The 69030-nt window shown below is 38.3% G+C and overlaps 7 protein-coding genes, 3 long non-coding RNA genes and 1 other non-coding gene across 25 annotated transcripts in view; 8 read left to right on the forward strand and 3 right to left on the reverse strand.

Annotated features, from left to right (window-relative positions):
• The first annotated feature begins 8754 nt into the window (after positions 1-8754).
• Positions 8755-10149, forward strand: LOC141658483 (uncharacterized). Of its 2 annotated transcripts, XR_012549275.1 has the most exons (4): positions 8755-8840; positions 8948-9025; positions 9116-9133; positions 9958-10149. It is a non-coding gene; the product is annotated as an uncharacterized LOC141658483 (long non-coding RNA). The 2 variants fall into 2 exon arrangements; XR_012549274.1 differs by lacking the exon at positions 9958-10149 and having other exon boundaries at positions 9116-9503.
• A 1438-nt stretch (positions 10150-11587) lies between these two features.
• On the forward strand, positions 11588-14989 carry LOC141586038 (subtilisin-like protease SBT1.1). The gene is made up of 3 exons (XM_074407138.1): positions 11588-11691; positions 11821-12575; positions 13221-14989. The coding sequence occupies exons 2-3, from the start codon at positions 11827-11829 to the stop codon at positions 14794-14796; spliced, it is 2325 nt and encodes a 774-aa protein (XP_074263239.1). The 5' UTR covers positions 11588-11691; positions 11821-11826; the 3' UTR covers positions 14797-14989.
• Positions 14990-15104: 115 nt separating this feature from the next.
• Positions 15105-17678, reverse strand: LOC141586039 (uncharacterized). Of its 2 annotated transcripts, none has more exons than XM_074407139.1 (3): positions 17526-17678; positions 16195-16825; positions 15105-16107 (listed from the first exon to the last, which is right to left on the reverse strand). In XM_074407139.1, exons 2-3 carry the CDS (start codon positions 16820-16822, stop codon positions 15263-15265), a joined length of 1473 nt encoding a protein of 490 aa, XP_074263240.1. In that variant the 5' UTR covers positions 16823-16825; positions 17526-17678; the 3' UTR covers positions 15105-15262. The 2 variants fall into 2 exon arrangements, with proteins under 2 accessions (XP_074263240.1, XP_074263241.1); XM_074407140.1 differs by having other exon boundaries at positions 16210-16825; positions 17526-17673.
• Positions 17679-20964: 3286 nt separating this feature from the next.
• LOC141586040 (ubiquitin-related modifier 1 homolog 2) lies at positions 20965-24046 on the forward strand. The gene is made up of 4 exons (XM_074407141.1): positions 20965-21098; positions 23239-23314; positions 23424-23506; positions 23701-24046. Exons 1-4 carry the CDS (start codon positions 21076-21078, stop codon positions 23816-23818), a joined length of 300 nt encoding a protein of 99 aa, XP_074263242.1. The 5' UTR covers positions 20965-21075; the 3' UTR covers positions 23819-24046.
• A 68-nt stretch (positions 24047-24114) lies between these two features.
• On the reverse strand, positions 24115-24195 carry TRNAL-AAG (transfer RNA leucine (anticodon AAG)). The gene has a single exon. It is a non-coding gene; the product is annotated as a tRNA-Leu (tRNA).
• An 844-nt stretch (positions 24196-25039) lies between these two features.
• LOC141658484 (uncharacterized) lies at positions 25040-26075 on the forward strand. The gene is made up of 2 exons (XR_012549276.1): positions 25040-25119; positions 25342-26075. It is a non-coding gene; the product is annotated as an uncharacterized LOC141658484 (long non-coding RNA).
• A 1604-nt stretch (positions 26076-27679) lies between these two features.
• LOC141586041 (flap endonuclease GEN-like 1) lies at positions 27680-34078 on the forward strand. 2 transcript variants are annotated; one of them, XM_074407143.1, is made up of 9 exons: positions 27680-27984; positions 29194-29370; positions 29995-30165; positions 30333-30514; positions 30803-31049; positions 32066-32183; positions 32690-32787; positions 32923-33180; positions 33543-34078. In XM_074407143.1, exons 1-9 carry the CDS (start codon positions 27787-27789, stop codon positions 33786-33788), a joined length of 1695 nt encoding a protein of 564 aa, XP_074263244.1. In that variant the 5' UTR covers positions 27680-27786; the 3' UTR covers positions 33789-34078. The 2 variants fall into 2 exon arrangements, with proteins under 2 accessions (XP_074263244.1, XP_074263243.1); XM_074407142.1 differs by having other exon boundaries at positions 32690-33180.
• Positions 34079-34188: 110 nt separating this feature from the next.
• LOC141586042 (uncharacterized) lies at positions 34189-40621 on the forward strand. Of its 6 annotated transcripts, none has more exons than XM_074407144.1 (7): positions 34189-34524; positions 34736-34803; positions 36959-37072; positions 38287-38439; positions 38784-39044; positions 39137-39213; positions 39870-40621. In XM_074407144.1, the coding sequence occupies exons 1-7, from the start codon at positions 34394-34396 to the stop codon at positions 40371-40373; spliced, it is 1308 nt and encodes a 435-aa protein (XP_074263245.1). In that variant the 5' UTR covers positions 34189-34393; the 3' UTR covers positions 40374-40621. The 6 variants fall into 6 exon arrangements, with proteins under 6 accessions (XP_074263245.1, XP_074263246.1, XP_074263247.1 ...); XM_074407146.1 differs by having other exon boundaries at positions 34420-34524; positions 36969-37072; XM_074407147.1 differs by lacking the exon at positions 34189-34524 and adding an exon at positions 35646-35767 and having other exon boundaries at positions 34719-34803.
• Positions 40622-41891: 1270 nt separating this feature from the next.
• Positions 41892-42591, forward strand: LOC141586046 (uncharacterized). The gene has a single exon (XM_074407151.1). The coding sequence runs from the start codon at positions 41994-41996 to the stop codon at positions 42495-42497; it is 504 nt and encodes a 167-aa protein (XP_074263252.1). The 5' UTR covers positions 41892-41993; the 3' UTR covers positions 42498-42591.
• Positions 42592-42837: 246 nt separating this feature from the next.
• On the reverse strand, positions 42838-44088 carry LOC141586045 (putative glutathione S-transferase). Its single transcript, XM_074407150.1, has 2 exons — positions 43653-44088; positions 42838-43248 (listed from the first exon to the last, which is right to left on the reverse strand). The coding sequence occupies exons 1-2, from the start codon at positions 43959-43961 to the stop codon at positions 42904-42906; spliced, it is 654 nt and encodes a 217-aa protein (XP_074263251.1). The 5' UTR covers positions 43962-44088; the 3' UTR covers positions 42838-42903.
• An 11271-nt stretch (positions 44089-55359) lies between these two features.
• LOC141586043 (uncharacterized) overlaps positions 55360-69030 on the forward strand; it is a 14961-nt gene continuing 1290 nt past the window's right edge. Inside the window, exons 1-10 of one of the 7 annotated variants that reach the window (XR_012519460.1) lie at positions 55360-55676; positions 57017-57160; positions 57785-57979; positions 60293-61124; positions 61766-61862; positions 64246-64397; positions 65187-65951; positions 66097-66377; positions 67207-67316; positions 68913-69019. This is a non-coding gene — a long non-coding RNA (uncharacterized LOC141586043). The remainder of the gene's footprint in view (positions 55677-57016; positions 57161-57784; positions 57980-60292; positions 61125-61765; positions 61863-64245; positions 64398-65186; positions 65952-66096; positions 66378-67206; positions 67317-68912; positions 69020-69030) is intronic. The other 6 variants (XR_012519458.1, XR_012519463.1, XR_012519459.1 and 3 more) reach the window with 6 other exon arrangements.

The following is a 69030-nucleotide window of genomic DNA, read 5'->3' on the forward strand; positions in this document are numbered from 1 at the left end:
CAAGTATCAGCTCATTGTTCATACTCACTGAGAGGCTCAGATTTCAAAAGAAAATTGTCAAATGTCATGAAGTCTACAAGTGTGAAACCTAGGTTACCGTCATTGATTGATTTTCCATTCTGCCTCGCGTTTTAAAACATTCTAACATGGCGGAAGTATAATTTTTTTTTTTGTTTCTACCTTGTTTACAAACGCTTACGAAAGTTAGAATTATACATCTGCTTCTGATCATGAAGAAATACAAGTACTTAATCTTGCTAGATCACTTGCAATATTGGCATATTCCAATCAACTATAAAAAACATGATCTAAACCACAATATGCCCATATTACTTATCCCACATTCTCACCCCCTCTATATTTCCACCACATGAGCACCTCAAATTTCAACACCAATTTTCATTTTTCTATACCATTAAACCATCTTCAACAACATCCTTAATCACCCCAAAACTGCACTTAAAAAATCTCAGGAAAACATTAAGCATTTGTTTCAGCCTTCAGGCCACAGGAAACAGGCCCACCTCCAGGCTGCAACAGTCCAAAGATTCTGGGTTATTTTGGTCGGTCCTTTGGGCTTGGTCAATTTGGCTAGGTCTATTAGTATAGACTAATTCACTTTTCACAAATTGTTAGATGAGACGGTCTTATACTATCCTGCTTGCTAAAGATCGTCGACACATTACTAATTATCGTCGACAATTTGTAATGATTTTCCTAATCTACCCCTCACTCTAAAGCTCCCATATATTAACATTTTTTTTCAAGTACGACATTTCCGTCACTACCGCTTCGTCACCACCGCTTCAATTCCGTTAGCAAATTCAAGAAATCGACGACAAGTAATCTAAACTAGTTTAATTTTTAAAAAATTTGTCGACGGTTAGTAGATTTAGCCTTTAGGTAGTTTAGAATAGAATCGTTATTGTTAGAACGGATTAGTGATTATCGATTACCGCACCAAAAATTAATCTAAGTCAGAAAATGATTTTTTTTTTTTAAAAAAAAAAAAAATCCGGACGAAAAACATTTTCGTCCAGACGAAGGTCTGGACAAAGAAATTTTTCGTCCAGACCATGTTTTCGTCTGGACCTGGGTCTGGACGAAAATATTTTCCGTCTGGACCTTGGTCTGAACGAAAAATATTTTTGTCTGGACCATGGTCTGAACAAAAAAATTCTTTGTCCAGACCCTCGTCTGGACGAAAAATTTCTTCATCCAGGCCCTTTTTCAACAATTTTTTTTTTTAAAAAAATTTATTATTTTCCGTCTTAAATTAGTTTTGGGTGAGTGGATCGATAATCGCTAATCCGTTCGTCAAATCATAAATTTGAAATGTAAACATATCTCTTGAACATCGTTACTAGCTTGACCGTTGCTACCGTCATTAGTCGATATGTTTTAAAACCGTTTTAATCGAAAAGTTCGTAAATTAAATTACGTTTTCATCTTTTTTGTTTTAGAAAGATTAGAAAGAGAGACAAATGGGATTAATGGGGGGCAATATTGGAAAGATGTGTTAATTGTCGACGATAATTAGTAAAAGTGTCGACGATCTTTAGCAGGACCCTATACTATAAGACCAACCCATTTGACAAAGCCCAAAACAACAAGAAAAAAAACCCGTTTTTTTTCCTCCAAGTAAAAAAGTTACCGGAAAAAGGGAGATCAACACAATTAGTATTAAATAAAAACTTTGTTAATCTCACGCATCACGCATTGGTAACCACTAGCTCCGATCATTGTCCTATCTCTGTGAAGTTTCATGATCAAGTTCATAAGAAAGTCCCTCCTTTTCATTTTGAACTCATGTGGACTCTTCGGAATGATTTTAGTAAAATGGTCAAAAGTTGTTGGCAATATCAGTTTCAAGAATCGTATATGTTCTGTCTTTCTCAAAAATGCAAATTTTTAAAACAAAAGGCTAAGAACTGGAACCGGTCTACATTTGGTAATATTTTTAGACAACTTTCAATTGCTGAAAAAAAGTTAGAAAATATTCAAAAACAATTAGGCTCTTCTAATATTGCCCATTTAGAAAACGCACAATTAAGATGGCTGAAAAAAACGTGATGCACTTCTTGACTATAAACGTGTTTATTGGCAACAAAAATCTCGTATAACCAAAGCGAATTTTGGAGATAACAATACCAAGTTTTTTCAAAGTTATGCCACGATTAGACGTAGTAGAAATTTCTGATCAAGAAATTTCTGACGAGTTTAAACTTATGTTTGCAAAAAATCAACTTTGTAATTCCGACAAAATGAGGATTTTAAGTCTATTAGTGGCTTAACTACAGATGAAGATAACAAATTTCTTACTAGTAATATTAGTATGGAAGAGGTCAAACAAACTGTGTTTAGTTTAGCTGCTGATAAATGTCCAGACCCCGATGCTTTTCCCTCCGAGTTCTTTCAAAAATATTGGGATATCGTTGGAAATTCTGTTACTAAAGCAGTTTTAGCATTTTTCCACTCTGATAAATTGCTAAAAGAAATAAATCATACTTTTAGAGCATTGATTCCCAAAGTTGATAATCCTCAAACAGCAAACCACTTTCGCCCGATTAGTCAATGTTCAACAATTTATTAAATTATTTCAAAAATACTGGCTAATCGTCTCCGGAGTGTCTTGCATAAGATTATTCACCTTTTTCAAGGTGCTTTTACACCTAATCGATTAATTCAAGATAATATTCTTTTAGCACACGAGATTTTCAACTCGTTTAAACGTAAATAAGGCATAGGAGGTTGGATTGCAATCAAACTTGATATGGAGAAAGCATACGACAGACTAGAATGAAATTTTATCGAGGAAACTTTTAAACAAATGGGTTTTAATGCTAAGTGGATTTCATGGATTATGGCATGTATAAACACTGTTTCTTACTCAGTGTTAGTAAATGGAACACCGGAAGACGTTTTTAGACCCACAAGAGGTATTCGACAAGCTAAGGAGACTCACTTTCGGCATATATATTTATTATGTGCGCCGAGATTTTAGCAAGATCTCTACAAAAAAAATAGTGATGTTAGCTCTAGTGATATTGATATTAGAATTGGATCCGGGGTGGAGAAATTTCCTTTTCTCACTTTTGCGGATGACACTATCATTTACGATAAAGCCTCTAACCAGAGTTGTAGAACTATCAAATCTATTTTAGATAAATTTTGCACGATTTTCGGACAATTTGTTAATTTTGACAAATCCACTTTTCAATGCACTAAATATATTGAGCGTTCTCTTCGTGAATCCTTTAGAGGCATTCTTCATATGAACGAGGAAGCTCATTTGGTAAGTATTTAGGATGTCCTATAATTGATAGCAGAGTGACTAAAAGTACTTTCGAAAACATTATTCAATCTTCTTGCACTCAATTATCGAAATGGAAAGCGAATTATCTATCCCAAGCAGGTAGACTAGTTCTTGTCAATGCTAATTTAGCCGCAGAGGAAACTTTTCAGATGCAAATCTTCCTTCTTCTTTCATCGATCCATAATAGATTAGATAAAATTAATAGAGACTTTCTTTGGAATAAGAATCCTTTCCAGCGTTCTCCTAATTTGATTGGTTGGCATAAAGTTTGTTTACCAAAGTCGGTTGGTGGTTTAGGAATTAAATCTTCTGAAACAGCTAATAAAGCTCTTCAAATGAAACTTTTATGGAAAATTATTATAGATAAGGAAAGTGTATGGGTCAAAGTGATAACTAAAAAATACTTGAGAAATTGTTCACTCTTTGATCATAAGTCTAATTCAGTCTATTCTTGGCAATGGCGTAAACTTATGAGTCTTCGGACTTTATTTAGAAAAGGACTGAGATGGCAAGTAGATAATGATAGCAACATTAAGTTTTGGTCTGATAATTGGATTTTTTCACACCCACTTACAAGCTGATAAGTGCATAACTTACATACTTTTACCTCTTAGATTAGCTTCATTTTATATGTATTATGCACTACCTTTAGTGTTTATGAGCTAATATTTTCTTTCTAGTTCCATTTGTATGTTTCTCATGTTTTGTAGGAAAATGAGCTAAAATGAGCCCAATTCTACTCAAGTACAAATACTAGAAGCATGAGTTAAGCTAAAGAAGAGATAATGGACCAACATGAAAGATGTTCATGGATTTGTATGGATAAAATGATGGATTAATTTGAAAAATTACAAATGCAAAGTCAAGCCCATAATTCACAAGTCAACAAATGTCTAGGATGCTAAAGTCACATAGAGATCTTTTCTAAAATGCCAAACATTGCATTCAATCAGGTGATTAAAGGAACATTAAGGCTTTACTTAGGATTCCTTGAGCATTAAACCAAAAATTGAAAAGAAAATTAAGAGTGTGCCTAGGATTCCATTTTGGATTCCTCTACAAATTTTACTCTCTTATTTCCTATATAAGGGGTGCTAATCACACACCTTTACGCACCATCTTTTCTACACACTTTTACATAGAAATTCACTCTAAATTTAGTAGTTAATTTAGGTTAGCTCTTAGTTTAGTTTAGTTTAGATTTACTTTATGTTATTTACATTTCCTATTTACATTTCAAGTTATAAAACAATTTACATTTACAAGTTATTTATATTACAAGTATTGTTCTTCCATCTCCATTCCCGTTTCCAATTGCAAGGTAATTTCTTATTCATATTTTCATTATGTTTGTCATTTCATTTATCATTAGTTTAATTTACATTTCCACCATGTTAGAGTAGTTTCATTTGTCTAAGGAGTAAGGTTAGCCATGCATGATTAATTAATATATAAATGTCAAAATGAGGATAAATTAATATTGTCTAATTGTTTCTATCACATGTTTGCATCGTCACGTTTAATCTATGTTTAAAGGCCTTATTCATTGATTAAGTTTGGTCATTCATTCTAAAAATCGAGAGGCACGGAATTGAATTAGACAAAACATGTGTAGTAGGACGACCTAGTCATGGACGAGAGTTTCTCTAGGACCCGGTCTATGATTGACACTAATATCGTCAGGTGAATGTCTTTAAGCCTAAACATTTATCGTATAATCCACTTCCTAACTTGACATGAAAATTTACATAATTAGCATGTGTGATCCGACCTCCCTAGACATTTTCTTTTTATTGTTGTTTTTACTTTACATCAAACCAATCAACCAAAGCAAACGTTAATCTACCAAGGTAAAATTCAATCAATAACAACTAATTAACAACTCTCGTCTCCTTTGGGTTCGACCCCTAGTACTACATTAATTAATTTTTTACCTAGGGTATAAATAATATCTTTGCATAGGTGTGTGATAGCCTATCACAAGCAGGATCGTAGATGATGATAGTAACCATGATCTTAATCTTTTGATCAAGGATTTCATAACCCCAGACAAACAATGGGATGTTTGTAAACTATCCAGTTTAGTGAATAACGATATTGTTAATTAGATTACTGACATTCCACTGCCACATAATGATATTCCAGATACCCTCATTTGGGGGTCGTCTGTAGATGGAAATTTCTCTACCAAAACAGCAACTTGTTTAGCGCAAGGTTGGTTCGATCAAGCTCTTGACAAATGTGAATTTCACTGAATTTGGAAATTGAATATTCCTCCAAAATTGGAATTTTTTCTTTGGAAGGCCTGTGTTGACGGTTTTCCAACGAAAAGTAGATTTCTCAAGAGTCATATTGATGTCCCACCTCATTGTGTTCTGTGCAACAATCCTATTGAAAATAAAGATCATTTATTTTACGAATGTCCCTTGATTGGGTCTGTCATCCAAGACCTGAACATTATTAGTTTCAACGAGTTTTTGTCAAATTATGATAATATTACAAGTCAAAGTTTTCTAATGAAACTTAATTATCTCAAATATTTAATTCCAAAAGATGATTTCATTAAGATTATTTTTATTTGGTGGAATGCATGATTTCATATAAATGATATTATATTTAATAATGTTAATTTAAGTATCACAAAACTTATTACTTTATGTAATAATAGCACTAAGTCCTGGAATTTGACTAGATTTAAGGATCTCAACAATCCCGAGATAGAAGAGTCAGCTAGAAACAACTCTAGTAAGAAAGAAATTTGGTGGGAAAAACCTATAAACGGTTTCCTAAAGCTAAATTTTGACGGATCTAGAATAGAGGGTAATAAAGCTGCTTTAGAATATTCTATAAGAGATCACAATGGTAAAGTCGTTTTGTTGGGAGCAAAAAAGTGCGGATCCAATAGTATCCTTGTTGCGGAAACGCTCGCTTTAAAAGAAGGTATTTTAGCAGCTAAATACTTAGAAATCTCAAAGTTAATTGTGCAGGGTGATAATTTATGTTTTATTAACTTAATTCGAGGTACTTGGCAAATTCCTTGGGAAATTTCTAGTATTATCAAGGATGTGAAATTAGACCTTCATTTGTTCGATGAAGTGATAATTAAACATTGCTTTCGTGAAGCCAACAAGATTGCTGACTTCATGTCCAACTCTTTCCAGGTGGTTTGATAGCCGGTGGCTTCAACTTACCTCCTCATTCGAAATGATGAGATCGGTTGGTCTTACCCTAGAGGATTAACTTAGTTTTCTTACCTAATAAAAAAAAAAAAAAAAAAAAAACAAGAAAAAAAAAACCCGACGGAATGCAAGTTGTATATTCTTTACTCGTTGTAACTGAACTCTTCTCTCAACCAAATTATATCACCTTTTCTCCATGTGATCTCCTCCTTACCGGCTTCCACTCTTAAGCCACTAATTATTTAACCTCCGCATCGGCGTCGAATGACGACTATACTTCGCGCTCATTTCCATCCCATAAATATTCATCTCATGGCCATAATTTATAATTTAAACACTAAGTTGTCAAACTAAAAAGGATAGTTATCAAACCATAACCATATATCACTAAAATAAAATTGAACTTCAAATATAAAGAACTTAAAAACAGAAGTTTTCATCATAATATTTCAGTTTTTCAAAATACAATCACGAGTTTCAAAGATTAATCTTGTTAAACTACAAGGTTTGTGTGCAAATTTTGAAATAATTTAAAACCCAATTTTCATCTTAAAGTTGACAATTAATCTTACTTAAGACGGATGATATCCGTCTTAAGTATAAGACGGGTCGAGTTAATACCAAATTGCGTGGAAATGGGTAAAAGTAGATCTTTTGGGAGATCTACTAAATATAATAGTAGATCTTTTAGAAGATCATCTTAATAAATATCTACTAAATATAATAGTACGAGGCCTTTTGGGAAGGAGTCCAAGAGTAAATCCGTGAGGGCTTGGCTCAAAGCGGATAATATCGTAGTACCATGGGTTGTGGCACAGATGAAACAGAGGCACAACACGAGATATTCACGCTTCCGCACAACAAGTGGTATCAGAGCCCAAGGTTCGACTTGGGCTAGACACGAGAATGCATCAACAGGCCCAAGACTTGAAGTTGTACACTATAAGGCATGTAACTCCTAGCTCGAGGTGAGTCCTTGAGCAAGCCCGGTCCAGGGTTAGATGGATGAAAGGCGTCATAGGTCCTTGTGGGACAAAGACCATTTGTGTGCTAGAACTATTGATCAGGTGGACCCTTATCAGGTTGGGTACCACAGGTCTGGTGGGTTCTTTCCAGGTTGGATGCCAGAGATCGTTTGTGTTCTAGAACTTTTGAATTGACGGACCCGGTACAGGGTATATTGGATGCAAAGGATGTTCGATATGCATGTGTATCAAATTCCCAAGAAGGGCACAAGGACATGCTATTTCAGGAGCATGTGAGGGCACTCATTTGACCAGGCGGTGACATGTGGTGCAAGACATGGCTCGTGGTAGCATGGTGTGTCGGCTAAGGGGAGGTTATCAAGACTTGTGATGTTTTAGGTGTCTAGAAGTTGGGGCTGTAGGTGTGGAAAGTTCTCCATAGAAGTCAAGGTCCGAGTCAAGATGATGTTCCTTGGTTTGATGGGAGGATTGTTAGGGTGCAAACTCATGTCCCACATCGGTAGAATAAAGATGGAAGATCATCTTTATAAGTATCTACTAAATATAATAGTACGAGGCCTTTTGGGAAGGAACCCAAGAATAAATCCTTGAGGGCTTGGGCCAAAGCGGACAATATCGTACTATTATGGGTTGTGGACACAGATACAGCAGAAATCCAACACGAGATATTCACGCTTCCGCACAACACCTGAACCGGGCCAATTTTGAGGGAAAACACGACGGGCAGACCCAGCATGACCCATTGCCTACCCTATCAAAATATGACATAGAAATGAAGAATTTTATGGTAATACACGAAACTTTAGAGAGACGGTCTCTCAACAGCATTATTGAGATACATCTCACATAATAGAGTGAGAGACCCACCAAATTTCTTTTTCCCTATTATATTTACTCCTAAATTAGTGTGAGACGGTACCGATTTTAATAATAAGGAGGCACTTCTCTTGTACTTCCTGCATTCAACTCCACTCTACCTATTTGTATTTTGCACAAATATTAAGAAGGGTGGGGTTGGGTGGAAAATATTGTAAATAAATAATGAGATATAATGTAATTAAGTGGGGTATGAGTGGAAAAGGGTGGAGTTTGAGGTAGAAGTCGTGGGGTATGAGTGGCAAATATTGTAAATAAGTAATGGGGTATGAGGACAAAATGGTCATTTGACATTTTTTTTTAGGAAATAGGTAGAGTGGAGTTGAATGGATAGAAAAAAAAAGATGGTAGAGTGGAGTTGAATGGAGGAAATATATTCGTAAGAAATTACGCCCCTTATCTATCGTCCCTTGGTGAGAAAAATCATTCTATTCTAACCTAAGAGCATATCTATCTCAAAGTACTCCGCCGCACGAAAAACGGGTAACCCTAATTTTGTAATTGTCCTTGAATTGATTTAGTCGAATTCCATTTCCATTTGTGCAAAATACAATAAGAATTAATTAATTTTGTGAATGATTTTGTGGCAGAAATATGTTGAAGAGGTGCCCTCCTTTTCTCGACAGGAGAAATGAAACTTATTGTGCTGGTATTGTTATTGGGGCTGGGTGAGTTTAACAATCACAAATTCATATTTAAGACGGTTATATTCTAATAGTATCGGTTCCTTTTTTACATGTGTTTTGTTTGTTATGCAGGATCACCTTGTTTTCCTGGTTTTTCTAGAGTTGATCATATGGCCCAGGCCCGCTAGCCCGACCCGGCCCAGCCCGATTTTTCTCCGAGCTTGGGCCTCGATTTTAGGCCTGAAAAGCCCATGGCCCGATTCAATATAATAGGGTCGCCTTTACGGCCCGAATTTTGACCCGGCCCGGCCCGAACATATGCAAAATTTACGAATATGTACAATTTAAGAATGTTAATAAGCATTTAGTAAAATAATTAACCAATTAATTGTTGTATTGTAAATAAGCCGTAGTTACTTGTTTACATGTATTAGTTTGATAAGGCTTAGTATTTTCCGTTAGCAGTATTTATATGATAATAAATGAGCTAATGATTTTGTATTACATTAGTGCCGATAAATTGTTTACCATTATCGGCGTGCTAAGTCAATGTTTTTGAGGCTAAAGAACAACAAATATCAAATCAATTACAAAACTAAAACAACATACATGAGTAAGCACCGCACTAAAATATATTATTATACTACTGAAAATTGTGCATTTAGTTTTATGAGTCACCTCAAGCAAATCATAAAAGCTTCATTAGGTTACTACTTTTTAATTGACAATACTCGAAAAAAATCACATAATTCTATACGAAAATTTTGATAATAAATATACAAATTATTTAACTTCATAATGTAGATTTCTAAACTTATTTCAAGTGGGAAAATATTTAGCCCGAATCGGCCCGAAAGCCCGTTTTAAGCCCGCATGGGCCGATAAAAATAGGCCCGCACCTGTAGCCCGGCCCGACCCGCACACTTGGGCTTAATTTAATGTTTGGACCCGGCCCGGCCCATGATCACCTCTAGGTTTTTCCGTGACGAGGCACAGGCAGAGGCACGGAAGGAAGAGAGGGTGGTGGCGTTGATGGCGTACGAGGAGATGTTGGAGAAGAAGAAGAAGAAAGACAAAGAAAACAAATAACAAAACAATTTTATTTATTTATTTAATTATGAATGACTGGCTTATTTAGTACTCCGTAATAAATAATTCTATCTATCTATCTATCTATCTATCTATCTATTTGTAACATGTCAGAATTCAGATGTTGGTTCTTGTTTTCGAATTCAGATGTTGTATCTATCTAACTATCTATCTATCTACAATTGTCGAATTCAGTTATCGAATTCAGATGTTGGTTCTTAGCTATGTTGGCTCTTATCAATTTCAGATGTAGTTTGTTTTCTGGTTGAGCTTTATGTCGCACTATTTGAGATTTCAATGGAAATAACCTTAAAATCCATATAAGTAAACTAAACATGTGTGTGGGGGTGTGTGACGTATTATACAACTGGTTGTATATACAACTTAGTTAATGTAACCGAGCTTGGTTATAAAGTTATCGAGCTTTATTGACAAAATTATTGAGATATGGTATAAAGTTATTGAGCTTACCAGAATAATTATTAAGCTCAATAACTTCGCAAAATAGCTCAATAATTTGTAAAATAGCTCAACAACTTTGTGTAAGAACTCAGCAACTTTGAGACGGTTGTACAATGCTATTATACAACTGGTTGTAGGATAGTATTTGTGGCTTTCATATGGCAAGCAAAGTTTATTACTCATTAAATCCACCAATATCCATTTAGGAACTTGTTCTTCAACCAAAAGCAAAATCTATCAAGTTTCTGGCATTCTTTCTGCCAGGCTTTAGGCAACCTACACAATTATGAGAACTGACCAGACTTCTAAGTCAAGTTTGTGTTTTTAACCATTGCCCACTTAGACTAATCATCATCTTAATCTTAACATGTTTAATTAAGCAGCAAATCATACAAAAACGACGAGAATCGTCTCTTAAATATCAGCTGTAACACCAAAGGGCAATTGATTAACACTTTCCTAATTAACCCGGAAAGATATTTAACAACTTTAGCGGTTACTGAAACGTAAGGGATGATATTTTGATGCCATAAATTAGTTTTCGGTAGTGTCAGAGTTACAAGGCATGTTTTGCTTAAGAGTGAAAAACCATCATGCCCTTTGGTCCATCCCTATATTACCTTAGAAAGGACTCAATAAAAGTGCATCTTTATGAAACTCTTGTATCATTGCGGAAGGTATGTCATATGTGTAGACTCAATCATAATTAATCTTATACCCGGCCTATCCTCGAGTTTTAAACTGTTATTGACGAATTCAGATGATAATTAATGTTTAGTTAAGGCCCAAGTTGGCTAAGTATACAACTTTCTGCGTTCCGTGCTGTGTTACTCAGAATCGACTACAAGTCTGCACGAGTGATCAGCACGACTGCACGAGTGCTTACACTGCACTTGCTTATGTTGTCAGTCATGAATTTCAGTTGGTGTACCTTCCTAAGTAAGTCATAAAGTCTGCAGAATGCTTAAAAAATAATCACCTTTCTTACCTAAAAAAGGAAATGATCATCATTGCATTACATCACTGCAGTCTGCAGTTATCTTACAGTTCAGTCTACACTAAACCTGTACATACCTTTGCTTATATAAGCAAATCTCATGCTTTCAAATTTATGAACATTATATTCTCACTTATTTGGTTAACATTGACAGTAAAAGGTAAATAATCCATACTGTTATTTCATCTATTTTACTGTGTATATACGAATACTTGCTTTCGCTTAGTTCAACTGTTTTACTGTTTTTACTTGTTGAGTTATTGACAGTTTTTTTTTCCTTTTTCATCAGGAGATTATGGCAGCGGCTAGGGCATTGTCGTTTATCCTACTGATTTTGGCCACGACAATGTCGATTATCTTAGCTGAAAGAAGAACATACATAATTCACACCGATGATTCCACAGTAGGGATTCTAAAGGGTCAATCTCAAAAACGGTATGAAGGAATCTTAGGGTCTATCAAGAAAAAGACAGCCCACGAGAGTGAAGACGATGAAGAGGCATTGGCACCTGAGCTTCTCTATACCTATGAGACAGCTATGACTGGTTTTGCTGCTAAACTCACCGATCAACAGCGTCGTTCTTTGATTCATACTGATGGGGTACTATTTGTAGCTCCTGATGAGATGCTAAGCCTGCACACCACATATTCAACTCATTTTCTAGGGCTAGAAATTGGCAGAGGGTTATGGAACGAATCTAGCTTGGCGTCTGATGTCGTAATAGGCGTTCTTGATACGGGAATTTGGCCGGAACATGTAAGTTTTAATGATAGAGGACTGTCTAAGGTTCCCTTGAAATGGAAGGGTGCTTGTGAGAAAGGTACAAATTTCTCAACTTCTAATTGCAACAAGAAGCTTATAGGTGCAAGGGCTTTCCTGAAAGGATACGAGGTGATCAATGGCAGAATCAACGAGACTGATGACTTTCGATCAGCCAGAGATTCAAATGGCCATGGGACTCACACTGCATCCACTGCTGCAGGAAATGTGGTCCCTGGTGCAAGCCTCTTCGGAAATGGCTTAGGTATTGCCAGCGGAATGAGGTATTTCTTGTCCTTCTGTACTGATTATACAGGTTGGTAGTTATGGGGTTTGGGTCAGCTCGGGTATAGGTCTTTTTAGGGCCAAGGGTTACAAGACGGGTCAATCTAGAAAATTTTGGGCCGCGCCTGATAGCTTATTGAGTTTTTTTCCCCTCAAATTAATTATTTAGACCATTTAGAGTTGAGTCATTAGCTGCGACAGGCTGACCAGGAGTTCAGGTCGTTTTTGGGTAAGTGTTCACATCTCGAGTCAATTAGAACATCATTTCGCTATGACTATAAACATTTTGTTTCGTATTAGTCACTGGAGCCATTTCGACTAAATCATTAATTCATTATCGGTTAGTTTGCTATAATCCCAGCAGAACCAAAGAATCTTTTTGTGATGGAATAATGTAAAAAGACTCCCTAAATTGGTTTTGATTTTTTTTTTAGTAGTATTAGTCATTCGATGCAATTGTCGACGCATCCTTCATTAACTCAGGGAGTCAGGGATAAGCTATATGCATCCTACCCCATGATCCCACTTTTTGCTAGGTTCTGACTTTTGAGCACATAAATTAAGCTATTTTTTTTTTGTTCTTTTTAAAAAAAAAAAAAAAAAAAAAAAAAAAAAAAAAAAAAAAAAAAAAAAAATTAACACAGGTTCACATCAAGAATAGCAGCATACAAGGTTTGCTGGGAAGGTGGCTGCGCGAGCTCAGACATATTGGCAGCCATCGACCAAGCAGTAGCCGATGGAGTAGATGTTATTTCAATGTCCCTTGGAGGTCTCCCGAGACCTTATTATCGGGACAGTATGGCTATAGCCGCTTTGGGTGCAACACAAAAGGGAGTTTTCATGTCAAATTCTGCAGGAAATTCCGGTCCTATTCCTTCAACTGTAGGCAACATGGCACCATGGATGATGACAGTTGCAGCCAGTTATACTGACAGGACCTTCCCTGCTAAAGTTAAGCTCAGTAATGGCAAAACTTTCAAGGGGGCTTCTCTTTTTTCTGGTATTAAAAAAACCAAGCAACTACAGCTTGTTTACAAAGAAACAGCTGGACGTATCCCGGCCAAGTACTGTCTAAACGGAACATTATCACCCGCCCTTGTGAAAGGCAAGATTGTCATTTGCGACCGTGGTTTTAATAGCAGAACGGAGAAAGGGTTTTTGGTAAAATCGGCTGGAGGAGCCGGGATGTTACTACTTAACACACCTAATGAAGGGGAAGAGCTTTTCGCTGACGCTCATGTTTTACCAGCAGCTATACTGGGAGCCTCAGCTGCCAGGACGATAAAAGACGACTACATGCTAAATAATAACCTATCAGCCTCCATATCTTTTCTCGGGACCGAATATGGAGCGAGAGCACCAGTGGTGGCTGCGTTCTCGTCCAGAGGCCCAAGTCTCGTGGACCCGAATGTCATTAAGCCTGACATAACGGCACCAGGGATAAACATTCTAGCTGCCTGGCCTCCAATCACACCCCCTACTGAGCTAAAAGGTGACAACAGAAGGGTTTTGTTCAATATAATTTCAGGAACTTCAATGTCTTGCCCTCATCTAAGTGGCATTGCGGCACTGATAAAATCGGTTCACCGAGATTGGTCACCGGCTGCAATAAAATCTGCCATTATGACAACAGCTTACACTCATGACAACAAAGGCCACCTTATTTCAGATACATTTATATCCAACAGTACCAAGTTTGCAACCCCGTTTGCATTTGGATCAGGCCATGTGAACCCGGAAAAGGCTTCAGACCCAGGCCTAGTTTACGACATTACAAGTGAAGACTACTTGCAGTACTTGTGCAGTATTAGTTACACTAATGATCAGGTCTCTATTTTGGCTAGGAAGAACTACACCTGCCCAACTCCTGCAAAGGGTATAAGACTCCAGCCTGGTGATCTAAACTATCCCTCATTTGCTGTCATTTTCGAGCCAGGTAGACCAGAAAAAACCAGATTTACCTACAAAAGAACAGTTACTAATGTAGGAGCTTCCGAAATTAAGTACAAGGTATCTGTAAACAAACCTAAGGATGTTAAGGTGGTTGTCAAACCTAAGGTCTTGAATTTTAAGGCACAGGGTGAAAAACTGTCATACAAGGTTACTTTCACTGGGTCAGGAGCGAAAGTAACTGCCAGGGGTGCTTCATCATTCGGATCTTTGGTTTGGGTCGGTGGAAAATATAGTGTGAGAAGTCCCATTGCAGTAACTTATCAATAGTTTCAAGATTGATATTCTTCTTTCTTTGGTTCCACAGTTCACATTATTTACGGAACCAGAGTTGCATCATGCTGAAGATATGCACTTTTTTTATAGGCATTGTACTTATTGAACTTACTATTATATATTGGGGGGAAGGGATTTAACTGTATACTTACAATCCGATGGATTAATTCTGATTTATGTCTAATTATTTTTAAGTGTATTGATTTTCTAAAGTCTAGTACTTAAATCTAAATTTGCCTTAAATTGTGTAGCTATGATATAAGTACTACTTTAGAACATCCAAACATGTTTGCACATTATGATGAATTAAAGGGTTTCATAATCTAACAGATTAATAAATGAATAAATTATTACTGAAATGTTTTTACAGGCTAATTTGACTTGATTAGTTCAACATATTGTAGTTCATTCCAAGGCAACGATTTTGCATCAGTAAGAAAACAATAACAGTATGAACAACTCAGGAGATACTTACAAGTCTAGCACGTCTAGTATTAGGGTCGACTTCTGCCCGAAGTCCAATTTCAGCAAGTTGAGGAACATCAACAACTCCTTGCATCTCCAAACCAGCCACGACTCGCTGGTTTTCTGCATTACCTTCAAGTAAATTCTTAGCACACCAAATACCCCATTCCCTAAGAAAGGAGTTATCTTCATCGAGAACACATTGCTGTAGAATCAGAATAAGCCCGTTCTTCTGTCTTATATAATCTTGTACATGCTTTCTTCTGTACGAACAGTTCCCAATAACAGCAACTATGTCTTTTCTGAAACCCTTGTATGGACAAACTTTCAGTAACTCGCCAGCTGGCATTTGGCTCTCGTCTTGCCTTGCGGTTCTCCTGATCGAGGATGGACGCTCTAGTTCACAAAGGAGTTTCAATAGCAGGTCCAGCAATCTGTTGGATACCAGTGTATTAACTACAGAACTGTTATGTGCACATGTATCTTTCAAGAGAGTCAGTGAATAACCTAAAATATCGACTTCATTAGAGCCTGCCGGCAAACCAGACTGGCCTCTGCTGTGAAAATCAACAGCTTTGACCGCTGTCTCAAATATACCAAGAATATTTAGAGCAAAGTCGGTACTGATATTTATTTCATTCCGTCGCTCATTAAAAATTTCAGAGACCATGCGCAAATGATAAGCTTGGGCAGAAGTCAAGTGAGTAGCGTTTCGTTCCACATCTCCCAAGTCTTCAGATGAAACATTTTCACTCAGCATGCCGAATAGCACAGGGAAATGCGGTTCATGTAAGCAAATTCTGGAGATCAGTAGCTTCAGCCAATCTTCTCCAAACCCAACTGCATGAAATTACAGAAGGCAAAGTCGTTTAGAACTTTCGACTTGTAAAGCTAAAGGCTAATTTGAAATTTGAACAAAGGACATACAACAAAAAGAGTAACCTTCTGAGGCTGTCGAAACAATTTCTGCGATTATTGCCAGTCCTTGACTTTTACAAAGCTCAGAAAACAGTTCAGAGCTACCGTCACTACATGTGTAAACAATCATAGACAAAGGATCACATGTCTCCCTTCTGCGGACTCTAGCAATTTTCAGAAAGACATTAGGAAAAAATCGGTCCCAAATAGCACGCTGATGTTTCACCCCAGCCAGTGATATATTTGCTAGCAACTGTAAGGCAGTACGTATGATCCCATAACCAGAATCATCACAATCAAACCCCACTCCGTTAATTACACCTGAAACAACTTCAACTCCGTTCAATTCAATAAATAAGTTCTGGTTTACCAACTCTCCTGCACAAAGGTTTCTGAGTAGTCTAAGAGACAATACGAGTAGGTCATCATGAGCAGAAACACAAGCAAAAGACTTCGAGAGCTGAAGTGCAGCTCGGATAATGTCCTTGGATGCGAGACTTGATCGACCTTCATCACTTCTACAAGTTCTAATAAGAATTTCTAGTGATTCATTCAATGTTGAGGAATTTGAAGTCTTTATCAAAGACTTAAGAACATCTTCAGGGATGCTCAACTCTTGGGATAATGTAGCATCCATTTCCTACAGAAAATCGAAAAGGAAGTAATGGGTGCAAAAATCATACTCCGTCCCCGGTCATTTGTTGTCCTTATTCATTTTAGGGTGTCTCAGTCAATTGTTGTCCTTTCTATTTTAAGAATGAACTTGATGAACAATTTGATCATTCACACTCAATTTGTTCCACCCGTCATTTAGTAATTGGCTCCCTCCTCTTTCCTAGGTCTTTATGCCAAAACCAAAGGATAACAATCCAACCCATTATAGACAATAGGTTACTAAATTACTCCCTCCATGTCAGTCATTTGTTTACCTTTTATTAAAATACATGAAAGTCAATGTAAGTACAAATACACCCATGGCCATAAACTGGTGAAAAGTGAAAACTACAAACTAGCTTATATTCTCTCCGTCTAAGTCATTTGTTTACATTTGATTAAAATATCTCCCGTAAAGAAAAAAAAAGGTAAACAATTGATTGGGACGGAGGGAATTCTACATTAGCATCAAATGGATGAAAAACAATATCTTGTAACTACAAAGAAATTTAACCATGAAACAGAAAACAATTCAACAAAAACTTCAAAAGATTCAATCTTTCTTCTAAAATTCCATAAATTGTGGCAAACCCATTAACAAATAGTCCTCCATTGATCATAAGTGCAATAATTAAACATAAATCTTCAAACTTTAAGCTGTAGAAAGAGCAAAAAGAGTGTCTTACATTAGTTGGAGACTCCAGGGAAGAAGCATACTCGTTTTACCGTCGTTCCTGACTATTTCCAGAAGTCAACTAATTTATACGATCCGTAGCAACAAACATTCGGGTTGGGCTAAATTATTCGGATTACGGGTTAATTTTGGGTCTTTAGTTCGGTGTTAAGTCGGGTTATTCGGGTTTGTCAATTTTTTCATGTCTACTTTTAATACTCCGTAATATTGGCATTTTACTTAACAAAAAACTTATTAGATCGTCTTTAGAAAATACACATTTTACAAATATTGGCATAAATTGATGACCAAATAATTTTGAGACGGTCTTTCACAAGGAGAATTGAAAGCATACTCATTTTATCGTCAATTGTGACTATTTTTACAACTGATCCAAATTATATTTATTCATATTCATATAGGTTGTACTTTAAAATTTTGGCATTATTTTTACTTTAAATTGTAAAATGATCATTATAAGTAGTATCCTGAAAAATATACTCGTTTTAGAAATAAAAAATTGAAGACCAAGTATTTTTGAGACGAGGTCGTAGTTGTACTAGAACACTAAAACGAGGTATCCTATGACCTCGGTTAGAGCTGACCCGGCTCACCCGACCCACCCAACGGGATCCCCTTGCCTACATTATGGCCTCGCCCCTTCCCCCTCCATGGCCTGGCCCGGGTCTCAAAAACCAAACTTGGCCCGCCCTTGGCCTGTCGATTTAGTAAAAAATAAAAAATACAAAGGCTGCCAGCTTGACTTGCTATCAGCCCGCCCTCCACCCACCATGGGCCTGGCCCGGGTCACCCCCGGTGAGCCTGACCCACCCTTGAGTCAGCCCGGCACGGTCCAAACCCCGGCCCAAAAACAGCTCTAATCTCGGTCAACAGAGGGATGGCAATGGGTAGGGTCTGGGTAGGGTCCACCTCGACCCAGACTCAAGATTTTCTCTTTGGACCCGTACCCGACCCAGACTCGCAAGGGTCTAAAATTGAGGACCCATACTGTAACATTCCGTTTGATGTCTATGAGTGTCTTGATATTGGATTTGATAGTGGATGATATTATGGAGCTAGCAGCGTTAGAGGATGGTAGTTGGTTATGTATGGAGTTGGTGTTGTGAGAGATATATATGTGGTAGATACGATATCGTTAGTCATGTTGTGGAAGTAAACATAGTTGGTGGAGTGGGTGTTAAGAGTTCATGTTTAATGTTTGGTCGAGTTCTTGAGTTCTTAGTATGTTGTTGTGTCTTGGTCGAGTTAGTATGGTTGTTTTTAGGTATGGATTGAACTACGGTTTTATGAGTCTCTGGGTATTCTATCGAGTAAGCCATACTCTGTCGAGTAAGGGTGAGTTGTGTTTTTAAAATAGTTTATGACCTGTTGGGTACTCGATCGAGTAACGTTGATACTCGATCGAGTAAGGGGGCACTCGATCGAGTACCTCAGCTACTCGATCGAGTAGCCGGTTTACGGGGATGATTTCTCGGGTTTTGTTAATAATGCGATTAAGTATATAATTACTTCCGTCAGTTTTCTTTTAAACACTTTTACAACCTAATTACTTTCAAAAGAGAAATCAAACTACGTTCTTCGCATCAATCGCATTGTTGGCAAATCCCGGAGCGTGGAAGGTCGGATTTTACCTTTCTTTATACCGTTGTGATCCTTGCGTCGAGGGTAAGATCTACGTACCGTTTTTATAGTATTTAGTCAAAGTTGGTTAAACCCTAATATTGGGATTTGGGGGTTTTGTTGTATTTTGTGATTGGTAGTGATTATATGTTTGTATGTTAGGAGGACGATTCGTAGAAGAAGCCTTTTGATATCAGCTGTGAGACCGTCTGATTGTGTTGCTTTCCAAGTAGGGTTTCTCTACTCAGTATTAGTCCCATAATGTGTTGGTGATGATTTGTGATTGTTGATTATTGTTATACGAGTATTGTGACGGTTGTTGGTTTGATTGTTGTTTAATGGTTGTGATTGTTTGTCTCTGGTTCTAGAGATGCGTTCTCGGCTGAGTGGAGTCATTTGCGGGAGTGGCTTCACGCCCTAGTTTCGCCCTCCGTGGAACCCGCCACGGGAGGGGATGTGCACATTAATGGGACAGGGTTATCGCTCGGTATGATGAGCGGGGCTTAGGTGGGAACGGTGCGGTCCCCCATCGGCGTGGTCGGGTCCGGTGGACGATCGGTGACGGAGATTGATTGGAGTGGGTGTGATTGTGTGTGACCGTTTGAGCCGCTTGTTTATTTCTTGTGTTGTTGGTTATATAAATTGTGTGATTAGTACCGACCCCGTTTAATGTTTTAAAAACTGTGGTGATCCATTCGGGGTGGTGAGCGTTATTGGCGAGTATGATATGACGCGTATGTGATTGCTGGGATGAGTCATCACGTGGCAGTTAGAAGTCTTCCGTTGTGTCAGACGATGTTTTATAGCTTTGATAGTTTTAGCAGTAGACTCTCTGAGAGTCTTGTATTTCTTTTTATCAGTTTTGGAGTTGGTATGTAATCACTTTAAACATGATTTACTTTTAAGTATGTTTCGTTATTGTCTTATGATTATCATTGTCTCGGAAAACCGAGATGGTAGCACTTCCATGCCTTAAGTGGTCCTGGTAAGGCACTTGGGGTATGGGGGTGTTACCCATACCCGGACCCTATGAGTAAGGGTAGGGTCTGGGTCTACCCGCGGGTCCGAGTTTCAGCAACTTTAGTAACAGGATTAACCGCTATGGGGTTTATAATATTAAAAAAAATTCATACTACTTTAACATTATGAGTTTATTAATCTCTATCGTACACTACCAAATCCAATATACATACCAAAGAGATTAAGAAAGACAAAGAATATCTAAATTAATTTTACATCCAAATACATGTGAAAGAATCAAACTCGGAACCCAAAATCAATATCGTACTTGATAGCCGTCTCCATCTGTCCGTCGTTGACTGCCGTTAATGGTGGTTGTCGGTCGCCGCCTATTAGAGAGGTGGTTTCCAGTCGCGTATCAGTGCTGTGGTGGTGATTTTCTTGTGTCAGTGGTGGAATGGAGTGGTGGTATTGTCAGAAGAGTTTGGTTGGGTTTTATCACTTTATGGGATGAGGGAAGAGAAAAAAACTTTTAGTTGGGTTTCTACGGTATGGCAGTATGAATTTAGAAAAGTTGTGATTTTGATTTTTTTTTTGTAATAAAGGGTCTAAGGGTCGGGTATGGGTCTCATAACATAGACCCGGACCCGAAATATTTTTTTAAGACCCATACCCGACCCATATCTATTGAGTCTGAAAAATAAGACTCATACCCAATCCATTAGGGTCCGACCCTAAAGGTCTGAATCGGGTCCACTGCCATTCCTAGTCAACACCCTATGAGCATCAAAATTGTCCTTCCAGTTACGGACTTCCTTTACACAATTATACACACCTAAACAAAAGGGAACGTAGTACCAACGCTAAACCCATACCATACCAAGGTAAGGAAGAATAAAAAGCTCCAACTTCGACTGATTCCCTGGTTTTGCTTGCATTACAAATTTACAAGTGAATAAATCATGCAGCTCACTCTTGAATTTGGGTACTTTTCTTTTACATTATCTATTATTTCAGCTTTTATTCCTTGTTTCTATGCATTTCTGTAATTTTTCAGCTTTTATTGTATTAAAATTTCATGTACCAAGTTTTAATTAAGTATTAGGGGTCGTTTGGTTACATATAGGAATTTGTATTGCCTAGGAAAACACGTGAATTTGGAATTCATGTGAATTGCAAAAAAATGTTTGGTTGCCATGGAGGAAGTGCAATTCATGTAGGCATTCTAACTTACCTAGGTGGGCCTAGGTAAGCAACTTACTCCATTGTGGAGGAATTGGAATTCATGGGAACTTCCAATTTATGTGAATTGGGGTAACCAAACAACATACCCATTTTGCAATTCACATGAATTTAAGTTCCTGCATTGTTTAGTGGGTAACCAAACAACCCTTAGATTAATTTCTGCTATTTATAAGTGATTATTAATGATTTTGTTAAAAAACCCTTGAATTTTTATGCATTATGAGCTCATCTTAATGGAGAAAAAAAAGTAATCTTGCCTATAATTTAAGTTGTTAAGCTTCTAAAACTTGCAATAATTAACTATAAGAAATGGGTTGTGATTAGAGCTTGTAATCTTGATTAATTGCTATCTTAAAGCGAAGAATTACAAAACTCCCTCCGTCCTAAACAAATGATTGGGACGGAGCCCGGAGGGAGTCAAATGTGGGGATGAAGCCTAAAATGGCAATGTTATGTTGTTATGGTTAATTATTGTTGTTGAGTCATCTTTCTTGTAAGGAATGATTTAAAATTTGATGTTGTGGTATGGAATGATAGATGAACCAACTCAACCAAAACCTTAAGGTGATGGTTGAGGCTCAACTATTATAAATATTCCTATTACGCTCCCTCACTCAAATGCCCGTCGGGCTTGAAGAGTGGTTAGTTGTGCACCGGCTCCCCCGTACCGAGTTTTTGAGGAGTTTTAAGGTTGTCAGGATTTGAACCCGTGACCGAGGTTGAGGCCCAACTATTATAAATATTCCTATTAGACTGAAAAAGCATGTTGGTTTTCGGGTTTTTTTTGAGTGGGGAAGGAGGGAAGTCGATATTTTTGCTGTCGAAATTTAGAGGAATTAAGCTTGTTATAGTTTGATAGCTGTTATGGGTTAGTTGGCGATAAAGAGATGTTGAAGTTGGTGTATGAATCGTGTTAAAGGTCGATACTTTGGTATATCGGGAGCTATGAAGCTTGTTATCATTTGATAGCTGTAAGGCCGGGAGGGTTTAGTTGGCCACAAAGCTGTTAAAATTGGTGTATGAATCATGTTAAAGTTAATATTTTACCATCCAAGCTTGCTATCATATGATAGCGATTAGAATGGGTGTATTAATCATGTTTCAACAGACTCGAAGACTCTTGCTTGCAAAACTATAGCTGATAGAATCCGGGAAAAGAAATCGAGCAATAGTGATGAAAGCCTTTGAGGCTTTGATAAGTTTTCACTTGATTAAAATGTAAACTGTCCTATAGGTTAACTTGGGTGAATTCTCATTCATTCTGTTGTTACTACTAGGATGATTCATGTCAGCCGACCCCAAATCATTTTGGGATTAAGGCTCTGATGTTGTTGTTATAAATGGGGTAAAGAGAGTAGATGTCAACATGTAGGTCATGGTGCTGATGGTTTGTTCGTAAGGCTTTATTGCTTTAAACTTAGTTACCAAATGCCAAATCACAGTAGGAGTTTTATGATCAGTGATGTTTTGGGATGGAAACTTTACGGTATAAAATGCAATTTTTATTGATAGCATCTAAGACTCGGGTCCCAAATTCTCTAGCATGTCACTGGTTCTGATCTAAACTCTAAAGTTTATACTGATCATGTTTAATAGACTGCAGTATTGAAGTACTGTGGCATTTTGATCTGACATTTGGTGTAGTGTTTGTGGTTAAATTCTGAAAGCCATTTAGTTATTGGCTATCCCTTTCGAAAAGCCGGAAAACCATTCACTGCTTTAAGGCAGTGAGCCATCTTTGAGAATTGTCCTGCAATAAAGGGACTTTTGACTGGAGTTACCTGCTATAGCCTTTCCTTCTGGCATAATCTCGCAATTATAAGGATTGTTCTTGACTATTCCGGACTTTGGTGTCTTAATGATGTTCGTGTTTTGTGTAGAGGAGGCCTTGAACTTCTGTGTGACTCTGTAAAAGTCCATAATGTGAAGGTGGACCTAATTGATGGTGAAGATAAGGTAAATCAAGGAAAATTCCTTCAAAAAAAGTAAAGAAAAGAAAAGCAACTTATGTGAAGTACTTGAATGACGTACGCTAATATACCTTACTGTCCGATTCATTTTGCAGCTAACGATGAAAGGTCTGTTGTCGTGGGTACGAACAAACCTGATAAAAGAGAGACCAGAGATGTTTATGAAAGGAGATACTGTGTAAGCTCTGATGTTATTATTATACACTGTAGCGTTTTCGTTTTGCTGTTTCTCTGGTTTTTGAGCCATACATGAAAAGGCCGACACGTTAGACGGGGAATGAATATGGATTTGGGCTGTCCATCTCATACAAGACAGTAAGACACCGATGTTCCAGAATCCAGTATTAACAGTCGTGCTATATATTTGTGCAGGAGACCTGGAGTTCTCGTGCTGGTGAATGACTGCGATTGGGAACTCAGTGGACAACTTGACACGATGCTAGATGACAAGGACGTGGTCGTCTTTATCTCCACTCTACACGGGGGATAATCTTTCTGCCATTCCCACTAGTATAGAGTCGCTTACTCTTTTTTCTTGGAACATGTACGCGACATGATAGTAGTATTGTTAATAGAAATAAACCTCAGAATTTCAGCTGATTCATTTGTGACCGAATTTAATTTACATGTTTAATTTCCAAAGATGAATCGGATGTCGGAAAAACTTTGAGCTCCAGTTGATTTTGAAGGAAGAAAAGTGATGTATCACTGTTCATGAGTGTCATTCTCATATATATTCTGAAGGAAGCGTGTACATATTTAGTGTTGTAAAAAAAAGAAAAAAAATGTTGAGAGTGGGATTTGAACCCACGCCCTTTCGGACCAGGACCTTAACCTGGCGCCTTAGACCAACTCGGCCATCTCAACTTTGTTTATATTTCTATTTTCCAAATGCTTATATCGATGCAATTGCCTGTTATTTGTTAAGAATCATTGCCTGATAGATTAATTGGAAAAACGCAGGTTATCGTAAGAAAACGTTTCAGGACATGATTACTATGAATATATATTACGATGAGACCGGACAACGGTGCATATTGGGAAACTTTTATTGGTATATATGACTCCAACTTTAAAATTTACGCGGAGAATTTAGTCCATTATTGAATTGTATTAAAATGAATAAATGATTCTCATTTGCCCGACTTTTACTTCATTTTACAAAAACTTCATGCATGAATAATAAAGTTTGTGTTTTTTGAGAGATCAAATAAAAAGATTAATTTTACATGATATAAACGAGCATTTGGGGGATGGGAATTTTTTATATATTGTTTCAAACTAAGTATGATTATTTATTTATTCTAATAAGTCAATCTTAGCCAATGCACCTTTTGAAAAGCAAGTTACTATAAAGACTACTCGTATAAATCCTGATTTCGCCACGATTTAGAAGTATCGTTAAAAATTAATCCGTACTTATAAGCACGTTAGCCATATGATCAATCTTTATTCCTTCCTTAAGTTTGTTGAGTATATATTAACGTAAAAGATAAGATTAACATTAATTTACTTATATTTATCAAATATCAATATAATCTTTTTGTTAGAATCTTTTTTGTTGGGAATCTGACTACAATCAAACTCTAAATCTGTTAAACAAAATATTACTATTTTTTTTTTTCACAAATTTTACTATTTTATTTATTTATTATCTGATATTTCTAAGCCCATTATTTATCTAGGGTTTACATTAACGTACGTTATTAATTATTAAACCACTATAAATATACTTAAATCAAAACCTTAAGCCTCTCTACTACAAATTCTTCGCCTCTCTATCGTCTCTAGGTAAGTCTAAACCCTCATGCACGTAAATACGTTCCTCCCTCCGATTCTTCGAAACTGTTCCTTTAACTAAATTCCAAAGAATCGGAGTGAGTAGCTTTTTTTCATGTTCTAATCATGAAGTATATTTGATTTGATTGATTATTTCTCGTATATTTGTATCATGTTACTAAATAATTTTTCATCATTTATTAATGTTTAATTCGTTTTCGTAAATATATGCAGAATTAATCAAGCTCGATTTATAACAATGTCGAAGATGATAGAGCGCATTGGCGTGACACTAATTTTGGTCGTACTAGTCTCAATTTTGACCCGAACCCTAATAAAAGACGCGCACTACGAATCACCATCACCTTTTAGCAACGAAACTGTAATTCCATTCCCTAAGAACGGCGCAATGTTCTTACACAAATTTCACGTCTACATTGTTAATGACCTACCACCGGGTAACGCCCTAGACGTTCATTGTCGATCTAAGGATATCGACAAAGGTGGAGACCGTCTCGACAATAATGAAGTATTTGAATTTGATACCCGTTTGAATTTACCGTGGACGACGAAATATTGGTGTCATATGACATGGGAAGGTGGGCATCTACATAACAAGACGTTTTGGGTTGATAATATGTTTTTTGAGAAGTGTAATTTTCAACATTGCGTATGGTACGCTAAAAAGGATGGATTATATTTGAAGACGATTCTTTTCGAAGATTATGAGAAATATTATGAGTGGGGTGAATGGTAAAGTTTAGATGAAAAAATCAATTAGTTTAATTCGGTATTTAATTAGTTATTTATTTTAACCTTTATATTTATCGTGTTTGTTTTCTTATCATTTTATCATTATGTAATTACTCCGAATTATTATTATGAAGTAAATAAAGTTTGATAACTATGAGATTTGATTAATGATTTACGGATTTTTTTATGGAATTATTGTTGAATTAGAGTGGAAATTTCTCTTGAATTCCTTTTTTTTTTTTTTTGTTATACTCATCTTTTTTATGAATTGTCAACTAAATTGGTGTAATGTTGTATATTGTTGCACTCGGCCTCTTCCTTGCTCGTCGCAAATCTTTGACTTTGAGCTGAAAATATTATTTATCGAGAATAAGAATTCTAGCATATGTCAAACACAAATTTTCATTTAAGATGACAAAGCAAATAAAATATGTCGATGCATGACAATTCCATTAGTTAGTTTAGGAATAGGCCTGTATATTCGGGAATTTACCTTGTACACCAAAAATATTAGTAGGAAATAGGAATCGGAATCGTATCGAACCAAAACGCCTACCTACAAATCAACTACTAAATTTTTTTTTTATTTTTTTTTTAATTCTAGTAAATGCACTTATATTGCGGGTGAGAATTGAACCCCCAATTTTACACTTAGTCTTATAATTGTTGCTCCTACGAAGCCCATCATTTTTTTTGGTTAAAAGAAGCCCATCATTTTATATCTTTGTTTTGGCCCATAAGATCAAATCAGTAGAGTCACTCCAACAAGGTCCCCGTGGTCGGAGTCCAACAAGTACTCAAGTATACCGAAATCTGTAAAAACTGAGATTGAATTCAAGTGGTGGTCAAATGCGAGTTTGGACTCGACGCAGTCCAGGCTAGCATGATTTTTAATGCCCACGGACTTACGTGTTCATGTGTTTTGATCTCTGTAAATTTTGGAAAATATATTGTACGACTCTTTTTGTTAGGGGGCGGGTCTAATGGATTGCCCCGTCCATGAACAACTCTACAGATTACTTAAACATATAACAACTTGAAACAATTAATTTAAAATCATTCAAGTTTTGCTAGAGTTTATATTGAACGACCCAACATACTTGAATCAATCATAGTTGACCAACAAACTTCTAATAAGTGTCAACTCGAAGAAAGAGACAACTAGAAATAGCACGTCCACGTTATAACTTGTACCTAGAATGACTCAACGTGTTTAGGGTAAGTTGAATGACAAGTATTGTATTACACACTCCATAATCCTTATTAGCATCTTATGTCTTTGGAGAAATACTACTACCTTATCCTTTGGGTGTTGGAGTAAGAGATTTCTTACTCACTCTTATTACCTGAAGCAAAATCTCATGACAATGTGATTTACACTTGTTGATGATGAACAACTTGATTTACACCCAAAAGAAAAAAATAAACTTATTCGTGCCCGTAAAGATACTACTACCTTATCCTTTGGGTATTGGAGTAAGAGAGTTCTTACTCACTCTTATTACTTGGAGCAAAATCTCATGACAAGGTGATTTTTGACACACACTTGTTGATGATGAACAACCCGATTTACACCCAAAAAAATAAATATAAAAAAATAACTAATTTGTGCCCGTAAAGACACATTGACCCAAATTACATGTCTTCTTTATTATCACGCTAGTAAAAAGCATCGTTTTTCATAGCTTTCAAATACCCGATCTTATGTGCTCTCTAATTTACGAGTTACGATAATAATCTACCTGACAACCCTGTTGTACCAAAAAAAAAAAAAAACAATAAATCAATAATCTAACCTTACCCGACCCATAGACAAAAAATCAGTTTAACTCGACCAACCTCAAACCCAAAAACATGACAAAACCGAAACACTGAGTAAAATTGATCATAGAACATCTACGAAGGGTAAAATTAATTTGAAAAAAAATGGGAGTTGGAGGAAATTTCTGGGAATTACTAAAACCCTATGCAAAATATGAGGGTTTTGATTATCTAAGAAACAAAAAAGTTGCTGTTGATCTCTCTTATTGGATTGTACAACATGAAACTGCTCTTAAATCTTCCAATGTCAAAAACCCTCATCTTAGACTCACTTTCTTCCGTACCATCAATCTTTTCTCAAAGGTTTAATCTTTCCCACTTTTCTTTTTATGTTTATTTGCATAATTGCATGTTTTTTTTGTTAGAATTTTGATATTGGGTTGTTCGGAAACAGCCTCTTTGTGTTGTTAAGACATGGGTTTACCTCGCAATTTGCAGGAGTCGTTGAGATATTTGGGTTAATGTTATTGTTGTTGTTGTGTTATGCAATTATTAGTTTTGTTGGGTTGCTGTGAGAAAAGTTGATTTTTTTCCAAGGCTCAATCTTTCCCAGTTTTCGGAAAATAGCCCTCTTTGTGTTGATAGCAGAGGTGGATGGTGTGTATGTCGGCCCCTCTATCGCAATTTACGGGAGCCCTTGAGGCATTGGGGGTAATGTTAATTTTATTTTGTTGGGTAGCTTTGAGCAAAGTTAATCTTTTCTCCAAGGTTCAATCTTTCCCAGTTTTCGGAAACAGCCTCTTTGTGTTGTTAGCAGAGCTGTAAGACTGTAAGGTGCGTATGTCTCCCCGACTACAGCTCAATTTGCGGGAGCCCTTGAGGCATTGGGGGTAATGTTTTTTAATATTGCTGGGCAGCTCTGAGCAAAGTTGATCTTTTCTCCAAGGTTCAATCTTTCCTAGTTTCCGTAAACAGCCTCCTTGTGTTGTTAGAAGAGGTGTTAGCGCGTTAGGTGCGTATGCCCGCCCCCTACCACGCAATTTGCGGGAGCCCTTGAGGTGTTGGGGGTAATGTTGTTTAATTTTGCTGGGCAGCTTTTAGCAAAGTTAATGTTTGCTTCAAGGGTAAATCTTTCTCAGTTTGTTTACATGTTATGTAGTACTCCCTTTGCGGATCTGCCCAAATCATTTGGTTCCCTTTTTATTATTTGTTGGAGGTTTCTGAATCAAAGTTATATAAATGATTGAGACGAAGCGAGTATTTGTTTTTACCGTAATCCTGAAAAAAATGCGTTTGAATCATACTTAATTGTAGTTTCTTGAGGATGGAATTAGGTGAAATTGAGTTGGGTTCATTGAGTGGACTACTAAGGGTACTTCAATTGCATGATTATGTTTTTCCTAGTTAAAGAGGTTTGAATCATATTAATGTGTAATGTTATGATGCATGAGAGATGCATAATTGATTTCGGGATTACCTAATTTGGTATAATAGAATGTTACATATTTACCTAATTTGGTACGGAGTATAATAGAATGTTGCATTTATGTTTTATTGCTGAAAATTTTACAGTTTGGAGCGTTTCCGGTATTTATCGTTGATGGAAAGCCGTCTCCACTGAAGTCTCAAGCGAGGATTGCACGATATTTCAGATTGTCTGGCAGTGATATGAAAGATCTTCCTCTAATTGAAGAGGGTGTTTCGGTTGACCGGAACAAGTTTTTTGTAAAGTGTGTCGAGGAATGTGTGGTAAGCGTAAATATTCTCTCATTAAGAATTAGGATTATTTCCGTTATGGACTAGATAACTGAAGTTATTTTGCCCACTTCCTTGAATAAAAGAGGATTAGGTGTTGAATTAAGCAGCTCAGAGCCTCAGAATATTTAAATGCTTTGTCAAAAAACTGATGTCATATGATTTAATTTTGGGACTGAGACTTAAAAGATGAAGTCATGAAACAGATCCCGAGTTTTCTTTTAAGAGTGGTTAGGCCTCAAAGTGCTCATTTTGTACAGTTTCCCAGGATTCAACCATGACTTTGAGAACCTTCTTTGTCTATAATTAATTTTGAAGTGGCACTTATTAATGCTTCTCCAATTGACGGTATGAGGAAAAAAAAAGTCATCTAGAATCGCTGCTGTGTTTCAAGAATTACCCCCCCCCCCCCCCCCCTCCTCCCATACCTGGCTTTATACGGAAGCTCCTATATACAGTGGTATCCAGTGAAGCATTGAAGCCACAAATAGACTGGTGATACAATCATAAAATAACCCTTTAGTTTTTGAAGGTTGACACCAGTTTCTTTCGATTTATCCGTTTTACCGTTTATATACTTAGATTTATTTTTTTCTTACATCTATATTTCTTTTGCAGGAGCTTCTCAATCTTCTCGGGATGCCTGTTCTAACAGCTTTAGGTGAGGCTGAAGCACTTTGTGCTCAGTTAAATAGTGAAGGTTTAGTGGATGCTTGCATTACAGCTGATAGCGACGCGTTCCTTTTTGGGGCTAAATGTGTGATAAAGCATTTGAATCCTAAATCAAAAGTAAACTCCTTTTACTGATTTGGCCGATCAACCACTATCTACATTTTACATTCGTTCCGTGCATCTTTTTTTCCTTTGTTCTGTTGTTGCTTTCTAGAGCTCCATTACTTCATGATAAAGCGCAAGAATTATTTTATTATTGAGATTTCATTCCATCTCTTGTCCAGGAACCAATTGAATGCTATCACATGGAAGATATTGAACTAAATCTGGGTTTAAGAAGGAAACACCTTGTAGCTGTTGCTCTTTTAGTTGGTACTGACCACAATCTAAGTGGAGTGCCAGGAATAGGAATGGAAACCGCTCTTCGTTTTGTCGAAAAATTTAGTGAAGATGAAGTTCTACAGAGGTTTGTCTTCTGTTCTGTACATTATTGGCCTGTTATATTTTTTGAACACGATTTCTCATATGAGACAATCTCAGACTAGATTATTATGAGGCCGAGCCATATTATGGTGGTTATTTCATTATTTTTATTTTTAATGAAGTTAACGGGTACATGGGTGAGATTTTAGTCAGATTGGGTTTGTCTCACACTATATTGATATGAGGCTGTTTCTCATGAGACAAATTGTTCTCTTGATTCAAGATTATTTCTACTTCTGTTAGATTGCTATAATCTAAACAAATGATGCAGATTACATGAAATAAGTTCTGGATCCATACTTCCATTGGACGCTGATTTTGGTTCTCCTCGCAAGTGTGCAAGAATTTCGACAGAATCACCTCAGGGACCAAAAACTCCACATTGCTCTTTGTGCGGTCATCCAGGCAGCAAGACTACCCATCGCAAAGTCCCTTGTGAATATTGTCAAAGCAGTAGTGGCATTAACTGTAGTAAAAAATCCCCTGGGTTCAAATGTGAATGCGCTGCTTGTGACTGGGTAACAATCTGCACTCGTCCTTGTATTTCTCTTTGGTTTCCATAGAGCAGAATAACATGCCATTAACTTTGACCTGATAAGCATTGTCTATGAAAGTCTTTCTGTGGCTTACTTAGCTCTTTGCTTCATCTATTTTATTCTTATTTGGATTTGTTTCCTTAACTGCTTTTTCTCTTACTGTTCACGCAAGTGAAGTGTCAATATATAGTGGTGATTGCTTTAGCTAGATAAAAAATATATATTGTACACCTGCTGAGTTGATAAGGTGTATGCTAAAGTACCAGGATAAGTGTTCTTTTTTTCGTTTCACGCATACTAACTGTCTATCTTGCTTAAGTTTTTTTTTATGGTGTTCTCCCCTTTCCCCACTGGTTCATTGTTATCCCACTTTACATTGCTAGTTCCGTACAAAGATTCATGCTAGCTGACCCCAATCTATTTTGGGATATGCTTGGCTCTCTAAATTGCTCTTGTATCCACGATGACTTATTAGCAAATAGAGTCAAAGGTTCCCTTTTTATTTGGATCTGGGATATAAACAAAGTTGCTCAATAAAATTTTTGTGCGTCTTATACTGTGAAATACTGTAAGGAGCAATTCTTCAGGCAAATTTCATTGCGGGCTATAGGATAACAACCTCTTTGTGCTGAAAACATAAAAAGTCAGACGAGCGTCTTTGAGACATTAGGCTGTTCTTCCACTATTCTTGATCAATAAGAATTCAGTTGATGGTTTATGACTTATGTTACCCAAGTTAGAATCATTTGAAGGATTATGGCTTTGTTGTCGTACTTATACTCATTAATGGAGATGAGGCTTAAAGTGCCCTCTTCAAATATACAGCCTTGCAGCAATTCATGTCAACTCTAGATATGGAATGTCCTATGTGTTAGAGCTGTGTATTACTGCATAGCTGGAATGCATAATTGCCTTTCCATAAAACGTTGTCTGTCCTATCCTGTCTATTTCTGAATGATGTTGTAAGGTGAATGATTAGTGCCTTATTTGATCTACAGAAACGGGAAGAAAAGGAACATAGGAAAACAGAAAACTGGTGCCTAAAAGTGTGCAAGAAGATAAAGGAGTGCAGTTTCTCCAGCAATGAAATCGCTGAACTGTATTTGGGAAATGAAGGTTTAATCTCTTTATCATTCACAGTTTGTATAATTTTAAGCTTCTAGGAACTTGGCTAACCGAGTGATGATAATTATTGTTTTCTTTGTAGCCGGTAGATGCCGATATTTTGATACTTGTTAGTGTCATACGTGTCAAATTAAATGATTTTGTGTTTTTGGTTGGTGAATGATCCGTCTTACATGTCATGAATGTCATCGTAGCTCCCTAGATTTATCTTACTTTTTAACTTTTACACCTTGAGTCAAATTTAAGTAGCTTGAATTATGTCATGCTTCAGCTGTATCGCCTGTATGCCTTAATTGCAGGGAGAACTTTTACTTCTTATTCTGCGTGGCTTCTAGACTCAAATTTATATATTTAATTCAGGTCATTGACATTACTATTTCAGAATAGATAAATAAAATTATGTTATTCTGCTAAGCTATGTTTTGGTGACTCTGAGATCATTTGGATCTTTGGCTATTTTTTTAGGTAATTGTTCCTGTAAACTTTCTTTTTTGCAGTTGTTGAGGGTATCAGGCCTTGCCTATCTTGGAAAAAGCCAGATTTGGAAATGTTGGTTGATTTTTCAGCTTATTATCTTCACTGGGATCCATTTTATGTAAGGCAGCGAATATTTCCAATGCTCTCCACCATTTTCTTGAGAGAAAAGGCTTTGAATTCTGAAGATGTTTTATTAGATGGCCAATATGAATTTGACTCAATTCAACGACTAAAAATTCGTTGTGGTCATCAGTTTTATACGATCAAGTGGAGGAAATCCATGTCAGTGACGAGCAATGTTGAGGATTCAGTATCTTCTGAACGGTATTCTGTTGGATCTGACATTCAATTTGAAGAAATTCTTATGGATGAATCTCTCAATTCTTTGGATGAGCTGGATGTGCCTCAGGTACACATTGATGGTGGCTGCCACTATGTATCCTCAGATGAAAATTTGGAGTTAGTCCAGAATGCTTTTCCAGCAGACGTTGACCGCTTTTTAAAGCAGAAAGTATGTTCCTCTTTTCTGATTTGTTTTTGGTTTTCGTACCGGCAAAACAATTGGGCTGTACGTCTGTAGCTATAAGCTATTTACTCCGACTCTTCATATTAGCTCACATACCATATCTGTCACGTCGGCTTGGATATGATTCTTGGACTCTTCATTTAAACTAAAATCATGCCAGTTTTCTTGAAATAGTCAACTCTGACACTTAGACATGCACATGTGTTGGATAATTCTAACCGAGTCTTAGTTATATAGGATACTAGGATAAGTGATGACTTCAAGTTTGCACACTGATCACATTCTTGTTAGAGAGTTCTTGAAGTTTTGTGGGGTACTTTCTAAATCTTGTCTTTGTTTCTTGGCAGGAAGTTAAAGAATCGAAAAGAAAATCTAGGTATAGTGAAGGAACTGTTGAAACCCCACGAACTCCAAACATGAGAGGAGATCAGATGGCAATTACAGACTACTACCGTTCAAGCAAAACACTAAAGGAGGCCAAAAGTTCTGAGGATTTCGTTACAGGTTCAGAGACATATCGTTTGAAGGGGAAGAGCAAGGTCTCAAGTGAAACCCTTCCTAAATCTGTGAGACGTCGTCTTTTGTTTGGCTAAAGGTCATCTTATGGCTAGTAAAAGTTTTCCTTGGACTTCGAGAACTTGTACATATCTTTCAAGTCCTTGGGCAAAGTCAGTCAGGCTTAATTAGGTACTTTTATTTTGTGCCTTAGTGATTAGGAATCAGGCTGTCACGATGGAAGGTAGTTATTATACATGCACGTGGCAATTATCATATTTTGTGTATTTATTTGATTCTGAAATCAATCTTTGGGAAGCACTCTGCTGTTCTTGTTGCAGGTTTCCAACTAATGATATATGAATGCCGTCCGATGTATTTTTTTTTCTAATCTTGTTTCTGTTTTCAAACACGAATGGCTAGAGAGGAAAGATAGACGACCTAAGGTGAAAATGTCTACACAGAGATAAAGCGAGTGACTGAAGTTCATACCACAAATTTAATATGAATCAGTTTTAATTTTGGATTACCACGGTAAAATAGGTATCTTCATATTCTTACTGTGTAAAAAATCAATCGTAAAATAAGTTGGCTGATATCAAGTTGCATGTCCAGTGGATATAATATTTTTGTCTTGGTAGCTTCGTCTGTTCAAAGTGAAAAGTAGTTAGGAAGTCGTTTTAATATGATCTTTAGAGCCTAGATGCATGGAAACAATAAACTTCTGAAATCTTCGGATACTCGGACTTCATGCCAGCATGGCCCACGAGTACTGCAATTTTTTTTCTGGAAGCTTTGCAATCTGTATGATCTTGGCTTGAAGTCAACAGCATGGTAAGTAAATTACTGTATACCCCTCTTCTTTTAGATTCTTAGCTTAAGTAATAGGTGTTGCTGAGAGGTGTACTAGTTAGTAATATTTAGCATAATGTCTAGGGAACATAGTTTGTGCCTCAACTTAAAAGCAATTTTCTTCATTCTTACTACTGCTCATGTATTTGTGTCTAAGTTGTTTCTGAGCTACAGATTACTTTATGGACAGCAGCAAGTCAGTCAGGAGTATCATGATGGAGAATTTTCAAGTGTATCTGGGAATAGAAGGAAATTATACCAGTAAGCTACGAAACTTTTCTTATTATGAACTTATAGCCTTTGATAGGTTGCCATTACAATTGTTTAGTATGGACATGAATGGCGAGACCGTCACAGTAGGTTTGCTTCCTAAAATTTTGTAGACTGTCTGGGTCGGCTAACATGAATCATCCTTCAAAACCGCTAGGCATGAACCAAATAATGCACCCAAAAAATTAGATCATATATCAATTACCTTCTACTTATTTGTTTTACAAAAATTCATATTTATGTCTAGCTTTTCGCTTGACTTTATTTTCCACCCATTTTTCTAATTTCTTGTCAGCATCAGTCAACGTTTTTGCTAAATCCCATCACTTTTTTGCATTTTAGTTTAAAAAGAATTGATATCAGCATAAGATTTTGATGCTTTGAGCCTAGAAGTGGATGGTGTGGCCATTTGTTCAATTTACATTGCTTAATAGTTTGCAAATATGTTGCTCGGACTCGGTTAGAAGTAACCGACACGTCTGCGTGTTCGAGTGTCTTACCCATTTCCGGGTGTGATTGCCCGACACAGGTACACAAAGTACTAACGAAGAGTCCGTGTAACATTGCTTCCGAGTGTTCTTGTATTGTTGCTTATTTCTGATCATTTCATTCCTTATGGAGCCAGAGACTCTGAAGTCGTTGGCTGTACTATTATGATGCAATTGTTGACACCATTTTCATTTTGGGTCATTCAAAAACAGTCTCCTTGAGTTGTTAACATAGGGGGAGGGGAGTGTACATCCATCCCCCCTTACATCATTGTTTGCGAGAGCCTTTGACTCATTGGGATAATGTTGTTTCTTATTTCCTCTCTGGTTTTTTATTTGTGTTAGAACTTGCAAACAGGTCGGGTCACACCCAAACGGAGGAGAGACGGACCACTTGACAACACAAGGGAGGTTCCATCCTAAAACCAATTGGCAATAGGAGTAGTAGCCCCCTTGATTATAAAGTGGTACAATCTCTCTTTCTCCAACAGTCGGTAAATAAACAAGTCAGATATGTTAACATATCTTAAACAGAGAATCCAGCTGATTTATTACTCAATTTATCATGGAACTTTGTTAAACTAATTAGGTAGTCAAATAAAGCTGTCATGCCATCCTTCCATGTACCCTAAGGAAAAAGATCTCTGAAGTCATATCTGTTACACTAAAAACATATTTTTTTTTTTTTTGGGTAGATTCGGAAGGTTGTTCCACATTTTTTAGTCCCTCCTCTTTTTAACTATCCACGTGTTTTACCCCTTTCTTCATTGTCAGTTTCAAAAGATGATTCATGTTAGCAGACCCCAAATCATGTTAGGACTGAGGTTTTGTTTTTTTGTTCATGTTATTACCAAATTCGGAAGGTCGTTTTCTTGGATAAAATTGTCTTGTTCTGTGATCCTTACGTTTCAGTTTCTCTTGGCTTTTCAATGCATTCTAATCTGTATCTTAGAAGAGCAGATTCTATGTCCCATTTTCGTGCGCCATCTTGTGTCCTACTACTTCTATCTTCTGACACAATCATCTTATTAGATTTACCCTATTTCTTCTAACACATAACCATCTTATGAAATTTACCCCTTTTTTGATGATTAATGTCTATTTGTCAAATTATAAGGTAGTGAGACACAAGATGGGACACATAAATGTCCACATTCCAAAAGCAATCTCTGTGCTTGCGTATCTGGCCGATCTTCTTCTTTAATTACTCACAACTGCAAAATCCTTTACCATGTCGTTTTCCTGTCAAAAAATAATACTCCCTCCAGTTCACTGGAATTGCAACATTGGTTGAATATATGTGAGTAGTATTTTACTGAAATGTTGCAATTCCAGAGAACTAGAGGGAGTTTGAAAACTTTGGTTCTGGCCGTTATCCCCCGGGCCAGTTAATATCTTGGTATACGACAGATTTTAACACACAATAATGACTTCGCCTTGTCAAAACGTCATTTAATTAGACCCAAATCCCTCATGATATCTGTGGGATCATTAATTGGAAAATAATCCCGTCTTCCTTCTAAGTTTTTTGCCCCTATATAAAGTTCATTCATCTGCATTGTTTTTCAACACAGATATCTCATACTTCTCATTCTCCCTGATATCACATCCTTCTCTTTCTCCCTTCATTATATTACTTCCTTACTTCTTCCTTTCAGTGTTTAGCAGCATGGACGCAGTGTTGGCAATGAGCATTTGTATTCTACTAGTTGATAATAATCGTGCTAGTTCAGTGAGGGAGTCACTCTTGCTCAGGTTGTCTAAGTATCAAGGTCAGTACCACCAAATTATTTATCTATGTTTGTCAGTGTGTGTGTGTATGTGGCTTTTTTGCATACAGTCTCTTACATTTACTAGATTGATTAAAGGGATATTCTCCATGGTACCCCTATGTTTTTTGGTTTTCGAAGGGGTACCCATCCTCTTCTTCTAAAAAATTTTGACGCGTATAATTCGTGGTCATGAATTCGGAACACGACGACTCTTTTTTTTCAAATTGATCGTCTTTTTGAGATCTTCGATTTGAATTTTTTTTTTGTCACTTTATGAACTTGTTGCAAGAGTTATGGTCTGTCAAACGTTTTTAACCAAATAAACTTTGACCGACTATATCTCATGCCTACGGGTTCATGAAGTAATGATTTTTTTTTTTTCAAATTGATCGTCTTTACGAGATGTTTAGTTTGAAACAAAGATTTGTCGTTTTTGGAGTTCTTAACCAAGAATTATAGACAGTCAAAGATTTTTATTTCAATAAGAGGGGTACCATGTAGAATATGCAAAAACAAGGGGTACCATGTAGAATATCCCTTGATTAAATTATCATTACGACTACTGTTGTTATCATCATTATTTTTTTGTTATTGTTTTATTTATGATCACGGTATTTAATCTAAGACACGACACTGAATCCCAAGTTCCAGCCAAGCCAAGTTATCACGTTTTTGAAGTTTACTACTTCCAAATTTTGAGGCGGTATTGGCCGCATTTACGGGGAAATGGTCCCATCTTTTGCTTCTTACCCCGTAGTTTACTCTAGCTTAATTGGAGATTGATTATTTTGTGGCTATGTATCTTTGCTCGTCTAAGAGGCTTGATTGGTCGAAGAAGGCCTTGATATTGGAGATTGGAGTCACTGAGGTTCTGTCTTTTTTTTTCAGTTGTCTTCGTCTTGTTTTTCTCCACTGTAAATCTTGTTGGAGGCTGAAGAAAATAATAAGAAACCCCCAAATTTCCATTAGGCGGGATAATTTCCACTCTGTAAATCATAATTTTTGATGTGTTTTCACACTAGGTCTCGTAGCTTATATAATAGTTATATATATTTCCGACTTGGCCAAATATCTGCAGACTAACTTTTCGTCCTCTTTGGCTCCCTTTGTGATCTATTTATGTATAAAGTATTAAAATAGTCGAGTCAATGTCTTTATGATTACTTCCTCATTTGTGGCTTTCCTCTGACTATTTGTTCCTGTTGTATTACTAGTTGTAACCGCTGATACCGGAAAAGAAGCATTGCACATGCTTCAGACGACACAAATTAGCTTTAACTTGGTCTTGGCAGCTATGAATTTGCCAGACATTGACAGTTTTGAATTTATGAGAAAAGTGGACGAGGAAACTCGTCTTCCTATTGTTAGTAAGTCCCTCTCTCTATATCCTCCAGTCTTATACTCCCTATGTAACTATGTTTCACAATTATATTCTTGTTTGACTGTTGAGTTTCGAGGTTTCCATAACAACACCATGACCCATTTTTCTGCATTTACATATAGCTTTTATTGAAGTGCCATTTTGTGAAAGAATTTTGATTACAAATTTGAAGATTTAAGTGATATTGAACACTTCATTTATGAAAAATATATTCTTCACTATATTTTCCATCGAACTTTTCAGACTTTGATCTCAAAAAGTTAAACAGAGATGGGGTGTTCTTTTAAAACACTCCTAACATTATGAACTGATGTCTTCCATTTTATCCAGTGATGTCAGACTATTATGATCCAGCGATTATCATGAAAGCTCTTATGGGTGGAGCCAAGCTTTGCATACTAAAGCCACTGACAATCAGTGACATTAGGAAGCTATGGCAAATCCAGCAAAGGAAAGTCATCGGGCAGAAAAGAAAGGCAGACGAACTGCAAAGAAGGAATTGCTGGTGCATCGGGCAGCCCTCGTCATCTGCTTGGAGGCCCGATGTAAAACACAAATTACTGACAGTTGACGAGGGCTTGCCCCGTTTTTGTAAGAGCATTGCATTTGGTACTTCTTTAACCTTTGTCCTTTGATACTAGTGCTTTCACTAAAATTATTTTTCCCTTTTTTTCTTGATTCAGACTCTGCTCCTCAAGTTGTAGCTCGTCGTAATTACGCCCTTGGGACTTCTAACGCCCTTCCGGTAGAGAAACAGCAGGTTTGTCTCTTGGAATGAGTTGCGCAAATCATTCGATGATCGCTACCATGTTTTTGCAACAATCTATGATCTATCCTTCTATCCTGTCATTTGCAGATTTGTCCTTGATTCTAGTAAAATCATGCATTATTAGTTATTACCAATATTTTCTTCTTGAACAAATTTGAAATTTGTTCGTTGTACAATAACAACATTACCCTTGTGCCTTGAGGTCTCACACAAACGGCCGTAGGATGAGTTAGTCTGAATGACCTCTCATGAAACTTGTGTTCAGAGTTGCTTCGGATGTCAGAATATTTACAACTATTTAAAATAAGCCATTTTGTTTCATTTCATCATAATTCACAATGAATGTAGAGGAGTAAGACCTTATAAGAAATATAGATACCATCCCCCTTGTATACCTCCATGTATGAAATGTGGAAGTCAGCTTTTGCGAGAAAACTCGCTACAGTTACAAAATTTGATGTAGTTTATTCTCAGAATTCAGAAGTAGGTAGACCTGATAAATTTTTATTTCCAACATTCTATGTCCATGGAATATAAAAATTAACATGTGATGGACGAATAAAAATGATGTGTGTAATAGTAGCCGTAATTTTTTTCCAGAACTTTTGCTCGTGATGCAGCAATCTCATGTCAAATTGATTGTGCAGTGTAACTTAGAATCCGCAAGGCCTTGTAATGATGCATTAGCTGATACTGCTTCGAGCTCGCCTCCCATGGCTGGCCAACCCATCGACCAACAGGCCAATGAATGCATGAGATACAAAGAAGGATCTCTCTTACGGAGGTACCTCGAGAACCACCATAGTCGGAAACAGTTGAAAAGACTCATTGTGGTATCCTTGAATAAATGGGATGCTGTTCCAAATGCTTTGTCAGTCACACCACCACTGCCGCCGTCACCACCTTCAGATGTCCCACCAATCTCAGTGCCACTCGCTTTGGCCGCCTATATTGAACATTTTCTCCATTCTACTATGGCTGTGGGACGTGCACCACCAGGTTTCGAGCGTGAAGTGGCATCGAGGGTGGCATCAACTGGCCCATCAGTCTTATCAGAGTTCCTGGAATGTGATGAAGAACTTGAACCCGGGTTCCTGGAGGAATTGGATACCGAAGAATTGTTTGACGCTATTGAGGAGCTTCGTGATTGAGAAACTCTTGCTTTGGATTTGGATTCGGATCAAGGAAGTGACCTTCATTTGCTGCTGTTTTTGTCTTTGTTTTCCTGTGACTGTTAAGAATGCCATTGCTTGGTAATTATTGTAGTGTTTTGGTTTAAAGAAGGTTGAACTATGTTTTAATACATCTGTAATTTTCGCGGTTTATTGAATGTTAAGATGTATTTGTGTTTAATTGAACGATCTAGCTTGAACTCATTGCAGCGTAATTTGATTGTACATTCGTACCCAGTATCACAATTTGAGTTTTATGCTGTGTCCTGCTGTTTCTAAGGTTGAGCCTGCCACAGTTTAGTGTGGCTAGCGGGTTACATGATTGGCACGCTCTCAGTTAAACCCGGAACTTGCCCAATATACACCGTCTCTAGCAACAATAGACCGTTTTAATTAAGAAGAATATAAAAGATTTTGGGTCTGAAGGAACAATAAAAAAAAAGATTTTTTATTTAAGGTTGGGAGTTACAAGAAAAGGAACAATAAAAGATAGTCAAAGCTTTAAATCTAGAATTGTTACACAATACACTGAACATATCAAAGTACTGATTTTAATACAAACCCTTGAAACTTCTACTGTGCATTCATATGGTCAACCGTTAACCCAAAAATGTTCAAATTCCCCAAAAAAATTAATTACGAAACAAATTGGCAAACTTACTTCCACTATAAATATTATTAGGATATTAGGCTAGGCCCATTAGGGTTAGGTTACAAGATATGGTGGCTACCGTATAGAGTTTAGGATATTGTGATTTATTATTATATATATCCTCCTTGTATATATTAGGCTAAGCCCATTAGGGTTAGGTTACAAGATATGGCGGCTACCGTATAGGGTTTAGGATATTGTGATTTATTATATATATTCTCCTTGTATTCTGATAGTCAACATCAATAATACAAATCTCTACCTTTATGAATTATCTCCGTTTAGATCTTATCAAGAATCCTCCCTTAAAATTTATTTGAAAAAGAAAAAAAAGCAAAATGGTTGAAATATATGCACATCCATATTGTTGCATTATGACAAATATGTCTGGTCATTTTGAAGGCACAAAGTATGTTACTAAGAGTTTTACGATTATAGGAGATCCTCCCTTACGAATATAAGCAGGCGCTTTTTTATAATCGTAAAACTCTTAGTAACATACTTTGTGCCACCAGACATATTTGTCATAATGCAACAATATGGATGTGCATATATGTCAGCCATTTTGCTTCTTTGTTTTTCAAATAAACTTTAAGGGAGGATTCTTGAACTCCTAATAGTTCTATGTTGAATGTTATTTTGCCATGAGCCCGTCTAAAACAAATCGGTATTAGCCTAATACCATATTGTTCGAGTAATCCATTTATTCGTCGAAGTATGATAGAAGTATTTCCTAAAGACGATTTTATTATGAGACCGTCTCTCAAAAATCGGACCTTCTAAGATCTTTCTAGAAGTCATTGAACAAGAGAAAAACACCATATGAAAACTCTTCTATCCTCCTCAACTTAAACTCGCAACCCAAACTTCAAAACGACATCAAACTCATTCAAAACGACGAAAACCTAAATTAATCTCCAACTCAATTTGTTAGAGAGAGAACAAAAATGGAGAACATGATCACAGAAGCTCCGCCGCCATTGCAGCACTTAACCGAGCTAATACAATCACTTGAACAAGCTTCTCACATGGCAAAACAACTTCCGACAACCTCCGACGCCGATCACCGCCGTATTATATTCTCCGCCCTCAACTCCGCCGTCGCCTCCTTATCCTCCTTCATCTCCGTCCACAATTCCGACGACGGCGGCGGCGAAAATGGTGGAGATGAGCCGATGATGATCGCCGACGACGGCGGCGGTGGTGGAGGCGGCGAGGAGGAGGAAATGAGTTCGAAGGATTCGACGATGGAAAAGGTGGAGGAGAAGATGAGAGAGTTTCTATATATTCAGAATAAGCGGCCGAAACGACCGCTTTCTCCTGTGGCGGCGGCGATGGCGGAGAGGCAGGGTTTTGAGGAGAGGGAGAGTGTTAGGGTTCCGGTAGCGGAGTTTGATCCGGTTGAAACTAGGTTGCGGAATTTGGACCTTGTTTATCAATTTCATGCGTAACCGGTTTAATTCGACATTGAATTTTACGGCTGGTCCCGGCTACAAGAACTCGTATAAGACCGTCTTATAGTTAGAAGTGTGCTCAGAATTTCGAGCACTTCGGAGAACTTGTAAATTCTTGTACTTGTTGGACATCCCATAATCAAGTAATCAACAATTTTGTTCACTCTTTGTTAGCAGACTAGCGATTCTTGTTTAAGACGGTTGTATACTTGTATGTACGATTGTACGAGTGAGTATAGAGTAATGTTACATCGAGTGTACACTGTTTTACTGAGCTAGACTCGCGAAAGTATTATTTTTAGAGAGACATGTGAAAATTAAGTCACGGATTATATCAGCAATAAAACTAAAAAAACCGCATTTATTTTTGTTTTACGAGAAAAAACAAAATATGACCAAAATTCTAAGTAGAAGGCGCAAAGCGGGCGCGATAAGAGGCCACAAACTCCTCCCTATTAGGGAGGTTTTCTTTCATAAACGGGTGGCCTAAGAGCCCATCGCTCCAAGCGTAGAATGTCGGAAATTTCTCTCTTGTAAGAACGTCTTTCCCAACAGCCTCTTGAAAAACCGGAATCCAGAAACATACTAATAAGGCAGCTATGTCTAGATATCCAATTTTACTTCCACCAAATAATCCTTTTCCCTCTATTTCCTTCTCGAATATCTTGAGCGCTGAGTCGAACTCTTCTTGGGCCTTTTCGACATCCTCTCCTCGACTCATTATCGCCTTTCTCGCAGCTGGAAAGATCTGTAAATGAAAATCGACACATGTATGAGTTATCGAAAATTCCATATTGACAAAAAAATAGTCAATTTAAGGAATATAGTAATAATATAAAAATGAAATGGAAGCGTAGTAAAGACTACGCATCTTTATAAAGTTACTGAGCTCATTTATAATGTTCCTGATTGTAAGGGATAACTTTAAATTAGTTCAATAATTAATCATGAACACTTAGATTAATTGGTACGAGATTGTTCTTAACTTAAACAAAGATCTCGGGTTCGAGACCTGATAATACGACAGTGTTTAAACTCATGCACGAAGGAAAAAGTTAGTTCTAGCATCTACAGCATGAAATGCTACTAAGAAATAAATAAATTAAGAAATGACAATAACTCGATTAATCAAATTTACGAAATATAAGTTACCTTATCATCAATAAAACTAGCCCAAAACCGAGCCTGAGCTCGCTCATAAGGGTCAGTAGGCAAGAGCGAGTTTTCCTTCCAAGTCTCATCGATATATTCCAAGATCACCAACGACTCGACAACGGGTTTACCGTCATGGACAAGGACAGGGACCTTCTTATGGACCGGGTTGTATTTGATCAATAAGTCGCTCTTATTCTTCAAATCTTCATCAATAATTTCAAAATCAATACCCTTAAGTTTCAAAGCTAATTCTACTCTCCAACTAAATGGACTTCTCCACATTCTATGCACTTTCACTTCTCCCATTTTATTTGATGATTTTTTTGTTGTATTTTTTTTGTTTTTGAGATTGGTTTTTATGTTTTGGAAGAGTGTATGGTTATATATTTAGAAACTAGAACGCCATAGTTGAATAATTGTGTATTAAAATTATGTTTTTCTTTGATCATCCAAGTCAAATTTAAGTTACTCGGCAAGTCTATCCGTTTTAAGTGTAAAATGGGACACTATATATCACTTGTATAAAATAGGACATTATATATATTTGTTTTATATACAGTTTACTTGACCTATTTTAACTTAAGATCAGGGGCGGACCCACCTAGTAGCAAGGGGTGGCGTCCGCTACCCCAAACGCAAAAAAAAAATAGTTTACAAGACGGATTTTTGTTACCCCAATTATTGTTGAATAGTAGATAAGTAGATAATATTCCATTAAATGTACAATAAACATCTTCTGGTTCAATGGTAAAGGTTTTGGTTTTTCATCAATTGCCCCGGGTTCGAATCCCTTTGCATGCATATATAGAGTACTTTTTTTTTTGCTATCCCATACATTAAATCTTGGGTCCGCTCCTGCTTAAGATGGATAATATTATCTAAATTCTAAACTAAGAATTTGCGTAGTTGCATAGCTCATGAAGTCCACGGACCACCGACAGTCTGAATCTTGACAAAAATTCTAGGCTGTACAAAATTGACGTGAATTTTTTTTTATTTTCTTTTTCTCTTCAAGAGTGTCATCCGCCAGTTGCTATGCGTCTCTCATTATGTAGTCGGGTATATGAACGGTAACCGATTTTTTGCACGACTATTTAAACTTAAGCGGAGTTTTATATTCTCGTTATCTCACTGTCAAAAAAAAAAAAAAAAATTCTCGTTATCCGGATTAATAGTTATCATTTGTTAATTGGAGTTTTTGCACGACTGTTTAAACTTTGTAAGTGTCCATATGTAAGTGATTGGGATTTGTGGTCCAACATTGTTATTAAAAATGTTTTCTCTAGCACTTTATTGGTCTTTGTGCCGAATTCAAAAGAATGAATGAGACGAAGAGAGTAGATAGTTGCAAAATTTCGGCCTTATCTAATAATTTGTGATAATAATATAGCACTACTCTACCTTACAAATTGTAAGGGATCATGAAAATGGTTAAAAATTTTATGTAATGAGGGTGAAACGGTTCGTTGTTGGCAATTGGAAATCTAGAATTTAATTAAAGTGTGAATTTCTATTGATCCATCCCCAAACAGTTCTTAACGCGACCCAATATGACCAATCAAGACCAACTTGATCCCGGTGTAAACGGATGAGACCCGCCCGACCCAAATCTCCCTCGCCCAAGCCCAAGTCCATTGATTATTCAAATACTTTTAGAAATTGAACTGTTCATATTCCCCACCGCTTTATAAAATTGAATTACAACATATATTAATCATCTCTTAGTTGAATTTATGGAAAATAAAGTTATGAGTCGTTTGGTTTAAAATGTCGGAATTGAATGAAATTGAATGTTATACCATGAAGGTACAGACTTAGAGTCTCATTTTAATATTATCATTACATAGTACTCCCTCCGTCCCACTCAATAGTTATCAATTGAATTCGGCACAAAAATTAAGTGTGAGATAATAATAATAATAATAATAATAATAATAATAGACCACAAATCTCTGACTTGCAAATGGGCACTTGTAAGGTAAATTTTACTATAAAGATAAATGATAACTGTTCCGGGTGTAATTCCAGAGCAGTTATTTGTTACCACCCGTGCTTGTAGAATGACGTCCTTAGTTGAATCCTCCTCTCGGTCTCCTGAAACAATGAACAAATTGAGGGCTCGGCTTTGGACCGAGCGAACTCACTCCGACGCTCAAGTCAGTAAACTTAAGAGATAAGTTGTTGTTACTTGGCGAAGTATATATTGTAGAGAGATAAGGAAGATATTACCAGATGAATAGTGATTCTTAGGTTAAATTGTGGATCCCTTCCTCAATGAGAGTTGAGGAGTATTTATAGACTTTCACCTTTTGTCACGTAGTGGCCAAGTGGCTAGCAGGTGGAAAGACTGATCTACCCTCGGCCGAGGGACCCATGGCAGGCCGGCGGGCCCTGTTGACTCCATGCCGAGGGGTCTTGGATATGAGTACGCGGATATGTGCCCCGGGTTGGTTAGTTGTCTAGCCGAGGCACAGGAGACAAGCCGACAACAAGCTGCGTCGGTTAGGGCCTAAGTCGTTGACTTTGCTTGTGGATATCTTTGACCTTGCTCAATATGTTGACTTGGTCGGCGGGTGCGAAATATGCCCCATCAATTTGCCCCGGCGTAGTCCGTGCCGTGGTATGGGCTCCGATGTGTGTTGAGCGTATATTCTGCGTAAGAAAAAATTTTTTCGCCTTGGCTTCTTCTACCTCGGCTTGGTTCTGCTTAGGCCGTACCATTATCCCCCTCCACATGGATGTGTAAAGGGCATCCGATGTGGAAAAGAAAGTGACGCTGGCCGAGACCAGGGTTGAGAGTGCCGGTTGTTTTTGATTGCCCCCGGCCGGTGCTACCTAGCTTGGTTGATCATATTGCCGGCGGAGAACATATACTTTAGGAATTTGTCGAGGAAGATGATTAGGCAGAGATATGTAGGGGCGTGTTGAAGACGCTTGGTCACTGTTGCCTTAATTGACGTTCAACTGTTGCAACGATTGACATTCCGTGGTTGCATGTCTGACACGTGTCTGTTCGCTGATTGGTCGACGTTTCACGGGTCGTGCCCCCGATTGGTCCTTCTTCATGGGCTTTCCCTATAAATAGGCGGTTAGTCCCTGAAATTGGCCACCAATTTCATTTTCTCTAAAATTTTCTTCTCTCTAAACTTTCAAGGGCTTCTTTCTCTTCTAATCTTCAGAGTCGTTACTTCGGCTAGTGCTTTTCTTCAAGGTAAACAAACAAATTTCTCTTTTATTTTGTTAAGTGATTGTTGCTACCATGTCTTCTGCTGATGCCGGACCTAGTAACCGTGCGCCGGCGGGTTCCCCGTCGCGTCTTGATGAGGAGGAGATACTAGACGCCATCCCGATAAGGTCTGGGGGCCCTAGGTCTCCTTCTCCTGAAGTTGATCCAAAAGCTTTGAAGGGTTGGGAGGATGATGATGTTGATGATGACGATGATGATGCTGAAAGAGCTCGTCCTAATGAGGGGAGGCAGTACATCATGGATCACGACGAACCTTGTAAGGTCCGCCCGACCGTGCCTGGACCCATAAGTTCGCCCTTGTTCCGCGAAACATTTTTCGAGGGCCATTTCTACTTCGGCAGGGGATACAAAATTGTTATCCCCGAGGAGGGTCAGGCCGTCTGTTGCCCTCCACCGGGTTGCATCGGCGTATACATCCGGCAGACTGGAGTACGGCTCGGTTTCATTTGAATGATTACGTTATGGCCATCATTAGAGCCATGAACGTCGCCGTGGCCCAACTGCACCCGTTGGCTATTAGAACCATAGTCGGCTTTGTCTGGCTCTGTCTCTTCAAGGGGGAAATCCCAACGGTTAATTTATTCCGTCGGCTTCACCACCTTCGGCCGTCATTTCTGGCGCGTCGGATGGTACAACAGTGCAAATGGAGCCGGTTACGTCTCGTTGATAAGCTTTCCTCGTGCAAGGACCGGAAAGATCGGTGGGTGTATGTTGAGGTTCCGGATGACTATCCGCGCCCGATCCTTCCAAAGACAAGTTAATTTGCGGTGCGAGACTAAGGCGGAGCATGACAAATGGGTCACTCGGAGTAAACTTAAGATGGACGCCAAGAAGGTCCCTCTTAATGCGGATGAGAAGTCGGCGATGAGGCTTTTGAGGCGGACAAGAGTGGGGTGCCAAAAGATGGATTCCCCGACGCCGATCATTCTTCGGATGAGCCGCTCTGCCATGTCGGCCTCATACCGGCCCTAGCACAGGTTGAGTGGGGTCGGTGTGAGGCCCATCTCTCGCTTCTCAATGTTTCTGTTTCTTGAACTTTGATTTATTTCTTCTTAACTCTTGCTTTGTTTCCTTTCGAGACCACTTTGGACCGGACTGTCGAGGATATCCTCAGGAGAATGGGGCTGCACAAGGATAAGACCGTTGTTGATTTGCATCCTAAGGCTCTAGCCCGTGATCGCAGAACGTCGCCGAATGATCTCATGGATCAAGAACAAAGGCTTGAATGTGGAGGCGGCCCAGGCTAAGGTTGCTAGTAACATGCCGCGCCGAACGCGGAAAACAAAGTCTTCGGCGGCGACGGCGCCGACATCGATTCCACCTCCCATCCCTTCGGTCGAAGGAGATGGTGGTGATCGTTGACATTACCAATGGGGGGACTCCGATGAGGAGAGATCTCCCCTTGTCCGTAAGAGGAAGGAGCCATTCTCGCCGCTAATGCTTCTGCACCGCCGCCGACATCGTCTGCGGCAAGGAAATGCGTCCTCCGACCAAGAAGGCCAAGCATGGTACGGATCTATCCGTGGCTCGACTTAGCTCAGGTTCATTAGGCGTTCTCGATGACAAGCTCTCCGGTATGTCCATGTATGTTGACACGGATGCTTTAATTGAATTTTTGTAGATCAACCGCCGCCGTCTCACCGGTCACACTATTGAACGGCGTGTCGAGAAGAAAAGCTCGCGCAGCAAGTGGTCAAGATGCCACCGTTGTCACCTCCTTCCCGAAGCCTACCCCCTCCAGATTAAGTCGGAGGGCCTAAGTTTGACCAAGTTCATCGGGCGAAGTGGGTCGATACGGCCGGTGCTCTTATTGTGGAGCAAGAGAAGGCCATTCTTCGAAGCCGCCCCACGCCTCGAGCGGCTCAGATCGAACTCGACGCTGCGAACAAGGAAGCCGAGAGGCCAAGGCCGAGGCCGAGGAGGCGATCCGTGCCGAGAGAGAAAACTCGGGAGGACGCTGAAAAGGAGGTCCTTCCGAGAGAGCCAAGGCCGAGGTCGCGGCGGCCGAAGCCGCTAAGTCTGCGGAGGGGCGTGACCTCGTTCGAAGCACGCCGACCTTTACCGTACGCAGAGGGACGAATGGAGGGGCATGTTTCAGCCCGGGGAAGGTGGTTCGGAACAAGGATGCTATCATCACCCAAAGGGAGGAGGACATTGAGACGCTCCAAACCGTTATCCTCCCTAACATGTGCGCCCAATACCGGACCGGCCGAAGAAGCCGCCAGGGAAGTGATTGGGAGCTCTTCCCTCTTGATGGCTCCTTTCCGTGGGACAAATTTGACGAGTTGTTTGATGACAAGCTCGAAGCTAAGGAGAAAGCCGCGAAGGAGAAGGCCAAGGAGGAGGTAAGGGTGAAGAAGGAGGAAGAGGTGGCCGCAGAGAAGGCGACCCTTCGAGAAGACTAAGGCGGCCAAGGAGGAAGCCGAGAGGATGAAGGCAAAGCAGAGGTCGCCGAGGCCGAGGCCGCCAAGAAAGCCGAGGCCGAGGTCAGCCAAGCCGAGGCCGCCAAGACAGCTTCGGGTCACTCATCAAAGATGATCGCTAACGCGCGATGGCAAAAAGAACAGGCAGCGTAGGGAGACGGGCGGTCGTCACCAGGCTCACCGGCGTCTCGGATAGCTTCACTGCTCGGGAGCCAATTATTAAGCATTTCCTCCCGCCATCTTTTGGCGCTTCAAATGATATGTCCGTAACCTTTTGCTTTTCTTTTCCTTGTATTTTGTACAACTTTGGTAGGTTGTGTTTTGGCTTATCCCTATGGGGACGGTCGTCGTCTGTATTCTCCTCACTTATAACCTGTTATCATTTTTAATAAGAGTTTGCTTATTTTGCCTCTGGCTTGGCCGAGGTCTTTTCTTGTCTTCGTCTGAGTTGTCTTCTTACGTTATTAATTGAGCGCTTCTTTTGTTTCTTCCCGGCCTGGCCGAGCGCGATTTAAGTGCGTATCTCATTTGTGTTTAACGTTTTAAGGCATGTTGATCGCTTTCGCGAGTATCAATCGCGCCGGTAGTGATTCGCCGTGACGTCGCTACGATAGTGACTGCCGTGGCGTCTACCTCTTGGGGTGACTGCCGTGGCGTCTACTTCTTGGGGTGACTGCCGTGGCGTCTTCTTCTTGATAGTGACTGCCGTGGCGTCTACCTCTTGGAGTGACTGTCGTGGCGTCTACCTCTTGGGGTGACTGTCGTGGCGTCTACTTCTTGGGGTGACTGCCGTGACGTCTATATCTTGATAGTGACTGCCGTGGCGTCTACCTCTTGGAGTGACTGCCGTGGCATCTACCTCTTGGGGTGACTGCCGTGGCGTCTACTTCTTGGGGTGACTGCCGTGACGTCTACCTCTTGGAGTGACTGCCGTGGCGTCTACCTCTTGGGGTGACTGCTGTGGCGTCTACTTCTTGGGGTGACTGCCGTGGCGTCTATTTCTTGATAGTGACTATGGGGAGGAAAATGAACACTTTGATGGAAAACTTGGATGATTCTTCATTAGATATAAACATGCGTCGGGGTGCCCACAGTTGTTTTGGGCACCTCCGCCGCTATACAAAGTATTTCCCGAGATTGTCAGTGTTCCAATGGCTCATCAAAGGCACACCCTCCATGTCTGTCGGCCGGTATGTACCCGGCCTCATTTCTTCAACCACCTTGTAGGGACCTTCCCAGTTAGCCGTCAGTTGCATCCATGAGGTCGCCCTCCTGTTGTAAGGATGGGCTTTTCCCTTTCTCTGACTTCTTTGCCACTTTGAGGGATTGCATATTGCACCCTCTGGCAGATACCTGGATGTTGACCATCTCGTCCTTCTCGTCCTTGGAGACGAGCTTATGCGCTTCCCCCCGGTCCGAGACATACATCAGTGTCAGGGCCCGGATGGACATCACTGCGTCGGCCTCGCTCAGAGTGACTCGGCCTATGAGAACGTTGTAGGCGGACGAGCCGTCGATGACCACGAACTCAGCTAGGACATTCTTAGCCGCATCTCCCTCGCCGAACATCACTGGCAATCTGATCAACCCCTGGGGGTACCAGTAGCCCTTTAAAAAAGCTGTACAACGGATTGGTGCAGGGGCTCAAGTCTTCAACCTTCAGACCGAGGTTGAGAAAGTACTCCCTGAACATGATGTTCGTGTAGGCGCCCGTGTCAATCAGGCACCTCTTGACCAGGTGGTTGGATATGTCCAAGTGGACTACAAGTGGGTCGCTGTGAGGGGCGATGACTCCCTCGTAGTCCTTCTTCCCAATAGTCATATCGGGGACGTTGGAAGCGGGGATCGCTGTTTTGGGCACAAAGTTGATGGCCTGATACAGCTCGTTCAGGTGCCGTTTGTGCCCATGAGCGGACCCACCGTTCTCGTTGCCCCCGATGACAACATGGATCACTCCTATCCGTTCAAGGACGGATTTCTTATTTGAACCGCCGGCCTCAGTCTTTTGGCCTTTGGCAACATACTTGCCGAGGCTCCCCTTCCGGATCAGCTCTTCAATGGCATTCTTCGATGCGGAGTTGTCGATAAGGTGACCGGTGTGGCCGTGGTACTCACAAGATCGCTCGTTTCACCGTCCCCCTTCGGCCTGGGGGCCTTTCCCACTTCTAGGCCTCGTTCTTGCTCAGGGCGAAGACCTCGGCGGCAGATACGACCAGGGGGGTGTGGCCATTGAACCGTTTCTGGTAGTACGGTCCTGAACTCCCCCCGGCGCCCGCCGAGTTCTGCTTCCTAGCAGATCTGTCAGACCGTGATCTATTATTGTCACGGCGTCCTTCGTCGGGTTGTCCTCCGGCGGCTCTTTCTCTCGAGTGCCGGCCTCGCTGGGGGCCAACCTGGTTTTGTGATAGTCCTCCACCTTTATGGCTTGGTCGGCCATCTTCCCGGCGGAGTCTAAGTTTAGGCCGCCGCACTTGATGAGCTCGTTTTTTAAGTCTCCTCTTGGGAGGTCTTTCATCGATCGAAGGCCGCCGATTCATTGTTCGGCTCACCACGAATCTGCCGAACCTTGGCGTCGAACCTCTTCACATAACTCCGGAGAGACTCGCCTCCCTCCTGTCTGATAGTCAGGAGGTCCGATGTCTCGACGGCCCTCCTCTTATTGCAAGAATACTGGGCTAGGAATGTGTCCCTTAGGTCGGCATAACAGTATATCGACCCATCGGGTAGCCCCTTGTACCAACTTTGTGCCATCCCCTGCAGAGTCGTAGGGAAGACTCGGCACCAAACCTCATCAGGTTGCTCCCACACCGACATGTGAGACTCGAAAGCCTCGGCGTGGTCGGTTGGGTCGCCTTCTCCTTTGTATGATATGGGTGGCAACTTTAGCTTAGTCGGCACCGGGACCTCTAGAACGTAGGCATCGAGGGGCTGTCTGACCACGTGTCGAATGACACGCGGCGATCGGCTCCTCATATCCTTGGTCCGGCTCCTCTCCCCGTGGCGGGAAGGGCTTCTTCTCCGACTCTGGTGAGTCGGGCTTCTTTCACTTCTCTGGGGCAGGCCTCGTTGGTGCTGCGGCGACACCGTCCTCCCGCGAGTGCGGGAAGGACTCAGGTCTACCACTAGCACTCTGGGCTCCCGGCGTCTTGACGGGGAGCTTCCTCCAGGTGCTCCGTTCAAGTCTCTTGGAGTCACATTCTAGGCCCTGGTCTCCTGGACGGGTTCCGCCGCTCTTGTCGGTGTGACAGTGTGAGCCGGCGTACTACTAATTAAGTCCAGGAGTAGCTTCAGTTTTGCTGCATTAACCACATGTCCCATGATGGTGACCTGGTCGGCGGGCAGCGGTGTATCTTGTTCCTTTGGCATCCCGTTCGTCGTATCAGTGATACGGCCGGTGGGGGACTGCCCGATTTCTGAGTTGTGGAATGTGTCATCTTGGTAGAATTCATTTTCCACCAGCACCTTCTCTGGTTGTTTCGACATCTTCTTAGCTTTTTGGGTGGGTTTTTGTTTGTGTTTTTTTTTTGTTTGGGAATGAATGTGACTAGCTTCTAGTATCTTTTCGCACAGACGGCGCCAATTGTTCCGGGTGTAATTCCAGAGCAGTTATTTGTTACCACCCGTGCTTGTAGAATGACGTCCTTAGTTGAATCCTCCTCTCGGTCTCCTGAAACAATGAACAAATTGAGGGCTCGGCTTTGGACCGAGCGAACTCACTCCGACGCTCAAGTCAGTAAACTTAAGAGATAAGTTGTTGTTACTTGGCGAAGTATATATTGTAGAGAGATAAGGAAGATATTACCAGATGAATAGTGATTCTTAGGTTAAATTGTGGATCCCTTCCTCAATGAGAGTTGAGGAGTATTTATAGACTTTCACCTTTTGTCACGTAGTGGCCAAGTGGCTAGTAGGTGGAAAGACTGATCTACCCTCGGCCGAGGGACCCATGGCAGGCCGGCGGGCCCTGTTGACTCCATGCCGAGGGGTCTTGGATATGAGTACGCGGATATGTGCCCCGGCTGGTTAGTTGTCCTAGCCGAGGCACAGGAGACAGGCCGACAAGCTGCGTCGGTTAGGCTGTCTAAGTCGTTGACCTGCTTGTGGATATCTTTGACCTTGCTCAATATGTTGACTTGGTCAGCGGGTGCAGAATATGCCCAATCAATAACTATTGACTGATACATTTATAAATAAAAAATGGTAACTATTGACCAGGACAGAGAGTAAAATAGTAAATGAATGAAGTGTGAAACCTCTGAGGAGAAGTATGTACTGTATATGATTCCAAGAATCCAAGGTGTTAGGCTCTATTTGGTACTCATTAGATTATAATTAGTGGAAGCAGATTGGTCAAGCTGATTATAAATGACAGATTTGATTGGCATGTTTGACTAGTACTTCCTCTTATTCTAGATAAATCTCCCTATTTATGGGGGCATTAAAATTAAGGAGATGGATTAAAATAAGGTAAAGTATTGTAGTGGATGTTGATAATTGGAGAGATGGAAGGTATTGTGGGGTATTATTGTGGGTGAAGTGATTAAAATAAGTATTGTTGTGGGGTAACTTGATTAAAATAAGTATTGTTGTGGGTTGGGGTGGGTATAAAACTTTACTAAATAAGGAAATATGGAAGATATTGTGAATAGATGAAAAGGGAAAGAGAGAAGTTTATGTAGAATAGGAGGGAGTATGTTACAATTAACAGATTTAATAGAAGTGTTTGGTAATTAGCGGGTTTATGTTACTAGATTGTTGTATACATGTGCATATTATAGACAGATTCATATTTTACAATCTACTAAAGTGAATATGCTGGGGGAGCAACATATTGAAAAACAGTAGATTTGAGCTCAATTTACTATTTCAATATGCCATTTACCAAACACGTAATTTAGTAGATTGTTAAGTTAAACATGTTAAAAGCCTTGAATATGCTGATTGGGTATCTATCTTTATTCCAAAATATCTCAACCAAATGTTGAAATTAATTAATCCATTTATCCCCTCAACTTGATTTTTAAATCTTATCTAAATCGAGTGGATTTAAACTTTAAACCCCCATTAGTAGTATTAAATAGGCATAAAATTAAATAAAAAAGGAAGGAAATAATACTAGGTACACATATATGGAATGAGATGAAATAATAAAATTTGATGATACTCTATTTGTCCCGGTTATTTGTTGTCATTTTTATATTGGGTTGTCTCAGTCAATTGTTGTTCTTTCTATTTTAAAAATGAATTTGATGGGCAGTTTGATCATTCACACTTAATTTGTTCCACTTATCATAGTAATTGACCCTCTCATCTTTCCTTGTTCTACCAAAGTTGGTTGGTGTGAGTGGTAAGGGCTCTCATCTCTTAAACAAGTGGTCAGGGGTTCGATTCCTGATTCTTGCGAATGAAAAAGCCAAACTTGGGAGGGGTCAACCCATTAAATTGCCTTCAGTACCCCGAAGGAGATTGCCCCAGCTGTCGGTAGGGGATACTCCTGGTCAACACCAAAAAAAAAAAAAATCTTTCCTTGTTCTTTGTGCCAAAACCAAAGAACTACATTGACCGGGATGAAGGGAGTATGTTTTTAACAAATCAACTACAAATTGTGCAATTACTAAAAAAATTGACTAGCATAACTTTGAGAGATGACATTTCACTTAGTGAGTGAGGAACAATTTTACCATTTTAAGTAAAATTGATATTAAAAGTAATAAAATTATAAAACGACTTATTAATAAAAATAAGCACGATCTACGCTATTATGAAAATATATACCAAATTAAATAATCATCCTCAATCAGAATCAATAATAATATGTTTTGGGAAACACACACGGGTTAAGACACTAAAAAAATTATCGGAAAAATGTGGTGAAAAGTCGCAATGAACCCTTCTTCCGCTCAATTCAAATTTTATGGTTTCCCCGAATCTCATTGAAAAATCAAAACACGGGATAGAATTATGCCCGAGCTCCGACTAGGTTCATTTAAATGACTTTTCCACCCCATTACGAGTTACAACGGTTGATCTCATTGAAAAATCAAAATACGTGATAAAATTATGTCCGAGCTCCGATTAGGTTCATTTAAATGACTTTACCGTTTTATTACGAGTTACTACGGTTGTAAACGAGAATTTGTGATCAAATTGGCTTTACCGTCCCACTCTGGAACATATTTATTTCCAGAATTTGAATTGGAATGAAATCCGTTCTGATCACATGAATCATGGGAGATTGGGGGATTTTTCAACATGAAACTGCCCTTAAATACCCCATTTCAAGAACCCTAATCTCAGGTTCACACCTCAGTGACCTCACTATCTGCCGCAGCATCAATTTTTTATCCAAAGGTTCAATTTTCCCCTCTTTTCTTCTATGCCTGATTGTATGTTTGTTCATCAGAATTTCGAATTTTATCATTGTTATTCAATTATTTATGTTTGTTGGCTTGCTTTGATCAAAGTTATTTGTGGGTTAATCCTGTTTTGTATTAATTTTAACTGTAATCTTAGAAAAATTGGGTTTGAATCATAGTTAATTGTATTTTCATGAGGATGAATTTATGGAGAAGTTGAATTGGGTAATTTGATTAATGCATTTTACGACTCCGTCCGTCCCAATCAATTGTTTATTTTGAGAAATAGAATTGGGTTTATTGATTGTACTCATAAAGGTACTCCAGTTGCATGGATGAAATGATGAATGATGCGGAATTGATTGACACAATTTAATAATCCGCCCGTCCCAATCATTTGTTTATTTTTTATTTTTATTTTTCGTTATTGGTATTTAATCAAAGTTAAATAAACGACTGAGGCGGAGGGAGTAGTACATTTCTGTTGGGTTGTTAAAGATTACCATGATAAGAATTGAAACTTGAAGTAGACTAAAGTTCGATGTTTTCATTTGTTGGATTGATTGATAAATAGAGTGGAAACAAGGGCACATTAATTACATGATCATAGAGTGGTAACAAGAGCACATTAATTACATGATCATAGAAATTAGTGGGTTTTAGTGATTCCATGAATATATGATATGCTGGTTGATGTTAGGCGATCCCGATCTATTTTGGGACTAAGTCTGGGTTGCTGTTGATTATTAGGCATGTCATTTCTTTTCAGGATTTTTTTTATGGACTTGATGATTGAACTAGTTTTGTTTTGTGCTGATTGAATATAAAATAATACAGGACATGGTAGGGGACAAAATTAGCTGCTTAGGAGAGTTCTGTATAAAATGCTTGGTTGAAAAACTGATGTTATATAACTTACTCTTGGAGTTGATACTTGATACTTAAAACAGCTCCCAATGTTTCGTATAGGAGCGGTTTGGCCTGAAGTGCCTAATTTGTACAGTTTTATGATTCTCCATGGTAAATTAGTTCCGATATATCGTAAACCTGTGCAGACCATTTGCAATCACTGGTTTAGGCATTTAGCACATATTTTACTTCTTCATATCACTCTGTAACTGTGATGCCCTAGGATATAAGTATCAATGTGAAACACCTTTACTTATAATAGTAAGACCACGCATAAAATAGTGTACTCTTTACGTTGCTTGTTGTTGTAGACTGGAATGATGTCTGGTTGAGGATACTGTGCTTGGCATACGTCCATCAATTTCTGTTGGTTTATATTTTAGAAAAAAATCTTGTACTTACATCAGTGATTCAATTATTTTGCAGGAGCTTCTCAATCTTCTTGGGATGCCTATTCCAACAGCTGTAGGTGAGGCTGAAACCAATTCTTCCTCTGCCGAACAGGGAAGGTTAGTGTATGCTTGCCTTGCAGCTGTTATCGATTTGTTCCTTTGCTGGGATAAGTGTGTGGTAAATCACTTTAACCCTAAATCTGAATTAAACTTCTTTGGCCTGTTTAGCCCCTCAACCTCTGTCTATGATGATACATTTTTTTTTTGCTCTGCACGCCTTCATTTTTGCTCTTTACATAACTTACAGCCTATTGCTCCGAGGAGTCTAATAGGCACACTGAGGCGCCTGCCTCGCTCTGATGTACAAGGCGTGCTTTATTGCTCTGAGGTGTATGACATAGTTTAGATGACTAAAAAAAAATCATTCCAAACCCTTTCATATCTGCCATTATGGCGCCTTCGAAGTGTTGTTAGAAAGCTTCTCCTTCCACAGTTTGTGCTATATCTCTTTGTAAATCCGTCTTCTCTTTTGTTTTGCTCTTTTCTTCTCTACTCCATCTCTCTTCCTTAGATTTTATGATAAAGATTTATCATCACCATCTCATTTTTGTGGTAGTTATATCTTTACTTTACTTTTTTAGTAGGTTATTAATTGGTATGTGGTGAGATTTTAGGTGGAATGGGTTTATCTCCCACTATATAAATACGAAGCTTTCTCTCACGATACCAATTACTCTCTAAACTCAAGATAGTTTCTACCGTTAGATTCCTGCTTTTCAATTAATCCTAACTAATGATGCAGGTTACATGCAATTGGTTCTGGATCCATACTTCCATTGGACTCTGATTTTGTCAAGCAAATTATCTCAGAGACCACAAACTCCACATTGCGGTTTACGTGATGATCCAGGATGCAAAACTTCTCATAGCAGGAGTCTGTTCTGCATATTGTCAAGTACTAGCGTGAACTATAGAAAACAGCCCCCTAGGTTCAAATGTGAGGCACTTGTCCCTGTATATCTCTTTACTATCGATGCAGTTAAATACATGCCATTAAGTTAGACGTTATGAGCATTTCCTATTTCCTATAGTTACTTAGCTCTTCATTCATTTGTTTCATCTGATTGTTTTTAATTGGTATTGATTCCTTAAGATAATGTCATAGTTTGATTTTTTTGTTTTTGTTTTGAATTTTCCTGTTTCCATAACTGCTACTTCTTTTATTGTACGCTTAACTGCAATGTCAATACGTACTGGTTATAGTTTTGGTAACATGTTGAAGAAAAAAATTCTTTCAACTAGTCTAAGCTGGCACTGGTATGCTTAAGTTGCAAAACAAATGTTTTTTTTTCTCTTCGCACTTACTTTTTCCGTATCTTTCAACCGTGTTCTAGCTTTTATCCATTTGTTCATTGGTTTTCCACCTCACATTTCCAGTTCCTTACCGTGATTCGTGTTAACCAACCCCAAATTATCACGAGACAAAGCTTTGCTGTTTAATTATTGTTGTATCCACTATGGCAGATTTGCAGTTAAGTAAACGGTTCACTTATATTCTATTTTTGATTTGATTTGGAATATGATTCAATAAAAAAAATTGCTCAATAAATTTTCTTCGCACCTTATATTATGAAGTAACAATTCTCGACGCACTTTTGACGCAATTTTCATTATGTGTTTTTTGGAAAACAACGTTATGTTAAGAACATGGGGAGAGGTTTCATTCGACCGGAGCCTTGGAGGCATTAGTGTTGATTTTTTTTCCCAAATAATGCTCAATAATTGATAAATTACCAACATAGGGTTTAATTGAAAGCTATTATCTAAAATGGATCCATGTAGGATCGGAAAGTTGTCTCATTTAGCGACTTTATGTAAAAGTATAAGAAATGGTGCTCTAGTAGCTGTCATCCCATTCAACGACTTTGCTGTGGTACCACTTTCTTATATTTTTTATTGGTTTACTTTTAAGGCATTCCGGATCCTTATATCTATTTCGGTTTTCAAAATCGTTTTAATCTTTTCCCCCGATTTAAATTTTAAGTTTTTCTAAAAAAAATCCGGAATTCGATTTTAAAACCTGTAAGTTTACCTTACTTTGCATTACATTTTTGCTCTCCCTTTTGTTTTTCATTTTCCCTTTTCTATTCGCATTTTGAGGTGTGCGTTCACTCATAGACGGTTCGAAAGGATGATTCATGTCAGCCGACCCCAAATCATTTTGGGATTAAGGCTCTGATGTTGTTGTTGTTGTAAAGTCGCCGAATTTTCTCAAAATTCATTCCTTTTGTATTCTATTTATTTACAACATCATTAAAGTCGCTGAATCATTCTCGTTGAGCGATTCAACAACTTTGAACAGAAACTGGAGAACAATCGAGCTTATGAGGACCCTTTTTTGACACGTATTTTCAAATGAATCTCATTTTTTTTAGTTTCTTTGTTTTGGAGCATTATTTTGAAAAAGAAGTCGCATTGTTTATCACTAGAGTACTGCACTATCAAAAATAATTTGGATGATAATTCATGTTATATGACAATAACACCATTTTACCAACATTTATTATTCTGTGCCTTGAAGGCTCCAACAGTTTGTTGGGTAAGGGGAGATTGACTATTTTCGCACGACCCATAATGCACAATGCGTTGATAATGTGTAGAACGACTACTACTTCATAATAGAAGGAAGAGTAGTAAGTTTAGTGAGTCATGTGCATTCCTGATTTGTAATGTCCCTAATGTTGGTGCTGCACAGAACTGTATAAATTGACTGCATAACTGCCTTCTCTCATAAAACGATTGATTAAGTAAGATAAATTACTAGTGTCTTGTTTGATCAACAGAAACGGGAGGAAAAGGATATAGGAAGGCTGAAAACTGGTGTCTGAGAGTGTGCAAGAAGATAGAAAATGGCAGTTCCTCTAGCAATGAGGTCGCTGCATTGTATATGTGATCACGTTAGATGATGCGTTGGTTTTGGTTGGTGAATAACCTTGTTTATGTGTCATTGCATCTATCGTAGTATATGTTGTTTTTTAGCTGTACACCGTTTTAGAAAGGACCGAAAGGTATCACACGGGAAATTGATATGTGCAAATTTAACTAGCTTCTGCTTCTTTTTCTGCCTGGCCTGTAGTCTCTTATTTAATATATATAGTGGTGCATATATAGTCATTATCATTCCTTATTCAAAACAATATTAATATTTTGCACTGTGTCATGTATATCTTTGAGATCATTTGTATCTATGGCTATCGCATTTGATAATCGTAAGCGTTGACCTTTTTTTTTTTTTTTTTTTTTTTTGCAGTTTCTGATGGTTTCAAGCCTTTGTCTATCCTGAAGAGAGCCAAATTTGGAAATGTTGGTAGATTTTAAGTGTATTATCTTCGCTGGGACCCATTTTGTGTAACACAACGGGTTTTTCCAATGCCGGCCACCATTAAAAGCCTATGAATTCCGAGCAAAATTTATTGGACGGCCAAAATGAGTTTGAATCAATTCAATGTTCAAAAGTTAATTGTGGTTATTAACTTTATGAAATCAAGTGGAGGTAGTGTAGTGATCAACAGAGGTGATCTTTCAGTATCGTCTGAAGATTCTTTTCTCGAGCAAGAAGTTCCTCTATAGCGTCAAATAGTTCATCTGTATCTAGTTCCTCGAGGAATCCGCCCTTGAGTTTGTCATCACCTTCCTGAAACTCTGCTAAAACTGACGGGCCAGTCAATGCCACCATTGCTGCCACTTCATGCAAGAACCCTGGTGGTGCGTGTCTCTCAGCCATAGTTGTGTGGATGAACCTTAAAATATCTGGCCAGAGCGAGTGACACTAAAATTGGTGGGACTCATGAAGCATTTGGAAGAACAGTTACCTGTGGTGGCGGCGGCGGTGATATGACCGACAAACCTATTGGTGTCAGAATAGCATCCCATTTACGCATGGATCCCTCAACGAGTTTTTTCAGTTGCTCCCTATAGTGAGGGTTCTCGAGTTACCTTCGTAAGAGAGATTCTCCTTCTTTGTATCTGATGCATTCAGCATTGGTATTGGCTTGTGGGTCCATGGGTTCGTCAGCCATAGCCCATAGGAGGTGAGTTCGGAGCATTCCCAGTCAATTGATCAGCATTAAACATACTAGAAAGTAATGATACGTAATTTGCTGTTCATTTCTGATCAAATTTTTTGAAAGTAATTTTCTGTTCTTGTTGCAAGTTTCCAATTAATGATACGTAAATGCTGGTCCAATTTTATTTTTCTTTTTTATAATCTAGTTTCTTTTGAAACATAAATGGTTAGTAAAGGGAAAGATAGAGGACCAGAGGTGAGAATGGCTACACAGAGATAAAGGGAGTGATGAAAATTTATGCACTAACTTTTTACAGCAATCTCCCTTAAAACGACACTATCCGTCTTAACCTTAAGACGGGTCAAGTACATACCACTTGTGTATAGAAGAATGCATAGGGAAAAAACAATATATTTGTCTTATATACATAAGTGATATGATACTTGGCCCGTCTTAAGCTTAAGACGGATAGTGCCATCATAAATGAGAATTTGTGAACTTTATATAAATTGGTTGTTAATTTTGTATTAGCATGGTAAAATATGCATCTTCATATTCTCAGTTCTCACGGCGTATAAAATGAGTCTTCAAGTAAGTTGGTGAATAATATTTTTGCATTGATAGCTTCCTCAGTGCAAAGAGAAAAGTGGTTAAAAACTCCTGGCTTAAAATGATATTTTAGTCTAATGCAAATAATGAACTAATGAATTCTTCAGGTACGCGGAATATATGCCTACGTGGCTGAACGACTACTACAATTTCCTTCTGGACGCTTTGCAATTATTCTAACCACGGCGTGAAGTCCATAATATGGTAAGCTCATTATTGCTTCCTTTTCGGCTTTTAGATTTTTACCGGTTAGGCATGATGTCCATAATATGGTAAGCACGTTATTGCTTCATTTTCGGCTTTTAGATTTTTACCGAAAGCAATGGTTTTAAATTTTTAATTAGAGGTGTAACAGATAATACTCCATTGCATACTGTCTTAGAAACACATTTCGTGCATTGACTGCCTAATCAATTTTTCCGAACATATTTGTTATACTAATATGGTAGTCTAGTAAAGCTTCAGTAAGTAGAGGATTTTAGGAATAGAACTTTGAGATCATATCCGTTATTGTTATAAAAAATAATTAATTTTCTGGTAGATTTGGAAGGTCGTTCCAATTTTTTGTGTCCTTCCAAATCTACCAGAAAATTAGTTATTTTTGATAACATAACGGATATGATCTCAAAGTTCTTTCCTATAATCCTCCGAGGCTTATTGAAGAAGTTTTACTAGACTACCATAAATAGTATAACAAATATGCTTGGAAAAATTGATTAGGCAGTCAATGCACGATATGTGTTTCTAAAAGACAGTATGCAAAATATTACCTGTTACACCTCTAATTAAAAATTTAAAACCATTGTTTCGGTACAAATCTAAAAGCCGAAAAGGAAGTAATAACGTGCTTACCATAATATGGACTTCATGATGGTAATGGTAATGGTAATGAATGGTAATGGTATGAAGGCAGTAACAAAGGATGTGATTTATGTGTTAAGCAAGATTGCAGATCAACAGTTATAAATATTTATGGAAAAAAATTAGGGAAATCACTCATTAATTTCTTCTATTACAGATTTCATGATTGACGTTATCACAAGTCATTATTATTTATTATTTATTGGAATCTACCATATACACCTAGTTATTTAATTAGCCCAAGAGTTTACAGCTAGAATAAAACCTTTTTATATTATATTTTGATAAGAAAAGGACACGATTGGTGAACATGCCCAAAAACTGAATTGCAGGAAGAAGGCCACAAGAATCCGGTAGATTTTGTAGTTATGGGATAGTTAAAGAAGAAAATCAAAGGACAGTTACGCAATCTAAGGATATCTGTTGGGAAAAAGTTGTATTTCTCCTATTTGGTGTAATTGCTATGGAGATTAAAAATAACGAAACAAACCAAAAAAATACTTCCACAATATAAAAGGTTTTGTTGTAGTCGTAGTCCCTTGGGTAATTAAATAACTTGGTGTATATGGTAGATTCCAGTAAATAATACTACTACATAATGACTTGTGATAACGTGAGTGAATTGAATCATGAAATTTGTCATGGAATCCATTTGGATCTTTAGTTGAAATTAACGAGGGATTTCCCCTATTTTTTTTTCATATTTGCAACCATTGATCAGTATTCTTGCTTAACATAGATATCACATCTTTTGATATTGCCTTCATTTCATTGCCTCCTTCTTCTTTTAGCACTCTAGCAACATGGACACAGTTTCGTCAATAAGTATATGTATTGTACTAGTGGAAAGTAACCCTGCTATTTCAGTGAGAGCTCTAGTCTAAGTATCAAGGTCAATACCACCAAATAATGTGTGTGCGTGTGTATCTTCTTGCATACAGTCTCTTAGATGTACTAAAGTGGTTAAAGTACTGATATTATTATTCTATTGTTCCCATTATTGTTATCGTTAAACATAGTTGAGTGTTGATAACTCACGCAGTGTTAATCTAGCAATTGTTCCCATGTATTTTGGTTTCTTACCCCAGAGTTTATTTAGGTTAAACTACAGGTTGGTTATCTTGGTGTTGGTAAAGAGATTAAAGACGATCTTGTGTGGGATTTAAGGCAAAATTATAAATAAGTCAGATTCTTGGGTCTATGGTAGTCAGTGTCCACTTTCCTTTTATTTAAGGCAAAATGTCTATGATATTGATTTATTCGAGTTCTATTCAGTATGAACTAGGAAGCGATCCAGAGTTAGCGGACTTCAATGGAATCCTTGAGATCCTTAACAGATGTTTCTTATGGGTTTGGTTTTGGTGAATTTAAGATTTAATTCCTTTACGTTTTCTATGTATAACCTTTAGAATCCTTTCCAATAATCTTTCTCTATTATCTCCTGTGCTGTTGCTTTTTTATTCTGAATGCAAGATTTGCAACCCAATTCGGACGTTTTCCTTTATTAGTTTTTGATAAGTTTTCACTTTAGATTTGATAGGTTTAAAAAACAGTTCCTTCTCTCCGACTTGTCACTGTGTGTTACCTATTATGAAGTGATAATGGAATATGGAACTAGTTTTTTTTGGCGAAGTAACTACGGACTGTAACTTCCCTCATCTTTATGACCTTCATATGATTACTGCCTCGTTATCGTCCTTTGACTCCTTGATCCTAATATTACCAGTTGTGATTGTTGACACTGGGAAAAAAGGGCTGCACACTCTACTGAAGAAACATCATGACTCTAACTTAGTCCTTACTGCCATCAATTTACCAGATATGCGCAGTTTTGAGTTTATTACAAAACTGGAAAGGGAAACAAGCTTCCTGCTGTTAGTATGTTCTTTTCTCTATTTCTTCCAGTCGTATACTCCCTATTTTCTCTATAAATTTCTTGTTTGACGTTTGAAATCACTAAGACGGCATTGTGGTATATTTTTTTTTTCTTTTTTCCATGTAGTAGTTGTTGAATTATAAATTTGTGAATCAATTTTAGTAACTAACGTGGATATTTTACTTTTACATTGGACAAAATTAATATATTTTCACTACGTTTATTATCAGTTTCCAACTTTGATTTAAAAAATTGATCAGGATGTTTATGAAATAGATTGCATATTTCTTAAACACACGTCAATAACACTAGGAGCTAATGTCTTTCATTTTGTCCGGCAATTTGTGACTATTATTATGAACCTACCATCATGAACGCTCTTATGAGCGGAGTCACGCCTTGTCTCGTAAAACCCCTGAATTCCAATGACATTAAGCATGTGGCAATTTCCCACATTAAAGCAAAGAGGGGTCATGGTTGAATCATGTCGGTTATCGATGACGGGTAATCCAGAAGCAATGACACGACAAGTTATCCTATAATCCATGGAATTCCGGTAAGCGCTATTTCGGGAAAGGTGGGAAAGAGGATTTGTGCAAATTTGACTAGCGAAAGCCAGTCATTACCTGTTCAGAAGAATATTAATATATTTAACTGCAGAAAGTCATTGTCATTACCTGTTCAGAAGAATATTAATATTATTGTACTATGTCATGTATGGTAACTTTGAGACCATTGTATATGTGGCTTTTGCATTTTACAATTGTAAGTTTTGAATTTCTTATGTGCAGTTTTTGATGGTTTCAACTTTCAAGCCTTGTTTATCCTGGAAAGAGCCAAATTTGGAAATGTTGATTGATTTCAAATGTATTATCGACCCATTTTATGTAAGGCAACGGGTTTTTAAGAGAAAAGGCGTTGAACACCGAAGAAAATTTGTTGGGCAGCCAATATGAGTTTGTTGTGGTTATCAGTTTTGTGAGATCAAGTGGAGGTTGTCTATATAAGTGATCAACAGTGGTGATCAGTCAGTATCCTCAGACGATTCTTCTGTTGATCTGCTCTTTAGTTTAAAGAGATTCATATGGATGAATATCTCAACTTTTTGGATTACGATGACTGCCCAACGGATGACGACAACGATGTTGGTGAAAGCATTAATATCAAAGACTAAAGTATTACTAAATGCAAGGTTCTTACTTGAAAGGTCTACATTCTCAACAACAGTCAGTACTTTGTGCTTTTCATCTGGTGTCCAAACAGATGACGAGGACTGCCCGACGGACCAGCCATTAGTTCTTTGCAGTTCGTCTGCCTTTCTTTTCTGATACTTCTTACGCATGAGGGAATCGTTTATATGTATACCACACATCTGAAGGCCACTGAATTCTTGGGCAACTTTTCCTCTCATTGCCTCTAGATTACCCATCATAGGAAACTGACAGGATTTAGCCATGGCTCGCCTTTGCGAAATTTGCCATAGCTTCTTAATGTCACTGTTTGTCAGTGGCTTTAGTAGACACAGCATGGCTTCTCCGATAAGAGCTTTAACAATGGTAGGTTGCTCATAACAATCGATGAAAACGTGGAGCTAGTCTAGAATGCGTTCCCATCAGACATTGACCTTTTCTGAAGCAGAAAATACATTCCTCTTTTCTGATCTGTCTTTTTTTTTTTTTTTTTTTTTTTAATTTCATCCAGGTTAAACAGTGGCCTGTAGCCTGTAGGTACAACAGTACAAGGATATATTGATAACTTCCAAGTTTATGGACGTGCTTCATGTTTTGTTGGGAAAGTTCTTGAGAGAATCTTAGATGACAATTACCGACTACAACCGTTCAAGCATAACATTAAAGTTGGTGAAAAGTTCTGAAGATTTCGTTTAAGGTTTAGAGCCAGTTTTAGGGAAGAGCAAGGTGTCAAGTGAAACCCTTCCTGATATGTGAGACATTGGATTTTGCTCGGTTATATGACATTATATGGTATGGTTTTATTTTTCTTGTTTCAGTGGATTTAGAGAACTTGTACATATTGTCTTCTGGAAGTTCTTCGGTTAAGTCAGTCACGCTTAATTATGTACTACTCCCTCCGTACCGGACCAATGGTAACACTTACCTAATACGGCCGTACCACACCAATGGTAACATTCCTTATTTGGCCCACAACATTACCAAATTATCCTCGTACACATTTGATATTTACATAAAATGCCACTACATACCCCACCTACCAACTCAGAGTTAAACCCACAATTACATACCCCATCTATTTTCTTCCCTCTTTACCCCTTCTTTTACCCTCTTTTTTTAAAACCCCATTTTTTACCGCGTTACCATTTGTATGGTACGGAGGGAGTATTTTTTTTTTCGTGTCTTATTGATTAGAAATCAGGTCGTGCGATAGAAGGCAGTTTATTGTTTTATACACGGACCTAGCATATATCATTATTCGATTCTGAAACCAATCTAGTTTCTTTTCAAACACTGGTTGGGGAGGGAAAGGTAGAGAACCGGAGGTGAGAATGACTACACAGAGATAGAGGGAGTGCCTGAAGTTTATACCAAAAACTTTATATGAATTGGTTGTTCATTTCTGATTTGCATGGTAAAATTGGTATCTTCGTATTCTCACGGCGTAAAAAGTCAGTCTTGAAATAAGTTAGTTACATCAAGTTGCTTGTTCAATGGATATAAATTTTGTGTCTTGATGGCTTCATCTGTGCGAAGAGAAAAGTACTTAGAAAGTTCTGGCTTAAAATGGGTTTTTAGTCTAAATGCATGCAATTAATGAACTAATGAATGAATTCTTCAGGTACGCGGACGGGCGCGGACCACATGCGTACATGGCTGCATGACTACTACAACTTTCCTTCTGTTGCAACCTCAGTAACCAACTAACGACGGCTTGAAGTCAACAATATGGTAAGTACCTTATTACTTCTTTTTCAGCTCTTATATTTGGAGCGTAAGTAATGGTTTGGTGAGACTTGAGAGGTCTAACTGGTAATATTTAGCATAATATTTTAGAAACACATCAAGCGACAAGCGGTCTAGGTACAAGACTAAAGGCACGTAGAGTGCATTGACTGTTGAAACAATTTTTTCAAGCATACCGATCAATTTTATTTTCATTTCAAATATTTGTGCCTCAGAGGTTCAGTTGCACAATGTTCAGCAGTAAGTCAGTCTGGAGTCTTAGGGCGGAGAATTAGGAAATTTGCGCAAGAGAATAAAAGAAAATTACTCTAGTAAAGCTACTCTTATTATGAATTGTAGTGACCTTCATAGGTTAACATAACAATTGTTTATTATGAACATGAATGGTATATTCAAGTTTTTGTAAAACCGTTGCAAATCAGAGTTCGAATTAATTGTTAGAAAAAATATTATTTACGGCCAATAATTAAGATTGAATAACAACGTTTGTTTATTTATTTTTTGGTCGATATGGACAACATGATTTTTTTGTATGACAAACGACTGATTTATGTATTTTTTAATCTTAACCTTCTTTTTCTATATTTAGGAATAGTGCATTCATTGATGTATTTTATAAAAGTAGATTGATAAAGATGATGAAATACAGTTGAGAGGAAAGAGAAGAAAAATGAAGAGTTACTTGAAATGGAGACTTAACTCTTCATTGAGTTCAAGTAAAGCTTAGTACGCCTGGAGTTATTGCCGAACAATTTTTTCATCTCTCTCTCTCTTCTCTGAAATAACGCTCCATTTTACGAAGTAGGCCATGATACATAGTCAAAACCTTGAAACGTTTTTTTTATTCCCTTGTGTATCGTTGCTTATTTCTTATCTGGAATTTTTTTCAACAGTTCACTTATCTAGCACGGGAATATTGAAACATAGAATCCAAGCAGATATTCCCTTGTGTATCGTTGCTTTGTTGTTCTTGTTATTGCCATATTAGCCCTTTTTTGGACTAAATTGGCCTGTTATGGGCTCCTTACTTTTCAGTTTCTGAGTTTCTCATAGCTTAACAATGCATTTTACTCTGCATCTTAGATGTCCACATTGAACAGGCAGTCTCTCAGGTTGCATGACTGTCCTTTGATTTTCTTCCTTAATTATCCCATAACTACAAAATCTACAAGATTCATATGGCCTTCTTCCTTCAATTCAGTTTTCGACTTTTCGGTCATGGGAACCCATCATCGTGTCCTTTTTTGTCAAAATATATTATGAAAAAGTTATTCTGGTCGTAATCCCCTGGGGTAATTAATATCTTGGTGCATATGGTAGATTTCAAGAAATAATATACGGTGTAAAACATCAATAATATATGGAGGGTGTAATAATTACTTCTCTGGCCTCTCATTTGAATTAATTCCGGAAATCTCTCATTTTATCCATTCAAATCATTAATTGGAAGCTAACCAGGGCTTCCCCCTAATTTTTTTCGCATACATATCTATAATCCATTCATCAGCATTGTTGCTCAACATAGATGTCACATCCTTTTTTTCCGCCTTCATTTCACTGCTTTCTTTCTTCTTTCTTTAGGCCTTTAGCAGCATGGAGACAGTTTCGTCAATGGGTATCTGTATACTACTAGTGGAAAGTAACCTTGATAGTTAAGCGACAGCGTCACTCTTGCTCTATGTATCAAGGTCAGTACCAC

The sequence above is a fragment of the Silene latifolia genome, chromosome 6 (assembly GCF_048544455.1).
Source record: "Silene latifolia isolate original U9 population chromosome 6, ASM4854445v1, whole genome shotgun sequence".
Taxonomy (NCBI): Eukaryota; Viridiplantae; Streptophyta; class Magnoliopsida; order Caryophyllales; family Caryophyllaceae; genus Silene; species Silene latifolia.

Bases quoted from the DNA above. Each gene is read 5' to 3' on its own strand.
- LOC141586038 (XM_074407138.1), top strand. From the start codon at position 11,827: ATGGCAGCGGCTAGGGCATTGTCGTTTATCCTACTGATTTTGGCCACG. The intron at 12,576-13,220 runs GTATTTCTTGTC...AAATTAACACAG, and splicing joins GGTATTGCCAGCGGAATGAG to GTTCACATCAAGAATAGCAG.
- LOC141586039 (XM_074407139.1), bottom strand. From the start codon at position 16,822: ATGGATGCTACATTATCCCAAGAGTTGAGCATCCCTGAAGATGTTCTT. The intron at 16,108-16,194 runs GTATGTCCTTTG...AATTTCATGCAG, and splicing joins AGAAGGTTACTCTTTTTGTT to TTGGGTTTGGAGAAGATTGG.
- LOC141586040 (XM_074407141.1), top strand. From the start codon at position 21,076: ATGCAGCTCACTCTTGAATTTGG. The intron at 21,099-23,238 runs GTACTTTTCTTT...TGTTTTGTGTAG, and splicing joins CAGCTCACTCTTGAATTTGG to AGGAGGCCTTGAACTTCTGT. The intron at 23,507-23,700 runs GTAAGCTCTGAT...ATATTTGTGCAG, and splicing joins TTTATGAAAGGAGATACTGT to GAGACCTGGAGTTCTCGTGC.
- LOC141586041 (XM_074407142.1), top strand. From the start codon at position 27,787: ATGGGAGTTGGAGGAAATTTCTGGGAATTACTAAAACCCTATGCAAAA. The intron at 30,515-30,802 runs GTTTGTCTTCTG...CAAATGATGCAG, and splicing joins GAAGATGAAGTTCTACAGAG to ATTACATGAAATAAGTTCTG. The intron at 33,181-33,542 runs GTATGTTCCTCT...GTTTCTTGGCAG, and splicing joins ACCGCTTTTTAAAGCAGAAA to GAAGTTAAAGAATCGAAAAG.
- LOC141586042 (XM_074407144.1), top strand. From the start codon at position 34,394: ATGCATGGAAACAATAAACTTCTGAAATCTTCGGATACTCGGACTTCA. The intron at 34,804-36,958 runs GTAAGCTACGAA...TCTTCCTTTCAG, and splicing joins AATAGAAGGAAATTATACCA to TGTTTAGCAGCATGGACGCA. The intron at 38,440-38,783 runs GTAAGTCCCTCT...CATTTTATCCAG, and splicing joins AACTCGTCTTCCTATTGTTA to TGATGTCAGACTATTATGAT.
- LOC141586046 (XM_074407151.1), top strand. From the start codon at position 41,994: ATGGAGAACATGATCACAGAAGCTCCGCCGCCATTGCAGCACTTAACC.
- LOC141586045 (XM_074407150.1), bottom strand. From the start codon at position 43,961: ATGGGAGAAGTGAAAGTGCATAGAATGTGGAGAAGTCCATTTAGTTGG. The intron at 43,249-43,652 runs GTAACTTATATT...TTTCATTTACAG, and splicing joins CTAGTTTTATTGATGATAAG to ATCTTTCCAGCTGCGAGAAA.